We start from the raw sequence: 72,089 nt of genomic DNA on the forward strand, positions 1-72,089 counted from the left end.
TTCTTGTAAATCTTATTTAGATTGTCTAAGTGCTGAACAGTGATTTATCTTCTTTTTCTGCTAATTACTCCCTGTGAAAATTCACCAAGAACCACAGTTAAGACTCTCAGAAGGGCCTGAGTAATTTGATTTTCATAGGCCCATGGACCATTCACACTTGGAGGGGTTTAGAGAGCATCTCATTCTAATCCAGCTCAGGACACTTTGCAGATGAGGCTTGCTAGGCCTCAGAAGTCTCATTGGTCTCACAGGCCATCAGATATGAGTATCTAGTGCCAAACCTGATATTAAGAAAGTTCTGCATTCAGTTACCTGTCATTATAGCTTTATGACATGTATGCATTTAGGAAAGATTTTTGAAATATAATAACATAGCCTCTGTTGCTGTTCCTGGTATTCAGTGTTACTGGTGACTGCAGTGCTTTCCTGGTGGGGATAGCAAGACCTGACTTCTCTGTGCATTTCCTCTAGGAATACAGTGGTGTTGTAATTAACCTCTAAATATGTAGCCAAAGGCTGTTGTCACATTTGCTTTTATTAACAAACCTGGGTTACCCAATATCCACATTTACTGTTGCTTCATAATGATAAACTAGAATCAAAAGTAAATAAGATAAATTTTTAAGGTCGCTATATCTGCTCCAAGTCTTTAAGAGGCAACATGGTTTGCTATTTATTTGTATTTTAAAGCGAAATGTGCTTTATGTGTTGGGTGCCTTGACATTTTTAGTCATTGCTTGGTATTATGTCATTTTATCATTTCTAAAATGGACATTTGGGGTTTTTTGTACCTTGTAAGAGACATTTGCAAACAAACAACCGTTTTTTACCTTTGTTTTTATGAATCATAAACGACTTCATTGGCTGTGAGCAATGGGTGGTGGGGAGGGATGGGTAGAGCTCTGCAAAGCTTCCAGATCTCCTGCATGTGATGTCCCTTGCGCTGGCTGCCTACTGACTGTCACTCTGCCCTTACACTCAGCTCCCACTTTGTGCCTGCTTTCTGTTCACCTCTGTGGCTCTGTACCAAGTCATCAGAGAGGTCTGAGTAAAAGCTTGTCCCTTGTCTACACTGCATTCTTCAGTCACTGTGCTGTCAAAGCACAAAGGGAAGAGCACCTCTGCCTGACTGAAGAGTAATACAAATGATATTCTACATGATGCATCATACTATAAAGCTTCATACAAGGCTGCAATATATTTGATTCCGTTTAATCCTCCAAACAGCTCTCTGAAATATTTTTCCCATTGTAGACAGATGAAACTGAGGCTCGCTGTGGCAAATGACTTGAGTTTATTTAGTTGTAAATGGCACCACTGGGCCTTAAACTTGGGATTTCTGCCTTCTTTACATTACAGCTGCCTTAATTAATTAGAAATTTATATTAAGCTATAGTCATTTTGGTCATGATTTTTCGTGTATTAAATGTCAATTCTTTGTTTTGCTACGTGTTCTTATTTTGCTGTTAGCAAAAAAACATATCTCCAACTAAATCCTGTCTGGCTGGAGCTGTGGTCTTTAATCTTTCCAAAGACAATAGGCAGGATCAGGCCCTCATCATAAGGTGCCAGCCAACAGGGAAGCTGGGGAAATCTTCCTCCCAGGAGGTAATTGATTCCTATTAGCCTAACACTCCAAGTAGCACTGGATTAGGAGTCTCCATGAAAAGGTGTCTGCTCTTTTTCCTCTGCTTCCAAAGCCTTTATTCTGCCCATCTCCTTAGAGTCAGGGAGTTAGGGCCCCTGTTTGTGTCTTTGGGGTCAGACCTGAGCATATGGGAACAAATAAGAAAAAACGAACAGAAGAAAAACAGATGTTAAGATTACCATTATTTATGTGCTCTATGATTTAATCTAAAAAAAAAAATCTAAGAACAACAAAATAATCATAAAGGACAAGAATTTAAAACCATGAAGTTTAGAAAACCAAAACCAGGCTTAGGACCCAGGGGAAAGTTTTAAGAAGTAAGAAGCCTGCAGCTCAGGTTCTGCTTCGACTCTTTGCCCTTGGGCAAGACATCGAACACCTGGTCTAGGCATCCCTGACTCAGATTCCTGTGTCTAAGGAGGGTGTCGACTACTGGCCACTCAATTGCTAGGGCCTTCCTGGTAAGGGTATACTACTAACCAAAACCTTAACCAGACCTTTCTCACTATTGCAGTAATGTAACTGATGTTAAAAATTGGACCTCTTGTCATTTGAGAAGCAGAGAAATGAAGTCCAAATTAAAAAGGTGTGGGACCTAAGTTTAGGGTAAATATTTCACTGAACTTCCAGGGCTAGGCACAGCACCTTGCATATAGCAGATCCTCGATAAATAAATAGATGGCAGGTGTGTGAACTGATGGGTGGTCAGTCCTTCCCCAGTGGTGGTGGACTCGGGGCCAGGGAACTGTGGTTGAGTCCTGATCCACACTAATGTGGTGATGGAAACAAAGTTATAAACTTCAATTTCTTCCTGTGTGAAATGGCGTTGATACTTCACACGGTTATGAGGGATAAATGAGAAAACAGTTCAGTGCCGAGCATATAGGAAGCACTCGATATCGTGGTCATGTCCTCCACTCCAAACCCTTCTCTGAGGAGCAGGGAGGCTCCAGAGGAAAGAGCTCTGCTAGTAGGAACTCCATTAGCCTTCCAGGCTACTGCCCCTGAGACTGGGACCTCTTCCTCCTCATACCCACGCTATGTGGTCCAGGGCAGGAAGGTGAAGAGGGAAGTTAAGTGGGTCCTCTGAGCCCCAATTCTAGCCTCCTCTGCGCAGAGACCCAGTGGAATCTTGGCCTGCGCAGCTGGAAGAAGGACCCTGAGACCCGCAGCTGGGAGGGCACCAGGGCCAGGGCCTGAACGGCAGGTCAGGCTACTGTCACTGTTGCTCTTTCTGCGGGAGGGCAGGGAAGCAGTGGCCGAGGTGAGAGTCCACCTTTCAGTGCAGTGTATGTGTTGACCAGGAAAGCCTCAACTCTTTTAGAATCACTGGGTCTGGAGACCCATTTGCCCCGGAAACTCGAGTAGCCTTTCATACCATCTGAGAAAGGAGCTCTTTCTAGCAAACTCAGGGGATTCTCTTTCCAAATGACCGGTCCTGGGCTTTTCCTCCTAAAAGCAATTGTCTTCCCTTAGTTTAGCTAAAATTGATGCAGGCAAAAGTATTAGTGGGAGTGGGAGCCTCTTAGTGTATAAACATTTTTATGAAGTACGCCTCTAGGGAGTCATCGAAAACTGACTCAGCCATAGAAATATATGCAACACTGAGAACGTTGAGAATTTGCCTTTTGCAAGGTTACAATTACTGTTGAAAAAGAGAGAAGGGCAATCAGTTCAGCCGACAAGAGCTCCTTTGACACTATTTTCAGTTGAAAAGTAGCCTCATCTTCACTAACTCCTTCCTCGCTTGAGAGATCCCAAACAAGATAAATGCAGATGCTTCACTGCCTCCTTCTGGTTACCCCCAGCCAAAATCTGGGGAGGCGGAGCAGAGGAAGAGGTCTGCTTTCCGTCAATTTTCTGGAAAAAAAAAAAAGTAAATAATTTCTTTTTTTAAATGGCATAACATTCTGGCTTAAAAACCACGAGTTATCAGGGACAAAAATAATTATGGACACTTCCCATCCTCATTCATTTCCAAAGGCAGCAGTGCCTGTATCTTGAGCAACCTTCACGGATTCATGCCTCATATTGATCTTATCTCCTTTTTGCTTTAAGTGACTCCTTTTCCAGAGGCGGAGGCCAAAGGCATTAATCCCACTGGGGAAGAAAGAAAAATCAAAGGCAAATCACCTTGGCACTTCCTGCCTCTCTCAAAACGCCCTGGGAATGCAGCTATTGAGGGTCTTTGGGTGATTTCTCCTTAATATTTTTTGCTCTAAAAGAGCCCTCCGTGGAGCCATGAGGCAGTTCTCCATGCTTTGTCTCCTTCAAATTCCCGAGATGGAGGCAGTCCCACGTGTTTTAAACCGCGTTAGTGACCACCAGAGACGGAAATCGCTAATTACCAAGTCCCCTTTTGATCTCCTGGAGCCTTTTGGCTCTAGACACCTCTAGTATCTCAGCGCTTTCCCGGAGCTGGAGCCGACTAGTGTGTCCAGCCCGACGTGGGGTCTCCAGTTACCGTCTACGACGAGGTCTGGATCAGATTTTTAAAAATTTCCCCAGATTCCCCGGATTTTAAATCCAGCCGCTAAGGTGGTGTGTGTGCTCCTGGAAGCTAACAAGCGCCCCTGTGCAGAGGCGTTTGATTAGTTTCAGCAACTCACTAGCCCGGCGCTTTTCTGGGGAAATGGATGATTTTAAATTTCCACGTCCACTGCCTCCCTCCCTTTCTCCACCTTCTTTCGATTCGTTTGTGGGAAATGAAATTTTCTTCTCTTTGCTGGGACTATAATGTGATTCGGGATCGTTTGTGAAATGAACAAAAGTCACCGGCAAGCGGGACGATTGGGACAGAGCGCTGATGGCGGACCGGGGGGTGGGAGCAAAGGCCCGGCCTCGGAGGAAAATGGGGAGTCAGCTTCCTCTTGGTCGGGTCAAGGTCCCTTCATCTTCCAGGTAAGATGAACAGCCCTCCATGCCTCATCCACAGGCGAGCGGAGGTTCTGCTCGCTGATGAAACCTATTAGCCCCGAACTGCGCGGCTTTGTGGGGTCAAATGAGGCTGTCCATTGTGGCCTTTGTCCGCAGAATTTATTCATTTGCATAACGCATTAGCACGGAACTCTGTGCAGCATCGTGATTCCGTGTGCCCAGCCTGGCCCGTAGGGCACGTCAGCAGCTCCCTCAACCTGACTGCTCCCTGGGACCACCCTCGTGGATGCACCGGGGTCACGGTGCAGGCGCTTGGCAAGAAACTCAGCGCCTCATCCTTCCTTGGCCACCTCTGGGAAGGTGAGCTTTAAAAGAAAGGCAAAATTTGAGTGGGTGAATCGAAGCTATATCCATCCATGTGACCCTGAAGCCGGAGAAATAAACTTAACCTGAATCCGGCTTTCCAGGAGAACGTTGGGGGCTTCGCGGTTTTTCACGCCGACCGTTGGGAGCCGCGCGCTCAACGGTCACTGGTGCCTCGGAGCGCAGAGGCGCCCAGGATTCGGGTCGCTGGTGCGCACGGGACCTGAACGCTCTGGGTCGCTACACCACCCGCGCGCTGGCTGAAAACAAGGGGGATTCCGAGCACTTAAAAGGGAGGAGGTTCCTTGGCGTGCAGGAAGTTTAGGAAGAAGTCCGTAGGTTTTAGATGTGTGCACACTTCGCAGAGTAAATGCAGCTATTTAGTTAGCCGAGGTCTCTGGGTATCCTACCTTTTAGAGGGAGGTGGTTCTCAAGAATCTCGCCCGAGGGGACTTTCCGCAGAAAACATCCTCGAAGTGCCCTGAACTTGCCCGGGTCCAGACAGGTGCAGAACCTTTCGTGCGGCCGCGCTTCGGCCTCTACTTTCCAAAAACGGCACTTAAAGGCCAGAAGTGCTTTGGTTGCCAGTGCAAGAGGGAGCGGGTCTGGACAGGATCAGGGTGCAGAACCTGGAGCCCAGAACCCTCCCGAAGCCTTCCAAAGAGCCACGGTCCCGCGCGCGCCCAGCTGCAAGAGCCGCTGGCCACCCGCGCCCAATCAGCGCTCTCGCCGGGTCTGTGACGGCGTTCGGCTCCGCCCCCTGAACTGCGATAAAAAGCTTCGGCGAAGGCTGCACTCCAGAGCACGGCGCTCGGCCCTGCGCCCCGGGAACCTGTGCGCTCCAGGTGCGCTTCTTTGCTTGCTGCTCGCAGCACCAATCTCACTGCCCCAGCGGTCATCCCCTCAGTCCCCTGTACGGTGCGACCAAGCCAATCTGCAGGCTTTCTCCCCTTTTTTCTCTCCCTCCCTTCGCCGCAGCCGCTGTAGCCCGGGCGCTGGCCCGCTGGCCCGCTGGCCCGCAGGTGAGCAGCAGCGCAGCGCCTCTGTCCCGCGAGCTCACCTTGCCTCTCCCGGCCTGTGCTGGAGCGGTGGCCGTACCACCAAGACTCCTCCCTTTTCCTAGCAGGATGAAGACCCCAGTGCTTGAGGCGGTGTCCCTACTACTGGAGAAGCTGCTCCTCGTCTCCAACTTCAGGTTCTTCAGTTCGGGTGCCCCGGGCGAAGACAAGGCGAGGAACAGTTTCCCAGAGATCAACTCTTTTCTCCGCGGTGACGTGCTGGAGGTTCCCCGGACCCACCTGACCCACTATGGCATCTACCTGGGCGACAACCATGTCGCTCACATGATGCCCGACATCCTGGTGGCCCTGACAGACGACAAGGGGCTCACACAGAAGGTGGTTTCCAACAAGCGTCTCATCCTGGGCGTTATTGGCAGGGTGGCCAGCGTCCGCGTGGACACAGTGGAGGACTTCGCCTACGGAGCCAAAATCCTGGTAAATCACCTGGACAAGTCCCTCAACAAGAAGGCGCTGCTCAACGAGGAGGTGGCGCAGAGGGCGGAGGAGCTGTTGGGCATCACTACCTACAGCCTACTATGGAACAACTGCGAGCACTTCGTGACCTACTGCAGATTCGGCACCGCGATCAGTCCCCAGGCGGACAAGGTACGACGTGTGACTCGCCAGTGGACTCTGTGGGGAAGCCCCCTTCCATTTCTAATTTTTCCTTTCCCCTGGGATCAGGGATTGAGTTCTAGATTGAGTTACGAACTCTCTGGTGTTCTTAAGGGGAAGACCGAGTATATAAATGGCGTTGTACCTTGGAAAATATCTCAAAAGGAGCCGTGAAAGAGTGTGGCAATGCAGTACCGCTCCCTGAGAGTCCAACAGAGCTGCCCAGTTATTGCCGCTGAAGTCGTCAAGGTGTCCACCCAGCGTAGTATGCATCTCTTCCCAAGAATTGCATTTGGAAGGAAGGTGTCCAGAGTTTATATTTAATCCATAACACTATATACAAATGGTGTCTTTAAAATAAGAGAGCTTGCAGTGTTCTCCCTCTGTAAACTGAAAGTGTAATCCCTTTGCTTAATGTAAACTATCAAAATTCCCAGTAAGAAGACCTCCCTGGTAGATAAGATCCCTTATTCCTGTGCCTGGGCGTCAGATAAGTCTTCCTGAGTATTATGAATTCTTTCTGTGTTGGCTTTAATCTCCATCTAGATGTCCTCATTGTTAGCATCCTTTACCTATTAGCCCCAAAGGTGGGTTAGATTATGAGTTCCCCAGAGATCAAAACAATTGGTTTTTAAGAAGAGCCATTAAATATTGGAACGTAATTTTTATGGATAGTTAAAAAATACAATATTAGAATTTAAGATTTTTAAATTAGACACAAATCCAAACTGAGAGAGGAATAAATTTTTATTTATTTTCGAGAGCTCTTAACTTCTAAAGATAGCTAACGTTTTAAGCCTGCAACTTCATTTGCAATTAGAAGCTTTCTCAGCCTTCGCTGCAGTTGTTAAACAGGTATTGTTAATGTCCACTCTTAACAAGGAAGTCTAGGTAATCACAAAATGAGCTTCGTGTTTGACTCTTTGCATTTAGTTTTTTGGACCAAAAGAATCTGAGTCCATGTAAGTGATTTTATATTGCTCCACATCTTGATTAATTTTTTGACCCATAGGAGAAAATCTTCCCTCTGTGGCAGACCATGAAAGTATCATGAAACTCCTTGTAATTATTTATAGAGCCACAACAGGCTCAATCTAGGAATGCTTTTCTAAGTAAAATAAAAATACAGTTAGAGCACTGTGCAGTGATTCAAGAATCACAGCCCCAGTCCAGGCCTGTTTAGAAATGAACTTCACCACATTTACAAACACTGGGTCCAAAAGTGTACAAAAGGAAACATGTCAAATTTACTTAGGAACGAAGCAAATCATTTCTCTAAGGAAAACAGTACTTTTATCCCATAATTAAGAGTTACCCTTTCATGGAACACATATAGTTCTGTATTATATATTTCTACCGAAAAACAGTACAAGTGCTTTTTTAAGGTAGCAAAATATTTAATCTGCATAAATAACTAGTTGGAGTAGTTTTTCATCTTTGGAAACTTTGTAAGGCTTTACAGGAGTAGAGAAGGGTTTTAATTGCTGTTGCTACATAGCACCTCTTGTGAAACAGTTTTTGTCTTCATTTTGAATAGTTTAACAATTTGGCCACAGAGTAGAATTCCCAGGAAAAAAAATCTCCATCCCAAATTTTCCAATTCTAAGAACTGTGTTTTGAACATGTCTTGTAAGAAGTAGGTCATTAATGCTAAAGGAGGACTGGTTTCTACTTTTCAGAAACATAAGGAATTACTTGATTTTTGGATGTGAGTTTTGAGTTCTTCATATATATAACTTTGCCGGCTTTAACACAAGAGTTGCAAAGTTGTCTCTTAAATCTGAGTTTAAACAAACTCTCAAGAGCACTTTCCCTCATGAAAACACTGCAACTAATTTGAAAATGAACTGGAAGAGAGAGAATCCTTTATTTCTTTGCAGTGATTTTTTTTACAAGCTTAGAAATCATAAAATTAAGGAATTTTAAAAATATAACTTCACGATTTCAGTGTTTCATAAACAATAAAGCCCTTAAATTAGTAACCATTACTATTTCTTATGCTTTTTTTGGTTTTTTTTACTATGCTTTGTTTTACTTTGCTGATATTGCTTTTTGTTGCCCAAAATGAATTTAAACACCTCTTTTAGTTTCTGGGGATTCAGTGCTCAGAAAGTGCCCCTACAGGCTTCTTAACACCTAGAAATGCAAGAGACTTCCTGCTGTTGAGCACAGTAAAGATGCCATGAGGGCTGATGGCCAAGTGAACAAGAATGGGACATTAGAAATGAGACGCTCCTTGAAAAAATCTGCATTTGGGGGAAAGAGAGTCCCCATAATTCTGTTTGCTTTAATTAAAAATTACCAAGAAAAAGATAAAAGAAGCATAACCATATCAAGACAACTTACTCATTTACTAAATGTATATTTTCCCATTATTTGCCAAATAACTTTTCTCATTGTCCTGAAAACTTCATTCACAGTTTGATCATCACTACTTAAAGATTGTATGTTACTCAATGTCTTATTAGTTTAGTAAAAAGAGACAAAGTATATGTTTGACACTATATTTAGATATGGTATAAAATATGGATATAGATAACCTTACAGTCAAGATAGTATATCATAATATATTGGATTTGTTCATTCTATCTATTAAGAATTTGGAGACCTAGTTGTCCAGTAGTATGTAAGCCACTGTAGGAGACCCTAAGAGCTTATACTATGTTATTTCTAGAAAATGAGCTTAAAACTAGTATGAGTAACAAAACTCATATAAAAATGGAGCAATTAATTGCTAAAATCTGCCCTGACAGTGATGAGGTAGAGATAATTGTCAGCAGATGTAGCAGTAATAATTATTGTAACGCCTTACATTTACACAGCATGTAGAAGAATGAAGAGTACTTTTGCATAAAATATTTCATTTGATCCTCACAACGACCTCACTGTTCCCATGGAGAAGAGGATAGTCTGGACCGGTTAAGTGATTTACTTGAGGTCACAGAGATAAGAAGTAGATCCTGGACTCAAACAGAGGCCATCACTTCTGAGTAAAATTAGTTTTCTAAGAAAAAACTTACGATATATGAGAAAAATATACTCTCCAGGGGTAGGGGGCATATTTAAGTTATCTTTCCAAGTTTTTAATTACATAATTGATTGTGAATTTGTTTAATTTATTTAGGCAAGGAATGAGATATGACAACAAAATTAGACTTTCTATGCCTATAGATTTTCAGACTTATAAGAAAGTTATCATTTGTATCATCAAATTTTAGAATAGTAAATTGTAGAAATAGAATTCACCAATAATAATAATAGGCTGAATTCAATTATTTAATAGTAGAGATCTCTTCATCTAATTTTAGAATGTTATTGTTATTGCTAGGCAGTTTAATGTTTTTAACCTTTAATCCTGAGTAACTTTTATGTGGTTGCATTCTCTATAGATTTCTATAGAAGTTCTGTATTTACAAAGGCAACTGCCATTACTAACCCAGTTGCCTAAAGTTTTGTTTCAGCTGCTATGGGATATGGAATCAAGAAATTGAACTATTAACATCTTAAGTTCTTTCATAAGTCATAAGATAAATTCTAGTTCTTCTAGTAGACAGAAAAAAGCTGGGAAAATTGTGCTTTAATATTTAATATATATAATTCTTAGACATAGTCACCTTTTCTAATATTCTTAAATTTTATTTTCCAGTTTTGTGAGAATTTGAAGATAATTATTCGTGATCAGAGAAGTGTTCTTGCTTCAGCAATCTTGGGATTGGCATCTATAGTCTTTCTGGGCTTGGCATCATATACTACCCTTCCTGCAATTTTTATTCCATTCTGCTTATGGATGGCTGGCTAACTTCACATCCTCGTGTCAGTGTGTGTATTCTGTGTATTAATATGTTTATATTTATAGAGCACAAGTCAGTATAAGCATCCTCAAGAAAAATGTGACCTGTGACACTGTTCTGGATAAAAATGTGATTACGAATCACACAAAGTGCTTACTGTGTAAGCCCAAGAACAAAGGCTTTCTGATCTTCCTCAGGCAGTTCCATTTTAAAGCACTGGAAACATGGCACCTTGTGATAGAATTCATCATTACAAGAAAAGCCAGCTCCTAAGATGATGGCCACAGGAGATTATTTGTGTTATTTTTTTCTCCTGTAATCATTTCTCTTCTCTGTTAGGCCTGAATTTGAAGATCAGTAGACTTATTGAATGAAATTACTAAATTTATTGTAAATTTATGCTGTTTCATTGAAAAACTTATATAAACTGAAAGAATTTCCCACGTTCAGATGAAAACTTGTTTGATGATTGGCCAAAAAATTCTCAATCTTTTTTTCATGTATTATATGTAATTCCCAGTGAGTGAAAATATTTTCATTAATTGAAATCATATTGGCAAAGTTGCAGTTTAATGATAAAGTAACTGAAGTTTAGAAATGTTTTCCTGCAGAAATAGCTAATATAGCATCAGCTGAACAATTTGATTTGGCTTTACTTAATAGGAAGCCGGACATTTATTTTTTTTTCTTTTATGTGTCATTGTGGTAAATGGATATAGAACTGATGTAATTTGGGTACTTGGAGTGCGTACGTGCCAATTAAATATGCAGATATCTTCATACACTCAGGCTGAGAGACAAATTAAGTTTGGTCTTGATTGCTTTATTGTCTTACCAGTGTGGTTATTACAGAGCATTTGTGGAGGCGAATGTCAAAGCAAGTTTAATCCCTTTTCTTATGCCCTGATTGTGGTGAAACTTGCATATATGTCATTGGATAGTTTATCTTTTAAAGTACTAATGTACTGTATAATTTTTAAAAGCCCTTAGATTTGTTTTCTAGTCAGTTTTCTCTTTCACTGCCAAGTAAGTAATAAGCTTATATCCTTAAAAGAAGGGTGCCACAGCAGTATATAAACCCCAAACAAGTAGGACCAAAGGAAATAACTGTTAGCAATAATTTTTACATGTCTTAGTACCACCGGGCATGTAAATTGACTACACTGATGCTGCTTTAATATCAAAGTTGAGATGTAGCAGCGTTAAGGCAGGCATTCAAGTACTTTTCCAAAATTATAAAATCCTACAATTAAGCCACAAGATAGACTTGCACTTCAAGTATTAAAGTTACTTTATAAACTATCGAGAATCACAAAATAATCAGTCATATATTGACTGGTATGAGGAGGTTGGGTCAATCACTCAGTGATCCAAACAGAACAGATTTAAGAGCAGATTTTTAGTGTAACTGATGTTTTATCACCAGTAATTTACCCACAACAAATTTAGCTAGAGTTTAATAATAATAAAGTTTTGTATTTAATCATTTAAATTAAAACACGAAATGGCAACACCACAGAATAAAGTTGTTCTATGGGCCTATTCTAACCACTTAAAATTATTTTACCTATGGATATGTAAAAGCAACAACAATTAGAAATCCATTGTATTAGTGTTTTTTCACTTCTGTATATTACCCTTGTAGCAACTGTTTAAATCATTTTTTTAAAAAAATATGGTGTCCTTGTAAATAATTAACACCTTTTTGCAGACTTTAATATTGCATGTAACAAAAAACGACTGCATGATGTTAAATCTGTTCAAAGATGACGATCCCTCATTAAATGCCAAGGGGTAATTAAGGTTGGAATTAACAGTTAGTCTTGACTTACTTCATATCCTGAAAGCAAAATTCAATTCATCATTCATTTGAGTGCTCACTATATGCCAGGCACTGACCTGTTGCAATTTCATGGTCTAGAATTATCTAGAATTAATATTTTTTAATTAACCATACTAAAGTGTATACAGTGCTCTGGGAATATAGGGAAGAAGACATTAAATCACCAGAGCAACCTGAAGGAGGCAATGCCAGCACTAAGCTGAGAAACAGTGAGAGGTGATCGATGTGTTGTTCCACTACTTACGGGAGAGGGAACTGGGAGGAAGGTTCTATTTACTAAATGCTCCACAACACTAGAATTGAACTTAGAAGAAAAAGAGAGTTTTTGTTGTGCCCAGTTTGATTAGTTTCTTACCTACATAGAAAGAGATGCAAATATTCCTGATTGTGGTTGTAGCAGAAACACTGAGCCATTAATATGTGTTGTAATGAGTATCCAGAATTCATCAGTTAATATTCATCCTTATGATCCTGCAAGTACGTTGTATTTTTAAACTTCTATTCTAACTTGTGAAATGGTAATCAAGTAGTATCTGATGCAATGTTTTGTTGCCAAAACAGGACTATTGAAATAATGTAAGAGTCAGGTACTAGACAGGTATTAGGGATGAAATGGTACATGAGAGATGGACCTTTTCCTAAAAGTTTATGGCAACATGGACATAGAAGTATTAAGACTTTATGCACTAGAGCTAATTGAAGGCACAGAAAAAGAAGGCTTAGAAAAAACCCCGAGCAGCTTGGTTTTAACTGGTAAGGCCAAAACCATAGGGACTGTGTACTGAGTTGGAAATATGAAGTGTATTCTGGTGACAGATTTGAAAAGGACATTTTACACAATGAGAACAGTATGAGCAAATGCATAAAAACTGCCCACAACATGCCTGGCACAGAAGTGTGAGGTACTCTTACTATTTGTTGACTGAAAGCATGAAACTCCATTGGGCATTCAGGCAAATGCAAGTGGTTCAGAGGCTGGTGCAGAAGAGCAAGGCTGATGAGGAGAGATGTCGGAAAAGGAGAGCAGTGATCAAGTGGTGTGAGTCTTGTGTAGACCAAGGAGTGTGGACTTTATGAACAGACAATGGAGATTTGGGATTCAGAAAGGTAACTCCCAAAAGCATGGAGGAAGAATGGGAGCATGGGACAAGATAGGACAAGGGGATCTATTAGGAGACTAGCTATGGTCCTCAATCTCAAACAAGAGCCTGTTAATTGTGAGGGTGGAGCCAAACATGTCAAGGAAGTGTCTGTCAATGGACTTTAGCTAAATCCTTGTTTGAGTAACTCTTGGTGGGGGGAATCAGGGGGAGTCATGCATCCTTTCCTGCCAGAAAGTTGGTTCCTGAAAATAAATTAACATGGTGACTGTGAGTATATTGCCTACACCAGATCTTTGCTCTGCTAGATATATTTCTTTCTAAGGACAAGCAAATATGTAAGTTTTTTTCTTGTTTAAAAATTATTTTTTTCAGAATATAGATATATTTCTTATTTTCCATTTTCTATTTCATACTGTCAAATAGAAAAAAATGTTTTTCAATAATATCAAAGTTATACCAATGGCAAAATTACTTTGTTATAGATGAGAAGCATATAAGAGATGATAGTTGTTAATTTTCTGTTTTATATGATCTGTTTAGAGAGTTTTATCTGCTTAGACTTGTCAGCTCAACTAATTTTATATTTGATATACATGTATGTTAAATAAAATCATTTTTACATACTGTCCTCCCTTGTCTTTGAATTTGAAATGCATAAAGGTAGCTCACAAACATTTTTTTTTGAGCATGGTAGCCTGAAGAATTATGCCTCTCAAAGTTTCCTTTATTGAACATAGTTTTACATATTTGAAATTAAAACTTTATGTGGCTCTGCCTTCAGACCGATATGGTCTATGTTACCTATATCTTGAAGCCTATCTTGATTTTGCAGAAAAAAGGTTCCGTGTAATATTAAATGACAAATTCTCTTCTCCATTCCACAAAATCAAGCAACAAGAAGAAGTAATTAGAGCCCTGGGTATGAACCTTCTAACCAGATGTGTAATGCCACTGCAGCAGCCTGCAACATTACCCTGGCCATGGGTGGGGTGGGGATGAGGTGTGAGAAGGAGCAAGTCCCTGGGCCTATCTTCAAGGGCATTCACAGCATTGCAAAGGACCATAGAAGTTACTGGTCCGAACTCTTATACAACTAATCACGTTTCATATGTGGAGAATCAGGTACAGAGGTTGAGATACTTTGTGATTACGCAAATAATCAGCCAGATCCAGAATCCAACTCCAGTTTTCCTTCTACTATATAGCAATGGCTCCCCGAGATCTCCCATGAATTGGGTATGCTTTCCTCCAATGACTGTATTAAGTTCTTGCAGACCTGTATACTTCAAGCAGAACCACATAAGAATACACTAGTTAGAATATTAGTCCTGTAGTTGCTTAATCTAATGAGGAAAAAAGGCAAGTAAATAGATTCTAAAACAATGACGATCTGGGACAGGTGTCAGAAAAGCAGAGAGCCAAGACCCATACCTGTCTGGTGGGGGCCAGTAAAGGATAACAACATTAAAGAAGTTTTCATTGATATCATAATCAAGATATAAAGAATACGAATATTTAAAGTGAAAGAGAGCTCTCTCTTCCAGGCCATTGCAGGGCCCTGAGCAGTAAATACAAAGACACGGTCATGAGAACCCACATCACAGTTGGGTTACTGCTAGTCATTAAGAACAATTATCTGTGTTTATGTTGTTACTTTGCGAGAAAAGTGCCCAGTACTGTTACAAAGAACCCACCATTCCTTTAAGAAAGAACAGCTCAGGTGATGCTGGAGACAATAGGCAGGATCATGGAGGATTTTACACTCTAAAAGTCCTAAGTGGAAAGAAAGAATCTCTTAAACTTTCCAAGTGCCTAGGCCGAGTCTGATAAGCATGCAATTTTGTGAAACACATGACAAATAGGGGTGGAATTAGGCAGTGAGGAAAAGAAACATACATTTTATGGATGGAGGCTTTTTTAAGAATACATGAAGTTGAAACTAAAGGAATCACCTCAGCAGGTGAATGGTCACTTCTCCCATTCAGCTCACAACTGCTCCTATACCCCAACAATAACCCTAGTGCTATCTCTTCTTGACCCTTGGCTCTGTCCCAGATATTTCTTTCTATTGCACTTATAACTGCTATTCCTATGGCTGTCTGCCTAGTGCAGCTAACCCTCGATGTTCATCTCTTCTGCTGCCTCCTGGCTGTCCTTACACCTTTGTATTTCTTTTCTGCTGCACTCCACTGGGTCTCTTGCCTCTCATTTAAGATTGCCGGAGAATTTAATTAGGCTGGCCAGTCATTATGTAGTATTGGTGGTCGCAGTGAACAAAGCCCTCTAGCCAGGCTGCCTCATGGGCTATTGGTCCCTCTCATATCCTTTAGGTCAGGTACCTTCAGATCAGGTGACATCCTTGGGCCAATCATACTTGGGCCAAGTTGCAGAAACACATGACCCAAGGCATGACAATCGACTCTAAAGGAGCTACTTGTGACTGATTTTCATTTAAAAATGGCTGTTAGTTTTAGTTTAAATGAGAGAGTAATATCTGATTATCACCTTGGAGAACTCATTTTGCAAAACTGTAGAGAATGGACTAGATGAGATATAACTTGAAGGATATATATTCTATTACCAAAATGTAGAAAAGAAATGATGAAGACTAGATATAAGTCAATGGCAATGGGGATGGAGAGGAGAGAACACACTGATCCGATAGATGAGAAAGAGGGAGGTTCTTTTACACAGGGTCCAACCACGAAAACAGAAAACATTCTAAGTATTGTCTGGTGGGGCGGGGTGGTGTGTGTGTGCGTGCGTGCATGTGCATGTGCGTGTGTGTGTAATACCCTAGTTCCTTCTTTCCTTTCACTAATCTCCTGTGAGGGCCTCACATTGGCCAACTAAGCCAGAAACCAGCTGATAGGAGAGCCTGGGGAACAGCCTGCCTGCAAAGGCAAAACGCGTACTTCAGGAATAACAGGCCCAAACTGGGCATCAGGATAAATATATTAGTTGTGCCGTGCCATACTGGCAAATTTAGGGGCGTGGGCCTGGGAGAAGTAGGATGAATGTGGTTTTGGATATATAAAGTTTGACTAGCCCAGGGTCCCATGGGTAGAAATATAGAGTAGACAATTGGAAACTGGAGTCTCATGCTCAAGACAGCGCTCAGAGATGGGGATATATCTAGGAGTTATAACAATGATGGTTGAAGCCAAGGATTTGAATCAGAACATCTTAGTCTATGAATATTTTTTTAAAATGTAAAGATAGAAAACTAGGATCACAAATAAGAGGGAGGAAGAAAGATCAAGAACAGTTCCAGAAGGAGAATGAGGAATAATAGTACAAAAGGTTAGTGCAGACGAGAAGACACTGTGGGAAAGCCAAGGGGTGAATTTTAGAAGATAAGAGTATGGAGAGCATCAAGATATAGGGAAGAGATAAAGACTGAATAGCATTATACTGGATTTGACGAATGAGACTGTGAGTGATCTTGATTAATACGATACACACCCCACTAACGCTAGGAAAGCGGGTGTTAAAGAGGTTGGGGGAGAAGGCAGATTGTGGGTTGAAATGCAAAGGAAAATGGATGTGGGCTTCTTCTACTTACAAAGTCTGATGGGAAAAGGAACAAAAAAACCACACGCACACAAAGCCGAAAGACTCAGAAAACAGAATTTATATGACATCTGTTCGCACCTCAGTATTCTCTGTGATAGAACATACTGTGAACTGCTTTATGCTTCATTTAAGAAGCATAAATCATAATTTTCACAACTCTTTTCTGAAGGACAAACACTTTTCATAGTATTATCGGAATTGCACTTTTCTTTCAGAACAGTGATTAGTATCAGCATCAGTCAAATCAATGACTGATTCAATTCCCATTTCTACTGGCTTCTTTGAAAAGAATACATATTCAGATGGAAATTCTAACAGGGTCAGGGGAAGTGGGAAGAGGTAGAGAATTAGGAAAAAAAACCCTACCAAAATCAGAAAAAAAACAACTCACTGCAAAGCACTCGAGTCCTGGGCTCTCATTCAAGTAACCTGTTGAGAGAAGTCCATTCCCATTTCTTCTCTTTCACTGAATGATGGAGCAGAGAGATGAAGACACAGTACAAGACTCAGATTTCAATGCCACTGGGAATTTTTGAGCAGCATGCTCTCAGAAGTTATTTCATATCCTCTACAATTAAAATATTCATGAAAAAAATTATAATGGAAGATTAAAAAATCCAAGTGGCTAACATGTCCAATGAAAATTGCACATAATGTTTTCTTGTTTTGTTTTTTTTGTTGTTCTATATTGACCCCAATACATGTAAAATTTTGAGACCATTTTATCTGGTAGTTGACTGAATCACCTATCCTTTGAAGAAGAATGTTAGTATTCCTAAGAAAATCTCCTTGTTTATAATGAGTCAAACAATGAGCCGAAATTCCAAAATTTATCAGATAAACAGTTCTTGTCTGTTAAGCCTGGCTCAGCCTGCAGCTGTTCCCAAAGATCTGTCCAGGCAGAGGAACCAAAGCATTAAGTTCTTTTGGTTCGGACACCTGATCTGACCAGGTGTCTCACTGCTGGGTGGAAACCAAAAAGTTAGCAATTTCTACATGGTTGAGCAACATTTATTTCCTCTCAAGATTTATTTCCTCTCTAAGTCTCCCCTGACTAGCCCCTCTCCGCTCCAGCTCTCCATACACCTCTCTCTGCACTTCACCTCTGGCAAGTCACAGACAGATGACTGCCAGGGAATTTCACAATGGTAAGTCCTTTCCATTTTTTACTACACCTAAGTTTTCCTGGACGAGGACCTAAAGGAACAATAACACTGGCAACAATTATTTTAAAATATTATAAAGGAATTTCAGACAAGACAAGCTAGAAGAAAATCTGAAAATGAAGAGAATCAGGGAAATGACCTCAGAGCACCACAGCAGTCTGTCTGGGGGGGATAACTAGCTCTTCTGTAGGTGAACAGCTACACCATCCTCACTTCTCTTTGCTGCTGCTGGTGCTGCAGGAGCTGGTACCCATGCCTCCTTCCGTAGCTCAGTCAGATTTCTCTGCTTTGCTCATTCTCCTGAGCAGCCTGGAAACAGGTGTTATGGAGACCTTTTCTCAAAAAAGATTTTGAGGAAATGTACTTTTGGCCTTTATTCTCTTCATACCTCAGCAAGAGGTGGAAAAACAAAGAGTTTCTTTTACATCAATGAATATGGCCCTTTACTTCATTTTCCTACCAGGCCTCAAACCGATCCTCCCCAAAGTAGGTCCATTCTTTGGTTTGCACTAAAGCAGCGGTCCCCAATATTTTGGCACCAAAACCGGTGCTCCTATGAAAATCTAACACCTGATGGTCTGAGGTGGAGCTGAGGCGGTGATGCTAGCGCTGGGGAGCGGCTGCAAATACAGACGAAGCTTCGCTTTCTCACCACCGTTCACCTCCTGCTGTGCGGCCTGGTTCCTAACAGGCCACGGACCAGTACTGGTCCACGTCCTGGAGGTTGGGGACCCCCGGACTAGAGAGTGGGAATGTATGGATAAATGAATTTCAGTCTTTGTCATCTTTTAAAGAGGCAGAAATAAAAGTGTAAGTCATGGTTTTACAAGACTATGTGGTTTGAACTTTAAGAGTCATAACCATTGGCTTTGCATGAGTGTTTGGAATTTTATGCCCTTATAGCATAATTAAGTATAATTAAATATACTTTGTAAACTTGCTGGTTTCATTTTTATCTTTTATTATTATTTTATTTTTTACTTTTTCACTTAGAGAAAGATGAGTCAACTTTCATTCTCAGAATGTCATCTGTCTTTTTTCCTGTGTAAAAGAAAATTTTATGTGTTTATCTTTCCATTATGTCTAGTCCTATGTGTTTCAGCTCTCAAGGGCTTCACCTGCTCATCTGGATCTTTCAGTGTAAGGTGAATAGATGTAACTTGCAGAATGAATACTCAGCAAGAGATCAGAACATGAAAATTGTAAGATTAAATTAGTATGCTGAAACTATGGAATATTACCGCACCTTTGTCAAGCTGATTTATAGACAAACTGCAGCGACATGGCAATGCTGACTTGTAGTTACAGTGAATAACACTCAACATCATTCATAGCAGTGGGATGGGAGCCCAAACTTCTTAGAAAGACACAGATGCTCAAAGGTAGAGGAAAATCTTCAGCTTGTGAACACTTCTGAACTCTAGTAAAGCATCGTCAATTAGAAGTGGTGGCCATGGCAACTTCTAGTAGGATGGTCTGCTGAATCAAAGATGACAACACATTCAGAGTTCCTGATGGCTGGGCTAGAAGAGGCTTTGACAGGAGTCAATCCAATCTCCTCTCTTTTTATGTGAATTAGAGGTTGAAAATAACATGGATCCAAAGGAGATTCTGTGATAGAACCAGAATGAAAACTGGATTCCCCTGAAACCTACTCCCCGTTCTACTCTGGGGATTCTATACAGATGAACTGTTTGCAAGATTGCCAGCTGGTCATGGTAGTCTTCTGCCTTGCTACCATTGGTTGATTATTTGGAAGAAAACAATATTTCAAAATAGTATGGGTGACCCCAAACCTTTGATCCCAAAGTTATCTTCCCACCTAGAAAGCAGGGCAGACTCTTAGAAAAGGTCAACTTTTATTATCCTCTCCATACCTGCTTGGTTCTTTCCCTAGCCAGGCTCAAAGAACTTTTACCGATGTGTGCTCTTTTGCACAAATTTTGCCTGGTATGAGGAAGACATGCTGGGTCAGGAAGATCTCTCCTAGGAACCCAGAATATGTGGGGCTTACTTACCAATCGCTCCACATTTGTACTCTCAGGCTTAGGACACTAACTACTTCCTGGCAGGGCAAGGAGCCACTTTGTCCTCACAGCAGAGAATTCAGATTCTTCTTCATTCCTTTTGTTCGCCTCACAAGTACTGAGTGTCTATTATATACTAGGCATTGAAGTTGGGAGAGGGGCTACAGAGGTGAAAAACAAAAGTTTCTATTCTCAAGGAGAAAGTATGTTGCGACCATAGTATTATAACTATCTGAGTTGAAAGTGGCTTTAGAAAATATCTAACATTTTCACATTTATTATTTTATAAAGTGCTTTTACATACATTTACTCATTTAATAATTATTACCCTGTAAAGCAAAGAAGAAATGGAGCCTATGAATATTAAATGACTTAGTTTTTAACCAAGCCAGTTTTATTCCTGTTTTATAGCCAAGGAAATTGAGGCTAAGCAGGTAAAACATTCAAGATCCTACAGTCAGCAATGCAGTATCAGGACTCAAACCTTGGTATTTTTACACTGGCTTCTGTTTTATTTAATTTAATTTTATTTATTTGTTTAGGCGAGGCAACCCTTGGTTGACCTCACAGATTGCAAGGACCTTGTCAGCTTACAATCCCTGGTCTTCCTAGATGGTCTCCCATCCAAGTACTAACCAGACCCGACCCTGCTTAGCTTCCGAGACCAGACGGGATTGGGCTTGTTCAGGGGAGCATGGCCGTAGACTGGATTTTGTTTTATATCACACTGCCCTATTTGTGAGCAACCAAGTAAATGAGATCAATTTCTTTCAAAGAAGATCATACTGCTATATCCAGCCAGTGGTCACTCAATATTAGAAGGGGACACATTGACTTCCATAGTCCTGACCTGTGCTTTTTGGTTGTAGAGTTTAAAGCAGTACTCTGATAAGGGCGATATGGTGTTTATGAGCTGACATCAAGGTGAACAGTCTTTATTCCATAGTGAACTGTTTACAAAGCAGCTTCCTTTTGTGAAGCAATCCCAAGACAGATATGAAGTTAACACAAAAGCCTGTAATAATAAAATGTATGTCACTCTACCATCTGTTTGTGGGTATACACACAGAAGCACACACAGTTCTTTAAACTGGGCTTCTTGGCATTTGGGACTTATCCTTTAGGTATATGAGAAGTCATTTCTGGGTGATGAAATTCACATTCTAAGTTCTAGCCCTGCAACTCAACTGGGAGAATACTGAAAAGCTGAGACACGGGGCTGGCAAATGTACCATCTTGGCTCTTCATCAAACAAAGCAAAACTTCTGGGCCTATTGTGGGTGGCAGAATCACAAACTGTGACAGGCCTGGGTTACAGATTGAAGGACATTACAGATACATAGTGTTGATTCAGCAGAGATCTGTCCTGGTCAGAAGAGATGGAATTAAATATCTTCCTATAGTTCTAAACTTTTTTCTTCCAGTTTCTACTAGTTGTGAGCCAAACCCTGGAAGCCTTGCTGATGGGCCATTGAGAAGCTAAGACAGAGGTGTCAGTCAGGTCTGAAGGGTGAGGCCTAGGAGAAAATCAGCCTGGGAGATGGACATGTGTCGGAAAGCAAAGTGGAGACAGGCAGGGTTCTGCATGGTGCCTGTCAGGAGGCTATGGACGTGTCCTACTCTCCTAAAGACAGGCTTCCATCTTCATGTAGTGCCACTGGGCACCTGTTAAGAGCCAGACCGAATGTTGGCAGAAGTATGAGGAAACAAACACCAAGACCACACACAGAGTGCCTTCTCCTGAGTCGGGGTGAACTGGTGGACATAGGCCCAGCAGCTACCATTATCTGTGACTCTCAAGTGGAGGCTGGAGCCGGGTCCAAGCCTGAAGGCTAAGGTGACCTGAAACACCTCATGCTGCAGGTCTGGGGTCCGTGTGTTTGCCTTGTTGACAGCTGGCTTGCTCTGCTCCCCAATTAAACTATAAGCTCTTTTAAAGTGTTTCTAAGTGTCTAGTATAGTGCTCAATTCATTCTAAAGAAAGTACAATTTCACTTCTTTCCTTGGATATAGACAGATAGCCAAAGTAAGAAAGGTCTCTCCTCTTTAGCTCCTCAGCAGATTTACTCAAACATCTAACCAGCCATGCTTCTTCTTCTTCTTTTTACCTTCTTCCTTTCAACATATGCTGAGTACCTGAGAGTAAGGAAGATGCTGTGTCTTTATTTGCTGTGGATGTGACAGATGAGGTATCCGATCTTTCCTGCCACCACATGGCCAAGGGTGGCTTGCGTTATCGCTCTTCATCGCCGGCCTGACAGTGTTAATGGTGATATTGTTCAGGCTGTGGTTTATGCGTGTAAGCATGGCACTTATCACGATGCACCGTAAATTTCCTGTTTAATCCTTTCCTTACCCCTCCAGACCATCTCATCTCGTAGTTTAAGATCCCCATTCTTAGGATGTGGGTCTAGGTTTAATGTACAAAAAGGCTTTCTTTCCTCTGTCTTTTAAATTTCTTGTTGCCCAGATATCAAAAAAAAAAAAAAAGTTTTTGCATGCACCAGTTGGAAGTGATTTTGACTGGCTCTGAGAGTACAACCTCTTTCCAGGGTGTGGGCCCACTGCCCACCTGGCTGCCATGGCAGGCACACCTGTCAGTGCTGTGCATGGGCTCTCAGGGTGGTTACGTGATGCATTTCCACTACTCTCATGATTTGTAAAACAACCTGTTCTGTCTTCCAAGTTTTCCTGTTTGTCTACTATCTAATTTAATTGGAGATTATCAAAATAATCTTATTTCTAGATTTAATAGGAACAAACTCTGTTTATATAGGAAACGTTGGTTTTGTTTAATACCCCAATTTTTCTGTTGTTTCATAAACATTATCACATTTATTTGCAGTTCCTCATCATGATTTCACTCCCCTCACCCCACAATTCTATTCAGTCTTCATCAGGGAGCCTCTGTGATAAAAAGGCAAAGTCTAGCTTTGAGTCTTGTTCCAGACCAGATGGAGTCACCAGAAAACTGTCTCATTTTCAATTTTCTCTAGTACAGTTGACCCTTAAACAATGAGGGGGTTAGGGGCACTGACACCTCGCATAGTCAAAAATCTGTATATAACCTTCGAGTGCCCCAAAACTTTAACTACTAATAGCCTACTGTTGAGTGGAAGGAAACTTTACCAATAACATAAACAGGTGATTAACACATATTTTGTATGTTATGTATATTATATACTGTATTATTACAATGAAGTTAAAGAAAAAAATGTTAAGAAATTCATAAGGAAAATATAGTTATTTATTGAAAAAATCCGCATAGAAGTGGGTCTATGCAGTTCAAACCTATGTTGTTCAAGGGTCAACTGTATAAATAGGGGACCATATTCATTTGGATCACCATTTCCCATAAACTTGCAAATAAACATAACAAACCCTAACTAGCGATTTATTCCTAAAAAAGAATTCTAATTGGTATAAGTATTTTAGATCCTCTTTTCTAGGAGCCTTGAGAAGTAAGGTTTAAGGCTATTCCTTTAATTTTACATGTAGATGATAAAGTTTTCCTAGTATTTGAAAAATACATCTATTTATAGACTATAGATGATAAACAATTCAGAAGGAATCTGACTGAAAGGACATAAATGTTAAGTTCTGGAAGGGTCTTTAAATAACACTGTCTTTCTAAAGCAAGGTTCTATGGCCTGGCTCTGATGCCTCTTGAGAAGCCTTTGTTTACCTGGTTTTCTTTATATTGGGTGTGAGGTGAGCGTGGGGAGGTAAAAAGAAAACTGGAAGTGTAAAAAAAGTATTCAGGCTACTTCCAGGAACATCTTTTGCACCTCAGAAGATAACATCTCCACCTAGTGACGTTTTAATGATACTACAGTAACTCCTAAAAAAATATTTGAACTTTTCAGATTAATATGTCTACCATAATTTCCACTAGTTTAACTTTAAACTTGTATTTAATTTAATTACTGGGAATTGAGAAGACACCAACCTGAAAATTAAAATGTGTGAAATCTTTTCTGGGAGAATAAATGAGAAAGCACAAATAATAATACGATAGAACAATCATCATCCTTGTAGTTTTCAAGGTAGAAAAATGACATGTTTAAAAAAAGCTAAGTATATTCTATTAGTCTAGGTTTTTTTCCTCTGCTTTATTTTGAATTAATGCAGCTTATATAAATGATATGATATTCATTGACTGAAGGGCAGAGAGTTTAGAAAAAGAATACTTATTGAGCTTCATGTGTGCATTGGGTATCATCATGCCACTCGTTTCTGGACACATTTTGAGACAGTATGGCACAGCGGTTACACCTGCAAGTTTCAGAGCCAAACTGGAGCTACTGACTTGCTGCATGACCTTGAGCAAACTACTTAAGTTCTCTGTCTCAGTTTCTCCATCTGCAACATGGGGCTACATGCGACTAGTACCTTTGCCAAAGTTACTGTGACAATGAAATGAACTAAGATGTAAAAATCCCTTAGGTTGTTTCTGGCACACAATAAGTACTCGTTATTTGTTAACATTATCATTTAATCCTCATGATCCCCATTTTAAACTGGGGCTCAGAGAAGTTAAGTAATTTGCTCAAGGTGTCACAACCACAAAATGGTAAGGTAGGGATTTAAGCCCATATCTGTCTGACTTCAAAGTCTTTGCTAATTCTTCATTGTTAGAGTATGTTAAAAAAAAAAAAATTCATTAGTGCCTTGAACATATGGAGACAACAAACAGAAATCACGAGTTATTGTGGAAGAAAGCACCTTGAGATTGGGAATTAGGGAGCCTATGTTACTGTGTAACCCAGTAGATTATTCTGGGCATTAAATTCCTCATTTGGTAAAGGAGAAGCTACATGATCTAGGTATGTTCTTTCTAGTTCTAATATTCTGTAAGTAAGTCTATGAGTCTACAGCTGACTCCTAAAGTATCTTTGTCTTTGTCTGCCATTTAATCCTGAGTTCTATCTTTAAAGGAAGCAAAATTCTGGCTATACGTGTAGTATGCCACACAACCATATCCGTGAAAGTTAGTTTTAGACAAGCATAGAACCTGGTTGTTCAGCTTAGGCACTGCCAAATCCCTCCCCAAACTGAATGAAGGTAGAGTCAGGCCTATTATTGGTCTCCTGATTCAGCTCATCTAGGCATTTAAACCGCTACACTTTATATGTCTAGTCCTATTTGCAAATCAGCCTTTTAGCCTTATTCCCCCACCTTGCCCGAGTTTTTATTCCAAAAGATCCACAGTTACTATATATGGCTGTTTTGGGTCAAAGGAGCAATTTAAAACTTGAAAACTCCATCAAACGAGACAAGAACCTTTACAATCATCTGTATTTCCCCCTAAGTAACAGAAATAAGAAAGTTAATATCACAACCTTTGTTTTTAAACACCTTAAAAAAACCCACGCAGAATCTTTTGGTATCACTCCATGCGTAGGTCCCCAACACTCGTTTTCCTCGCCCTAATTGGCTAAAGTATCTGTCACTCCACCACTTTTACTCCCCTTCCAAGAAACTTCTTTGGATTTAAACCATGGTCCCGCCCACCCCCCCTCGCTCCTCCCCAGAGGTCACTGATTGGTCTAAGCGCCACTCCGCGTGGGGCTGCTTAGGCCACCGCGCGCGGCGCCCGCTGGGAGCCGAGTCTAGGCGCGAGGACCGCGCGAGCTCCCCTGGTGTGCTCCCCTCCCCCTGCGGCGACCACCGCTCCGACCGACTGGTCCCCGAAACGGTGGCGGCAGTTTGTAGTCGTTGGTCCCAGGGATTTAGGACTAACATTGGAAGACCCGAAGGGGTGAGGAGGGGATGGGGATTGCGGGGCCGCTGCCAAAGCGCTGGTAATGTCTGGAGACCCTGCCTCCAGGCCGCAAAAAGTCTTGTCCTACTCACTCTCACGCCAAATACGTAGTGAGGACCCACGCCCCGCTGGAGGCGGTGTCTGCGGGCTTCGCCCTCCCGGTGCCCCTGCCCCGTCGAGCAGCGGGATGGCAACTGTCACAGGCACGACTTCCCAGCCCCACGGGGCATCTTTTGCTCGGACAGCTCCAGCTGTCAGCCCTCCCAGCGCGTGGTCCCAGCCGTCTGGCCCCCCAGCGCCCCGTCTCGTCGGGGCCGTTGGCCGCTCCTTCCGCCCCACGGGGCCCTGCCCTCTCTCCCCCTTATTTCCGCTCTTCCCCGCCGCCTTCCGGCCGCTTTCCACCTGCTGCCCTCCATGTTCTTCTCCTAACCCTCCCCTCCGTCGACCACCGCAGGTCAGGCCACCCGCCTCACCTCTCAGCAGGACGGCCGTTGTGGGCACCCACGCGTTCCTTCTAGAGGCTTTGAGACAACGCCCAGGGGGTCCCGATAGCTGGGTGAGATTTGGCAATCACGTCGTGGTTTTCACTGAGTTCTAACTGGGGATGAGCCTGGAACTTTCCTCTGCCTTTGACTCTCTTCCTGTTTCTACCCCTAGTGTTCTCTTGTGTGTTGGGTTTTGAACGTTGGAAGGCTGCGGGTCTGCGGGAAAGATAACTGACCACCTTTCACCCGTGACACGCGGCTGGCAGCCATGGACGGTAAAACAGGCAGCAGTACCATCTTTATTTGCTAACATCAGACAGTTTTAATTACTAATTCGTAAAATATTTTCTTTGGGTTAATGGAGAGAGCACGGAACCAGGCGTCAGAGGACCTCCGATTTAATCCTGGCATGATATTAATTCTGAGATCCTTGAGAAGCCCCTCGATTTATTTGGGCACCGGTTATGTGAATTTAGTTTAGCTAATGTTGAAGTCTCTTTAAGCTCTCTCTTACATTCTTGAAACTATAGTCTTTATATGTGGTCATTTTAATAAGGCTAAAATAATTTAGGGGATATTAGCAGGAGCTTTTTCAGACGGCTTATCTTACAAATTTATCTCATTTTGTGTTCGAGGATGGAGTTAGAACAGGAACCGGGATATAACATATTCGCATGTCGGTAGAATTTTGCTTAAATAATTAGAAGACTGACAGACTTTTCTTTGGAGCCTTTCAAAGTTAAAGCTCCTTATGGGCTCTAATGACAGATTCCTTTCCAGGGTTCGCATTTAAAACATTCTATTTTAAAATTAGTTTCTTTGCAACTATGTGCCATTATAGACATGAAGATGACTATTAGTACCAAATATTAGTGTCGCCTTCGTTTCTGCTTAAGCCACTGCTTTAATTGCTAATTTTCACGTAAGAGGGTGAAGTATTGGACTTGAACATTATTGCCAAAGATTATAGTACATAAAACACTTGAAATATAAACATGTATATAACTGGATATATTATGAGGTAAGAATTTTTCATAAGAATCTGCCTAATTTATGAACTAAAGCTTCGTATTTTCGATGGTGTAATGTTTGTTAGGAAACTTAGACATGTCGGTTTAAGGAAGGTTTGTGAATAGAAATCAAATGATTGATGTAAAATCTGCCCAGATTTTCATATTACTGCCGGGTGTTGTTTCTCATTTTCCTACTTGACCATTTCCAAAGCAAGAAAAAGAGGGAAGAAAATATGATTTCTATGTTCAAATTTTAACATTTCAGATGACAAATTATAGAAGACTTTAAGGAATAGTAGTGTAATATTTTGTCGTATTGTACAAGAATTTTGGTTCTATTGTAGATATTTTTATCCTAAGTTCAAAGAGCATTACACTTTTGTGTTCAAAGCAATATTTAGAAAGTTCTTAGTTATAATTATTTTTTAAATAGTTCAGTTTTTAAATCTTTTTAAATTTAAACCTGCCCTCCACAGTATTACTAGAGGTTGTGAAACATCTAGTACTAAAGCTTTTTATACATTCTGTATTTAACTTATAGGAATAAAAATGTGCTCTTATTCTTTAATAAAATTTAAAAATGGAATTGAACTCATCTTTCTATACCTTTTAATTTGAAATGTTAGACTTATATATCAATATACTTTGACTAATTATTTAAATTTGCTAGCCATGTTGCTATAGTGCAGTCTGTCACTAAAATGCGTTGTCACTAAAAAAATCTCCATTGACCTGGCAACCATGGTCTAAGTGTACCACACTCAATAACAACTGAACTAACAAGTCTGGAATTTAATACCATGTAATTTAAGAAATGCCATAAAGATCTAATGTGCTTTCTATAAAAGCATTTTGATTCCTTAAAAATTATTTTTTTCACTATTACATTCAGTTTTTAAAAATCACAGTAAAACTTGTGTTCATTTTTACAAATTCATAAATTTTTGTAGTCATTCAGAAATGAAGTTTCAATTGAAGTAGTTTGAATGAGTTGACACATTCCTTTAGATAAATGATTAATTTTCATTTATATTTTGCTAAAATTATACCTATCTTTTTTCATAATATAGTTTCTATTTTGGAAGGCAGTACAAATTTGAAATTTCTATTTTTGTTAACTTAAGATGCTTAAAATTAAAGAAGATGTAGTTAGCATTTAAAGCTAAAGCTTGATTCAGATTGCTGCTTGAATATCTCTCCTGTGATTAGCTGTGTTATCTTGGCCTTCTGTCTCACAGCTTTATAGGTTTTCTTTTCTTTCTTCTTTTACTTTTGAACTCATCTGGAAAGGGATCTTTGAAAGTCTGAAGTTTAGGAAAAATTTAGCTGTGAAAGTTGGAGTTCATAGATGGTACAACAGTTTTTAATCTACCCTACCAAGTCTTTTTTGCACCAACCATTTGTGTCATTCTCTTGCTCAGGGCCCTCCTTCCCTTACTCAGATTCCTTGGGTCAGCAGGGTAAGGAAAAAAGTTTGTAGAACACTTTGGAATGTGAATCCACAGCTGCAAATGTCAAAGGACTACTCAAGCCTGAAAGCTTCAGTTGGTATGTCAGCTTTGTCATGAAGTATAGGATTGCTGTGCTTCCTTGGAATTTTGGTAATTCTCAGATTAATTCTGGAATATTTTAGAATGAATATAAAGATACTGTATGCCACTCTAAGATTTGGTTTCTAATTATCTGGTTGAGGTTCTTGAGTTCTGGCTCTTTTAGAAATGTATTTTGATTAAATTAAGTATGGTGTTAAAGTTGATGTTTTTAAACTTTCTTATTTGTGAATTAGATATGTGTATATGTTACCTTTGTTTTCAAGGTTTTAAGGCAAGAACACATTCTTTTCCAAAGAGAGAATGGGATCGGTGACCCTCCAGTGTGTTTTATTCTTCTATGATTTCAAGGTTTTGTAATATGTTGGTTGAGATTTCTTTACATGTACTAAGTCTGGCATATGTTCTGGTCATTCTCTAGTAAGAGTCTTTAATGTGGGGACTGACTTATTTCAACACGAGACCCTAGATAATATCTTTAAAAATACAACATTAGAGACATGAATCAACCCAAAATGTGTATCTGTAAGGTAATTGCAGGGCTGGGTTGGGCAGATGGGAATCTCTGCCCTCATGTGACCCAGAGTTTAAACCATAGCAAGTTTGCAGGTGTTTTGTTTGGTCTGTACAGTTTTTGTTATTGTATTTATAATTGGATTAATTTTTAGGTGTTTTTTTTTTTTTGACTATGCAATACTCTGTTTTCAAAGGACAATGAACGTCTTGTAGAGATATTGCTCTTTAGAATGCAAGCTTAAAACACAGAAGGCACCTAACTGGATGATGATGATGATGATATTAATATTTCCTGGATTGTAAATCCTTTTAAGGCAGGGTCTATGGTTAAACTCTCTGTACTACAGTTTGGAAGGGTTGTTAAAGGCCACGTTGTCCAGCAGTACACCCTTTGCTTGACTCTCTTCTGCATGTCAAGCCCATGTTTGAATACTTCCATTTGGCAGAAAGCTACCTCCTGTGGCAGCCCTTTCCAACCTTGTACAGTTGTCTCTGCTAAGTAGATATATTGAAGCACTCTCTGTCTCAGGCACTATGTCCCAGTGGTTGTAGTTTTTGTCTGTTAGGGACATTGATATTACTGAAAATCAAGTAAAGTGACTTGGATATAGAAAACAGCAGTAAATGTATATAGTATTGAACTCCATTGTGAGAATTTGACTTACATTTTTGAATTGGGACGTGGAACTAAAATATACCCTGGACTAAATTCGAACATGGTTTTTCACCAGATTGCTTTTTAGTTATGCCATTTTTATGCCTGTGAATATCTGAACATATAAATGGAAATGACATTTATGTAGCTGTACAGTTTTAGTATGTAAATGCAGCTCTTTGGCTCTCAAATTTTAAAAATCGAGAGATTTCACATAAAAATCAGAGTTCTGGCTTCTCTTGTAAAATTGGAAAATTTGGCATAACTGGAAAAACTGGATTTCTTTATGGTAACTGTTTGCTAGACTTGAGTAACCACTGCCCTTTTCAGATTGTACATTGACTTTGGTTAAGCACAGGCCATAGAACATCTTACAGTCTTGTACTTGGCCTTTCCACTCATTTAAGGTTTCTTGCTAAGGCCTCGTAGGCATCTGAGTTGGTCATTTTGTGGATACTCAGAGTTAACGTGTCCAAAATGAACTCTGATCTTTACCCTAACATCTGTTCTCTCTCAGCCTTCCTCACCTCTCTGCTTCTCATGGCTCAGGCCAAAACTTTGGTGTTATTTCTGACTTATTCTATTTATCTCATGATCCATATTCAACATGTGAGAAAACCCTCTTGGGTATACCTTCAAATATAGCTCTTATCAGAGACTACTTCTTTTCCCCTCCTCTTGAATATCTCTGGTCCATGCCACCATCATCTCTCACCTGAATTTTAATTTTAGTCTTCTAATTGGTCTCTCTGCTTCCATCTTTGCTCTTATATTGACTTCTCAACACAATAGTTAGATGATCCTTTTAAAATGGAAGACCTTATTACTCCAGTGCTCAGAATCTACAGTGGCTCCTCATTTAACTCAGAATAAAAGCTAAAGTCCTTCATTACCTGACTTTCAAGGTTCGTGTGACGTGGCAGCTTGTTACCTCGCTGACTTCACCTTTTACTATTCCCTGGTTTTACCGTATTGGTCCCCTTGCTGTCCCTTATATGTGCCATGCACACTTTCATTTTTGGGCCTTTTGTCCTCATCTTTCCATTTGTGTGAAATACTCTTCTCCAATAACTGCATGGATAGGTTCCCTAATTCTTTGCTCGAATGTTCCCTTCACAGTGAGGCCTATACTGGTTATTCTATTTAAAATTGCACCCTTTCTTTTCCTGCCAACCTCCTCCCCTCTTGTGCTCTATTCTTGTTCTCTTTCCCCCTACTGTTACCTTTTAACATATATTATTATTTTATTATCATTTGTTTTTCCCATTAGAGTATAAGGTATATAAGGGAGGATTTTTGATCTTTTATTTATTGATGTATCTCAGATATAATAGTTCCTGGCACATAGTTGGTGCTTAATAAACCCTTGGTGAACAAATGAACGAATTTGAGTTTTAAGTCCCTGGTCTGCAGTTTGTATTTTCCTTACTCTTTTATTAATTTATTAGACAATATTATTTTATCAGAAATTAATGTTATTTTATTGTATATTAATTAGATAATACATTTATAGTACTTATGCAAAATGCTGTTTTAAATCGTTTATGCTTAATCCTGACAACAATGCTATGAGATAGAAACTATTATCCACGTTTTACAGACAAATAGACTGAAGCCAAATTTGCCCAAAGTCACAGCTAGTAAGGGGAAGAACCAGGATTCACATTTAAGCAGTCATTTGGTGCCTGAGTTTGCTCTTAATTATGATACCATGCTACTCTTTATTTTTAGGAAATGAGCTTTTTATTATGTGTATTGAAGATCATTTTTCCCTGTTTGTAATTTTCTGTCTTAGTTTTGTGATTTTTTTTTTTTTTTTGCTTTCCAAAAGCTAATATTTATGTAGTAAAAATAATCTAGTAATATTTTCCTTTAAGGTTTTTTGTTTATATATTAGAAGAGCCTTCTGGATTCTAAGAATTAAAGAAAAATAAAATAAATTTGCTCATTTTTATCCCTTAGTTCTGATTTGTAGAAGCTTAAGATAATCAGGTATATATTTTATATCACTTTGATTACATTGTGGAGATTTCATTAGAAAGAGATGAGACTAAAACCTGGAACAGTTAGGAACATAGTACTAATTCAAGTAAGAAATAATTGAGAACAGGCTGTGGGGATGGATTGGAAAAGATTGATTTCAAGAGATAATTAGAAGGTAAAATATGCAGGTCTTTGTGACTGATTAGCTGTGAGTCAAAGGAAGGATTCTGGGTTAACTCCCAGGTTTCTGGTTGTGAAAGTTTAGAGAAGGGAGTGTGTTGTACCATTTATTGGTTGAATGGATAAATTGATGGATATATGGTAAAACTGGAAGGATAGGTTTGGAAGATAAAATGACATTTATTTTGGATATATTGCATTCAGGATGCCTATTGAACATCTCATTCTCAATACTTATATTTGTTATGTAGTTTGATAAATGAATCTTAGCTTCATAAAGAATACCAGGCTTCAGAGATTAAGGAAAGGAGGTAGATGGCAGGTAGAAACTATATGTGTGCATTGTTTTCTTCAGAATTAATTCATTGGATGCAACGTAATAACTTAGAAGGAGCTTTAAAGACTGACTGTAAACAGATCGTGTGTGTGGTATGTATGATACGAATGTGTTTGTAGCTATATTGATTGTCACTGAGCAAAATTCACTTATCTTAAAACTAGGAAAGACTTTAGAGGTCATCTAATTTGAACTATTATCAGCTTATAATTTCTGAATATGCCATTTGCATAAAAGTCAATTTGGAGGTTTCTTTGTTCCTTGAGTTAAAAGTACTAAAAGGTATATTAAAAGCATTTTCTTGATGGTGGGGAGGGGAATGTTTAAGATCAAGCAGACCTGGGTTTGAATTCTGTCTGTGCCACTTTCTGGCTCTGTGATCTTGGATAATTTATCTTTCTTAGCTTCAGTCTTTTTCATATGTAGAAATAATAATTTTGTTTTAGCAAGATTGAGACTCCCTTCTAGTCGTTGTAGAGACTAGAGATAATGTGTAGAAATTCCCTGGCATTTATAATAGGTCTTCTAAGTAAACTGAACCTTTTATGATTGTATTCTCAGCCTATTTTTGTTTAATGTTACAGTTTTGTTCTGAAATAAATTAGTGTAAAAATAAATTGAATATCTGGATTCTAAACTATACTTATTTGCAGGTGTTTAATCATTTGAAAGATTCCAATATTTGCATAAAATTAGTATTTGGGTTCAGGACCAAAAAGGAGTCCTAGAGGTTTTTGTTTTTTATTTTTTAACAACAATTAACTGATTTAATATTCATAAAAAACTATGAGATAGGCAACATGATTATCTGTATTTTACAGATGAGGAAATTGAGGTACAGAGGGGCTATGTAATTTATCCAAAATTATATAGCTAGTAAACGAAAAGAAAGGACTTGAATCTAGGAGTCTGGCACCAGAGCCACTGTGCTATAGAGTAAGAACAAGTGAGTATAACTGCAGTGACAGTTTTACTTACTCTAGTGCAGTGATCCTTTGGTAATGTCCTCTCTACTCACACTTTTTATCTACCTTAGAGATGCTGATACTCTTCCCTAGGTATGTGTCTTCCACATCATACTAAACCCTCCACCTTTGAGAAATGAATGTTTCTCAAAAAAAAAAAAACAACACAAAAAAACCCCACCAAAACCTGCTGCCTGTGCCAACAGTGTGGCTGCATGAACAGTTAAGATTTACGGGTCTCCAGTATTTTTCAAATGAACCTTGATTTAACCTTTTGTAATTTCAGCAAGCCTTTTAAATACATTGCCTCATTTATCCTAACAGCAGCCTTGTGATGAACTATGTTGGTGTTCTCATTGTACAAATGAGAAGACTCGGTGTAAAGAAACGATAACTTGTCCAAGGTTGCACAGCTACGGAGTGGCAGAGCTAAGTCTGAAATTGAGGTGCTGTGGCTGAAAATTTCATGCTGTTTAAAATGCCTTGCTACAGTGATTTGATTTTCATTTATAATTAGAAAATTTCTGTTTAAAGCCCAAATAGCTCTTCTAATGTATTTCCCCCCATACTGTGGATTTTAATTTTTGTATTTGTTTATGGTAATGTCAAATGAGAGAGAGACATAAAACTAAGAAACAAAATAAATCAAAGTATTGATCTTTAGGATCGGTGTAATCTTTTTGACAACTGGAGGATGTGGTAATTTAGTTCACTGAAAAAAATTAAAAACATTTTTATATACAATGGCCAACATAGACCTTAGCTTCTCTTCCCTAGCTTCTTTCCATCCATTGATGTTAGTTTCTTAAGCTGCTGCTAGTAGGAAATCACAGTAGCTCCTGTTTCTGCCTAGAGGACAGGTGGTCGTGATCCCTGCTCTCTCTGGTAGCTTCTAGTAGATAGGAGCTCTGTTTTCTTATTCCAGATGTCTGTTCAATTTCTGATAACTGGTGGAGCTCGTGAGGATTCCTGACAACATGAGTGGTATCAGCATAGGGTACATTTACTGGACAAGTAAAGGCACAGAAAAACCCAGTTGGCCTATACCATAAAATAACTTAAACCTTGGGCTGTATAGATCGACAGTGGTCATATATTCATCAACAGCAGTGTATTTATTTCCTTACTCCTGCTTTCTTTTTTCTAACTCTCTCTCACTTCTGTTTTCCCACTCTTGTTTTTGTTGCTCCTTATGTTGTTCTCTTTTCCACCTTTGCCTCCCTTTTTTGTAGCTTAGGCCTTGTAAAGGTACTGCTTTCTTGATAAGTGACATTAAAAGAAGTTTCCAGCCTCCACTCTAGAGAAGAATTTTGGTGCAGGACTGCAGTGATCACCAAATGTAGCAGCCACAACTATCCTTGATTTCTTGCAACCGAAAGAAATACTTCATAGTTGCCTGGTGCTCCATGTCGTAAACACTGTCTGTATACTTTGTTTTAGGGACTACAACCATGAATGAAGAAAATATAGACGGAACAAATGGATGCAGTAAAGTCCGAACTGGTACTCAGAATGAAGCAGCATTACTTGCTTTGATGGAAAAGACTGGTTACAACATGGTTCAAGAAAATGGACAAAGAAAATTTGGTGGTCCTCCTCCAGGTGTGGGTTTCTTTATGTTAAAAAAAAAAAACCAAACCTGAATCTTTAATGTGGTCATTTCCATTATGTGTGTATCTGCACAAGTATCCCAAACAGTAGCTCTTTTCATTGTAACTGATTTAAGACCTTAACAATCATTTTTACTTGTTAGGGAAAAGAGGTAGGTTTTATAATGTTATGCATGTTTTACCCTTACATTTTTCACCTCTGCTCTTGGTTTAAGAAGCAATTGAGAAAGAGATTGGGTTGGGTTTAGAAAGAAGTCAGGATTGGGTCAATATGGAAAAGGGTACTCTAGCTATTATTAGAGAGGAGGTGGTTTTGGGAGGAATTTGAAAGAGCAGTGAGTAGAGGAATGGTGTCTATACTAGATGCAAATCCGATATAATGTTTTCTTTTTCTACCAGTAGCCAAGGCCACTTCTTTGCTCAAACCCTCCAGTTAACTTTCTGTCAGACTTAAAAATGAAATCTTGGCCTCTAGCTACATGAATGGCCACATTACCTACCACTTTACTCCTCCCTCAAGTACATGTTAGTCACACAGGCCTGCATGCTCTGAGTTGTTCTACCGTATAAAATACTTGCATTTTTTACTTCCTGATATATCCTTAAGACTCATTCCCTCATTTTATTCAGGTCTCTGCTTAAACTTCATGTCCTTAGAGAAGATTTCCCTGACTACCAAAAATATCAACACTTGTGTGGCTTTATTTTTCATCATAGCACTTACCATTCATTGTCTCCTTTCTCTATTGAATATAAGCTTCTTAAGGGACGGGGTTTCTATTTCGTTCTCTACTGTATCCCCCAGTACCTAGAATAGTGCATGACACAAAAAAGGCTCACAGTAAATTTGTGGAAGTAATGAATGAATAGTGAATATAAGGATCTTATTAGAATTTATCTGTATTTATTTTTGTCTTTCAGGTTGGGAAGGTCCACCTCCACCTAGAGGCTGTGAAGTTTTTGTAGGAAAAATACCTCGTGATATGTATGAAGATGAGTTAGTTCCTGTATTTGAAAGAGCTGGAAAGATATATGAATTTCGACTTATGATGGAATTTAGCGGTGAAAATCGAGGTTATGCTTTTGTGATGTACACTACAAAAGAAGAAGCCCAATTAGCCATTAGAATTCTTAATAATTATGAGATTCGACCAGGGAAGTTTATTGGTGTGTGTGTAAGCCTGGATAATTGCAGATTATTTATTGGAGCTATTCCCAAGGAAAAGAAGAAAGAAGAAATTTTGGATGAAATGAAGAAAGTTACAGAAGGAGTTGTAGATGTCATTGTTTATCCAAGTGCAACTGATAAGACTAAAAATCGCGGTTTTGCATTTGTTGAATATGAATCTCATAGAGCTGCTGCTATGGCTCGGAGAAAACTAATTCCAGGTAAGCCTATCCCTTTAAAGGTTATTTTCCCATATCCACCTTATTACAAATATGGAAAAATGATAGAATCTCTTAAATTAGTATTGTGAAACTATATAATGCCCTTAAAGAGAAATAAAGATTGTTTAAGAAAGTAAAATAAATGATTTTAAAAGACTCATTATTATAAATGAATCATTATTTATAATAATTTACTGATTTACTGAATGTATATATTTATATTGAGCTGTTAATTGTTGTTTGATAAAAATCCAAAAGACAATGCGTAATTCTTCTAATAAAGTATATTTGTTCTATTGACTCTTTAAAACTAATTCCACTGTCAGTTCTGGTTAGATTTGCCTTAGTAAACTTTCATGTAGATAGGACACTGTAATGATTAACTAAATATATTGATATGTATTTGAATTTCAGCTTCTTTGGATAAATAGTTTTACTTAACAATATTTGACTTTTGTTTTAATTGTCTTCAGATTAATTAATTTTTTTTACAGGAACATTTCAACTATGGGGCCATACCATTCAGGTAGATTGGGCTGACCCAGAGAAGGAGGTTGATGAGGAAACCATGCAGAGAGTTAAAGTTCTCTATGTAAGAAATTTAATGATCTCAACTACAGAGGAAACAATTAAAGCAGAATTCAATAAATTCAAACCTGGTGCAGTTGAACGGGTAAAGAAACTTAGAGATTATGCGTTTGTTCACTTTTTTAACCGAGAAGATGCAGTGGCTGCTATGTCTGTTATGAATGGAAAATGCATTGATGGAGCAAGTATTGAGGTAACACTGGCAAAACCAGTAAATAAAGAAAACACTTGGAGACAGCATCTTAATGGTCAGATTAGCCCAAATTCTGAAAACTTGATTGTGTTTGCTAACAAAGAAGAGAGCCATCCAAAAACTCTAGGCAAGCCACCAGCTCTTCCAGCTCGTCTCAATGGTCAGCATAGCCCGAGCCCCCCTGAAATCGAAAGATGCACTTATCCATTTTTTCCTGGAACAAAGCTTACTCCAATTAGTATGTATTCTTTAAAATCAAATCATTTCAATTCTGCAGTAATGCATTTGGATTATTACTGCAACAAAAATAATTGGGCACCACCAGAATATTATTTATATTCAACAACAAGTCAAGATGGGAAAGTACTCTTGGTATATAAAATTGTTATTCCTGCTATTGCAAATGGATCCCAGAGTTACTTCATGCCAGACAAACTCTGTACCACGTTAGAAGATGCAAAGGAACTGGCAGCCCAGTTTACATTACTTCATTTGGGTAAGTTAAAAATATTTTAAATAATATTGTAGAATATGAAATATATATTATAAATTCATTTATTTCGAACTCAACATTAGTGGTGAGTATTTAACATAAATTTTAGCTCAGTTTTATGAATTCCTGGTAAATTTTGAGACTTTTCTCCTATAGAATCTTCCTATATTTAGCTTTTTAAACCTTACTTATGAGAACATTTGGTTTTGATTTACTTTAGAGTTCATGATCCTGTTTCATTAATTTATTGTTTTGTAATGACTCATCCTCATTTGAAATAATAATTTCTACATAAGTTATAGGATTTATTACTTAAAGCAATTTATAAGAGGGCCCCTGCATCTTTGGTGAAGTCTACGCAGTAATCTTTGGGGGGGAGCAAGGGTAGGAAGTTGGTAAAATCAGAAGCATTTCAGAGGGGTCGTGTGTAGACACAGCCTTATGATCACCAATCTGGAAATTTGTTACTACTCATGAAAGACAAAAAGCATCATTAAAAGATGTTCGTGGCTATTCTATTCTTTAATTCCATGCTTTAAAAAAAATGTTTCTCTAAAGCATTTGAAGGGTAATTAAGAAAGGTTTTAGATCATGTGCTAACTAAATATTTGGCATTGTGAAGGAAGAGTATAATATCACTCTGGTATTCTCCTACTTCCCGTTTTTTACTTTTTTGTTAGCTACCTCCTCCCTACCAGTCTGTCTCATTTTTAAATGCAGCTGTAGATTTCAGTTAGTGATGACTTTGTGCCCCAAATAATATTTATTAGAAGAATACTGGTTGCTTGAAAATCAACAATAAAAAGGACAAGTCTGCTACTAAGCACTGTAGTTGTTTCTTGATTATAATTGTCAAACTCTTAGCTTAAAACTGATTTACTATATGGTTGCAGAACCATACTACTGAAACATATCTATCTCTTTAAAGTTGATATTCTCACATTTGTTAAGAGAAGGCAGTCAAAAAGGAAAAACATTGTCAAAAGAGAAAATAATTTTTATGTATTTTATAGACTTGCTTACCCATCATAGGCACTCCCATATGATGTTATTTTCAAGAGATTCTGATTTGGAGATCTCTTCATAATTTTAGTACTAAAGGTAGGATTTCCCTCAAAGAAACTTTTCAGTAGTGTCCTCAATTGTTAGTTTTGGAATATTTGGTCATTTTACAGTTATCTAAGTTAATTCTTAGATATGATTTCCATTAATGTACAAAATAGAGACCTTCCATTTCTCTCTTAATAAAGACAATCTAAGTTAAATATAAAATTAGGTGGGTAGCAGATAATTCAAATTATGGTTCTTAAAGAAAAATGGATCAAATTAATTCTTTTTTTGAGTAGAATATAGATAATTAGCTGGTGAGCAAGATTTTCCCAGGATACTTATGTTTGATCTAACATTGTAATGCTAAAATATATTTTATTTCTATCCCCACTCATTTACCTTACAAATTTAACTTAAATTTCCAAGATTCTTAACACATTGTCTTAATTTATGTCAGATTTTCTGTTACGACATCGTTTGCCCATCTGGTTATCCCATAAAGATCAGATGTTATATGGAACCAGAGGTCTTTTTTCATCAGGTTTTAATTTAATATTAAGATGTTTTTAATTGAGTCCTACTACCATAATTAACTCGTTATAAATTTTAGTTCCCAGAGAAAACTGTTGTTCAGGTATAGTATTCCCAACTTGATTATGTTTAATTGGGGATAAAATTAGCTTTAATAAATGAAATGCTTAAAGGGCACAGGCAGTTTGCTTTATAGTCATCTATTCAGATTTTATCAACCTTATATGAAAGCTGCTTATAATAAAAAATTGAGCGATTTGTGTTTTATGTATTTTCTCAATCTATTCACCATCAGAGAAAAGAGTTGAGATCCAAATATAAGCCAAAAATTTCAGTTAAACACTAGAGCTTGTTTGGATGCAGTATATAAGGCCTAGGGCCTTATCTACAGATAGTAACTGAATAATCCTTATTGTGATTGACTAGAAATATGAATAAAGGTTGAGTTAGAGGCAACTGAGGGGAAGGAGAGATGGAATTCAAGGAAGTGGAAGAGTCCGAGATCTGGGCTCTAGGAATCTTTGATCAGAAAACAAATGTCAGACTTTTCAGAGGACATGTGCGATAGACAGCCAGGAGGTTACATCATTGTGGCCATGTACTGGCTTGCTTTTTCCTTCTATTAATATTGGAACCTCTGGGCTTTAAAGTGTTGATGCATTTTTACCTGCAGTTTCCTTTAGGTGAAGGTTGTAGGGTTTCATTGGATGTTTCAGGGCTGAGAACATGGTGGTAGTAGTGTGTTCTCAGAGGGGTAACGGGAGTGTGATAGTGATATCCTGCTAAATGTTTAGTATTTCAAGCATTGGGTTTTTCTGAGATCTTGAGAAGTTATTGGTTGGTCCCTCAGTTGTAGTTCATTAAGTTCATCTTTTGGCTCTATTTTCTTAAAGAATTTAAATCTAATTTCCTAGATGGTGAATTTTAGCTACTATTTTAAAATGTTTTCTTTGGGTGTGGTAACTTAAAAAAATTGCTTTGATACTCTTCTATTAACCTTTTCAGTTTGATGCTATTTCAAGTATTATCTAGTCTTACCTTGATGATCTTTGATATGTGATATAAGCAGTCATTTACATTTTTATTTCAGAGCTCTTTAAGAGTATACTTTCAGTGTCCACGTTGTTTTGGCATTATGCCTATTTTTTCAAGTTTGAAAAATAAAAGACAAAAATTAGACTTTATTTAGTTTATTGACTGTCATTGGTGTTTTAAGGAAAATAGAAGTTCTTTTAAGGGGTAACAGGCACCTAACGAGTGCTAGAAGTCAAGAGAGTCTACTTCTGGTGACCATGGAGCACTCTTACCAGAATCCCAGAAGTTCTTGGTGTATAGTCTCTTAAAATCAGTTTTTAAAATGTGTGTGTGTGTATTTCCCAATTAAATTGCGTTCTATTTTAAGCAAAATGCTCTTGTTAAAAGAAAAACTAAAAGCTGGGGTTAATGCCAAAATTGAACCCTCGGTTGTTTTTTTTTTTAATACTTCACAGTCAGAGACCATCTTCATAATGTCAGAGAATAACCTCTTTAACCTCACTGGAAACTCTTCACTCAACCAGGAGGATAAGAAATTATGTATTATGTGGTTATAATTAAGAACTTGTAATAAGTGGGATACTCAGTGGGTTTAATGAGTAGAATGCAGACTTGAGGGCTAGGAGATAGATTCTACATCAAATATTTGATGTATGGAGACTTCTTGGGTTATTCAGTATCAGACCTTTTCAAATAAACCTTTTCTATTTTACAATTTTATATATCTTTGATAATGGATGAGACTATTAGTGTGAATAATACTGCTTTTCCTAAAATGTTGCCTCTGTTTTGACTCTGGGCCTTCCAGTATTACTACTGCTTTCTCCTGGAGGGTTCTTCGCCATCTAGGAGTGGAATAAGGGAAATCATGGAGATAAAGGAAAGTTCTGGAGAGTTATAGTTTTGAAGAAGAAAGTACCGGAGAATACCTACTGGAAGGAGGGAGGTAGCCTCAATGTGTGTTGATAATTCACCTTGATAAATAATTTATTAACAATTGTAGACAGGGCATTTCTTGTTTCTTATATAATACTGATGAAGTGAGTCTTTTTTTTTTTTTTTTACTCGTATGACCACCTAATGCTAGCACGTAAAACATGGTTGAAAGTTATGAAACAGAACCTCTGTCGCCAACCAGCTTGTGCCTTTGTTTTAACTTCATCAGTTTTCTGTTGTTTTGGCCATGACTAATGAAGTTTAATTGAACAGATTTTTTTTGAATACCTCTAATGTGCTAACTATACTTTCTTAAGCATTAGGGAGCTAAACAGCTCTTAACGGAGTCTACTGAAGAAGGCAGAGACACAAACTCTTTGCATAGGCTACTTTGGGAGTACAGAGGAAGGGCACATCTCCCACTTGATCTGAGTTGTTAATCTTGAGGAGAGTTTGTGGCCAGAAACAGACACAACATAACCAGATACCTATTAGAAAAACAGCATGGTGGTGGGTTAATGGCAAACAGTACTGTATGGTGTTTGTTTTTTTTTTTTTTTTTTTTTGGTGATTTCAGTCAGATTTTAAGAATTAGAAATTGAAAGAAAGTAGACGTTTTAGTTAATTGAAATTTCGTCAGTTCTGCTTTGTGAAACTTTACAAGTATTTTTTTTTTTCTGGTACAACTATGTTGACATGACTTTTCCTCTGAGCAAGTAATTTTTTTCTAGATGAATCTATTCTGATTTGTGTGAACTATTTTTCTGTGTGAATTTCATCTTTTTAATATCTTCTGCACTTTCTTTTTTAAGTATTCATTTTTGTGACTGACTTGATAATTGCTTCTCATATTTGACTATGTAATGACATACATCATTAGAATCTTTGATTTTTTTCTGGTGATTGAGTGGTAAAATATTTAGTATACATATTTTAAGCTTGATACCACTGTTTGCTTTCCCTTTAATATTTAAATTAGGTTTTGGTTTGCTAGCACTTAAAACATGGTTGAAAGTTATGAAACAGAAGACACAGCTGGGTGAAGGTATACTATTCTGAGAAGTTGTAATGTGAAAAAGAAGCTGCTTTTTTTCTTATGAGGTATTTCCAGATTGATGGGCGCAAGTGCAAAAATCAAATTTCGATTTAAAAAGTTTGCCAATAAATTGCTTTGAAACAAAGAGAAACCTTAGTTGTTTTTTTTTTTTAACTTAAGAGATAATTTTAGGAGACACTTAAGCTAGGTACAATATAATAGTGATATCATAATGAAAAATTTAACTGTAAATAATTAGAGGAAAAATAGTAAGACTTTTAGACAGTTTTTCTTTCCTTTCCAGTTTTAATTACAGATCTAACTTTGATGATACCATTTCAAACTGGTATTTTAAAGAACCAAAATTTGCTGAATTTGCTTTAAAATTCACTTAGATAAATAAGAAGTAGAATCAGCATCAACATTTTATACATTAATTTTTCCTATCAAGTGGTGAGACAAAAATTCCATTAACTCAACTATGTGTCTTTGACCCTCTGCGAGGGCCCAGTATTTATGAAAATATATTTCTCTTCCTCTTGAAACAACTATTTTTTTCCTGAAAGACCATCATGTGATATTTCTTATAATTCTTATCTTAATAACACTTGTATTATTAGACCATAATAATTTTGGAGTTAGCACTGTGAGAGCAGTAGCTTAGTACAGTAATGAGTAATCAAGTACAAGTACAAGAACCTGTAGTCTCTGCCACCAACAAACTGTGACCTTAGAATGGCAAACTAATCATTTATTCTTCGTGGATCTCAGTGCTTTTACTCTAAAATATGAGGGCTTTCTTTGACTTCTAAAGCTTCTCTTATTCCCTAAATTTATGGTTTTGTTTAAAATATGGTCAAAATCTGATGGACCAAAAATAATACTTGAAATTTTTATGTCAACCAAAATACATACTTAAGTTTAAATAGTTTAAAATTAAGAGCTGCTTTTGCAAGAATTAACCCTTTATCAGTTTAATATTCCTTCCTTTATACATTTCAAAGCTTATGTCTGTCTACAACAGAATAACTGGGTTAAAAAAATGAAAAATTCATCATTTGCATGATGACAAGTACTTGTTTTTTGGTTATTTCCTTATTTGAGCTTATTAATTATAATTAAAAATTATAATTAAAACTAAGATTTTATAAAACAAATCTTAATTATTTAAAAGTTTAGAAATTAGTTTTCTTTTTGTAACAAGATCTAAGAAAATGATGTGTATTAAAACATACCATCTGACCAATATTTGTTCCATAGTTATGTCATTAACTGATTAAAGTGATCATGTGATTTCATTTACTTTATACATTCGTTTAATCATGCTTGATCCTCTATTCTATAATTTCTTAGTATCTTTGGTTAATACATTCCTAAAATACTTGTTCTAGTACACTAGTTTTAACAGTAACTGCTGCTTTATTAATTTATAAATTTAACATAATTTTATCATTTAATATTTTAGAAAATAACAATTTATAAAATTTCCTTGCCTGAATCAATAGGACTGTAAATGTTGCCTATATGTTCCATTCTTAGATGTCAGCAACAATTCGTAATTTTGCCACATGGTGTCGCCTAAATGTATTTCTTAACCTGGCTTGAGAAGGAATTTCAGTGTTATATTGATCCTCCCCACTCCATGGCTTGGTTATTTTTTGGGTTTAGAATCAGTAAAATCTGTGAGAAGCTGCACGTAGTCTTCAGCATATCATGCCTTTATTTTTGCTTCCTCTTTAATATTTAGTAGACAATAATTACTTATGCTATTGCAGTATAATTTAGTGAATTATATAAGGGCTAGTAAATGGAGACAGAAGATGTTTTGGAAGATTGGTTTTACTGTGGTGAACTTTTTCAAATCATCATCTGTGCTTTTAACTACTTTAAAATTATTCAGTGTCAGTCGCTTCTAGGCTTTTTGGTTAAGGTTGAATATAGTATCTACTACTTACTAGTTAATTTTGGATATATAATCTATCCTAGATTAATACATCCTCTATCTAAGACCTGGTAGCACATTACCTCCAAGAATGGTATGCTTCCCTCTAGGGATTTAAAACAAAAGAAAACAATAAAAAACTGTTGTCTCCCTAATTGGAAGCTTTAAATTACCAGACTATTAATAACTACTTGGTTTTTCTTGCTCCTTAAATCATATTTGGTTAAAGATACATTAGTTACATGCGTGCCATTATATCATGGCAAGTGACATTTAAGCTATAAAAATGGCCTGTATGTGGATTTTTATATACACAGTACATATGAAAATGATTCATTTGGCTAGCTATATACCTTTATGCATTGCTTTGATTCAGTAAATATAATATATACCACACTGATAATGATTTCTATTATAATGTAGCTATAACTTTGATTTAAAAGTATATAGGAATGCAGTCATTAGAAAACATCAATCTGTTGTAATTGTATAGCCTGATAATTTGGTGAAGGTACTCTGAAACCCCTGTTTTGTTATGTGTTTAAACAGTATAGCTCGATTTTTATACACAGATTAATTCAAGGGATTGACACTCGAATAAATAAATTTGAATAAATAAAAAATGTAAACTAAGGTGTACAATTCCAGCTTCTTTTGTACAATAGATACTTATGTTGACCTTTACTTACAGTGGATTGCTATTGTAGCGTAATCAAGTCCTCTGAACTTGCATTCTCCTGTTCAGAATGCTCTATGGTTTGGCTCCATCTTACCCAACCAAATAGAAATAGCTCTTGCTTTGATCATCTGAAGAACATGCCGTGCTCATTGGTATTCCAGGCTTTTCCTAGTTCTGCTCACTCCGCTTGGAATATTCTGCTTACTCTTGTCTACTTAGTCTCTTATATTAGGCTTTTCTTGGACACAGTAACTGATGACTTTTTTCTTATCATATTAGTCAACAGTTTAGTAATTTTTACATTACTGTATATTTACTGTTATAAAATTTTTGATCCATCAGGTTTATAAAGCCAAGGGACTTTGTAGATATATATATTTTTTTATTGTTGTTACTATGTCCTCCATTGTATAGGTCAGTACTCTCTCCTCTAATTCTCAGTGTGTGGTACTTTTCATATAATTGAAAGTGATTAATTATTGCTGTAAGATTAAAAGAAGGATTCTGAGAAAAGATAAATTTTGGCTGTGCTTTGAGCAGAAAGAAGAACAGGTTGGAAAAGGAATATCTGAGATATGGAGTTGGTACAGATACAGAACAATTAAATTATGAATGGTGGTTAATAGGATTATATGTATTTATATTTCACTGAAGTAGAAGTATAGCTTTTAAAATGCTGATGAAATGAGTGTTTCAAAATAGAGAAAACTTTGAAATACAGAGTCATGAATTATTTATATTGAATATGTATCATATGTATATATATATATATAAATGAAATTTGAATAGTGGAAAAAAAGGAGATTATAGTTGTAGGAATATAGAATAAAATGGATCATATTATGTGTAATTTTATAATTTTATTGACTGTTATGACAACTTCTTAAGTTCATTACATAAGCCACAGTAATATTTAGTGCCATGTGTATAACATTTTTCAAGACTTCACAAATGGAAAATTTAGCTTACTGTATGTTATTTCTAAACTTAGTTTACGCTAGCATTGCTTTTCTTCATCATTCTTCTACACAGGTGTAGACTGAGAAGATAGCATTCTTCCTTTAAAATTAGTTTCCTAAAAAGCCCTGCAACTTCAGGATGCTAAGATAACAGTCTTATTTGGAATGTACTGGAATTCTGCGCGTTCAGTTATTTTTTGTTTTCAAAAGAAGAAATAGTAGTGTGACTTATCTTAGAGTCTAAAAAATAGTTTTTCGTCTTTCATACCAGTTACTTTAAAGTTTATATGGAATTGTTCTTCAAACTGAAAACTAGTACAGTCTTCAAAGATATAGAATATGCTATATATACAATTAGTTTTAAGTAACTTTAAAAAATTTTCATCACATCTTTATAGATCAAATCACATATCTACAATGTTATTTCTTAATGAATATAATAAAAATTAGCATTCTAATTAGTGAGAATTTTACCTAGTTTATCTTTCTTTTGGCTCTTATTCTTACATAATAGAAGACTAAACATAGCACATCTAATAATTCCAGTTTTATAGAAAACAAGATTTTGTCTGTGATCATTGAAGTTTAGAAGATTCTATTGACTTTTCGACATGCCTTTTCTTTTCCCTAGACTCTTTCTTGTGTCTTGATAACTGAACAATCCCTTTTGAAATAATTTCTCAGAATAATTTATTAACAATCAGTGCTTTTTTAAAGGAATGACACTGCAGTGCCACCATTAGCATAAATCAGGTATGTATATGTGTTTGTGTACATATACACACGCACACCTCTATACACATAACACACCTCAGTCTGGATTCTCTGTTCTATTGCATTGATCTATTTTACTACATTGTCTTAATTACATAACTTTATGAAAAGTCTTAATATTTGGTAGAGAATATCGTCCTACTTTTTTCCCCTTATAGTTATCTTGGCTCTTCTCAGCCCTTATATTTCCACATGAATTTTAGAATCAGATTGTGAATTTATTGCAAGAAAATCTTCCTGGGAATTTGATTGGAATCAAATTGAATCTGTAGATCAATTAGCAAAGAACTAATATTTTTATAATAGTGGGCCTTCAGATTCATGAACAATATAGATCTCTCCATTTATTTAGGCTTTCTTTAATTTCTCTAAACATTCAGTGGTTCAGTAGTTTACTGTGTAAATATCTCTTGCATCTTTCATTAGATTTACCTGTAGGTATTTAATGTTTTTCAATGCCATAGGAAAAAGGTGCCTTTTAATGTCAATTTCTCACTGTTCCTCTTTATAGAAATATAATGTATTTTTTGTATATTGAATAAAACTGTTTGATTCTAATGGTTTGACTCTAAAGTGTTCTCATACACAGTTATGTCAACTTCATATAATGAGCTTTTTTCTTCTTTTCTGTCTTTATACTTTTTTCCTTGCCTTATTGCACTAGCTAGAACCACTTTCCAGCATTGAATACAAATGATGATAAAAAGCATCCTTGTAACCTTTCAATATTTCTCCATTAAGGTATGTTTGTTGTAGCTTTTATTATAGAAGCTGTTTATCATATTAAGGATATTCTCTTCTATTCCTAGTTCGTTAAGAGTTTTTTTTTTAAATCAGGAATGGGTGATGAGTTTTATGAAATGCTCTTCTGCATCTATTTAATTATATCATTTTGTCTGTTATTCGTTTAATGTGATGAATTGCATTGATTGGTATTTGAATGTGACATCAACCTTGTATTTCTGAATTAAATTCAATTTGATCATGGTACATTGTCTTTAATTTATTGCTAAATTTGGTTTTTGATATATTTTTTCAGACAAAATCTGTGTTCATTAGTGAGATTGGTACATACTTTTCCTTATTAAAAACAGTTGAGAAGTTCTCTTTTACTGTTCTATGGAAGTTTAATATCATTTACGAAGACATCTTAGAGTTTTCAGCCTTTTATTGCAATATATGCATTTTTAGGCCGCATATTTGCCTCTTAAATATATGGTTATAGTTGCATGACATACATTTTGAAATATTTTATTGTTATTTATTTCAGGATGTTTTGATTTATTCTTGAACATGAGTATAAATTTCAAAACCTATGGAGATTTTTGTAGTTACATTTTTGGTTTTTATTTTACTGTGATCAGAAAATATATTATGTATCTTTTTAGTCCTTTGCTTTTTTTTAAGTTATCAAAGTAAATATTCCATGCCTGCTTAAAAAGAATTCGATTGCAATGGTTAATTGCAGTGTATTAGTTTGCTAGGGTTGCTGTGGCAAAGTACCACAATCTGGGTGGCTTAAGCAACAGAAATTTATTCTCCCACAGTTCTGGAGGCTAGAAGTCAGAAATTAAGGCGTTGGCAGGATCATGTTCCTTCTGAAGCTGATAGGGGAGAATTTCCTTGCTTCTTTTAGCTTCTGGTGTTTGCCAGCAGTCCTTGAATTCGTTGGCATGTAGATGCAGTACTCCAGTGTCTGCCTCTTGTAACATGGTCATCTTAACCCTGTGTGTCTTCACATGGCATATGTCTCTCTGTGTTTTTCTATTCTTATAAGGATACCAATCATTAGATTAAGGTCCAGCCTACTCCAGTATGACCTTATATTAACTAATAACATTTGCAATGACCCTATTTCCAAATAAGATCACATTCTGAGGTACTAGGGGTTAGGATTTCAATATATCTTTTTGGGCACACAATTTAACTCAAAGACATATATATATGTATGCATATATGTGTGTATATGTATATATGTATATATACACACACACACTCACATATATATCTCAGTTAGGCCAGGTTTGTTAATTGTATTTAAATTTATTCATGATATTTTGGTCTGTTTATTCTATTACTTACTATGAGATGGTTATGAAAATCATCCACAATGATTACAGATTTGTATTTTCCTCTTTTTGGTTTGTCAATTTTTGCTTTATAGATTTTGAGGTTATGTATTAGGTGCTTAGAAATCTAGAATTATTTTTCTGGTTAAGTGTACCTTTTATCATTATACTATGTCATTCTATCTATATTACGCATTCCTTCCTTAAACTGTACTTCCTCTGATATTAACATATATGCTTTCTTTTGGTTAGTTTGCATGTTATATATTTTCTATTTTTTAACTTTTATTTTTCCTTTATCTTGGCCTTAAGATGAGCACAGTGTGTAGTTAGTTTTTTTGTTGTTGCTGCTGCTGTTTGTTTTTGTTGAAAGTCTGTCCTTTAAGTGCTTGGTCAGCTTGCATTTAGTGTACTTATTGATATGCATGTAATTATTAAGTCTCTTATTTTCCCATTTGCTTTTTATTCTTTGTTCAATTTTCCTGTTCTTTTTCCTTTTTCTCCTTTCTTGCCTTTTGATAGATTATTTCTTTGTCTTTTATTCCCTCTCCTTCTTTTAACTGGAATAGTCACAAATTCTTCACTATTCTTTAGTGATAATACCGTAGACTCCAGCATGCATTCTTAACTTATTGAAGCCTAATATTATTTAATGCTTTTATCACATTCCAGACAATTCAAGGACCTTAGTACACTTTAAGTTCTCTTATTTCTTCTTTCAGTTTACATAGTGTCTTGGTATTTCCATCTGTTTTAAACCTATATTTTTAATCTTACATACCTAATTATAAGAGTTTTTAGTTAACATAAATTTATATTCATTTACCATTTACATATTTATTATTTTCTTTCCTTTTTATTTCCTCCTCTCCAAGCTTCCATCCACTGTTATTGTTTATTCTGACCAAAGAAATTCATTTGTATTTCCTTTGGTGTGGATATGCTTATGACAAACTACCTTAGTTTAATTTGTCTGAATATGTCTTTTGAAAGGGTATTTTTCTAGAAAGCAGTTATTTTTTTGAGGTTATAATTCCACTCACTGTTTCTGGCTTCCATTGTTTCTGTTGAGAAGTCAGCTGTAATTTACTCATTATTCTTTTGAATGTAAACATTTTTGCCCCTTTGCTGCTTTTAGTATTTTCTCTTTATCTGTGATTTTCAGAAGTGTTAGTGTGATGGACTTATATATAGTTTTCTTAGTCTTTATCTTAATTGGGACTTTACTTCTAAAATCTGTGGATCAGTGTTTTTACTTTTTTTCGAAAGTTCTAAGTTATTCTGTTTTCGGATACTGCTTTTGTGCCACTTACCTCCTTTATATATGGTATTCCAATTACACACATTTGACCTTTTTACTCTATCTCATATATCTATTATATTCTTTCTGCATTTCTTATTCTTTTGTATGTTTAGTCTGCATATTTTCTTCAGACCTATCTTTTGATTCATGAATTTTTTTCATCTGTGTCTAATATGCTGATGAAACGATTTGGATTTATTTCTCAGTTCTAGAGTTTCATTTGACTCTTAAAAATAATGTTCATGTTTCCTTCAAAACTTTTAGTCTTGTCTTTTATTTCCTTGAGTATATGAGGCATAGTTATTTTAATACCAAGTTCTGAAAACTTTATGTAAACTTTTTTGTAGATTCGTTACTATTGACTTGTTATTGTTGGTTTTAGGTCACATTGTTTTATCTCTTTATATGATTTTATTTATTTATTTAAATTAAGTTTATTGGGGTAACATTGGTTAATACAATTATATAATTTTCAGGTGTACATTATAATTTGACATCTATATATTCTATTGTGTTTACCACCCAAAGTCCAGTTTCCTTCAGCTACCATATATTTGATCCCCTTTACCCACTTCACTCTCTTTCTATCCCCTATATTTGACCCCTTTACTCTGTCTGCCTCTCCCCCTCCTCCCCCATCCCCTACCCTCTGGTAGTCCATGTCCATGAGTCTCTGTTTGTCTTGTTCATTTGTTGCTTTTAGGTTTATATCCCACATACAAGTGATATCATGTGATTTTTCAACTTTTTCTGTCTGGCTTATTTCACTTAGCATGATTATCTCGAGGTCCATTCATGTTGTTGCAAATGACAGTATTTCATCTCTTTTTATGGCTGAGTAACATTCCATTGTATATATGTACCACAGCTTCCTTAGTCAATCGTCTGTCGTAGGACACTTCGGTTGCTTCCATGTCCTGGCCACTGTGAATAATGCTGCTATGAACATTGGTGTGCAAACCTCTTTTCAGTATGGGTTTTCACGTCTTTGGGGTAAATACCCAGTAGAGGGATTGCTGGATCATATGGGAGATCAATTCTTAGTTTTTTGAGGAACCTCCATACTGTTTTCCATAGCGGCCGTACCAATTTGCAGTCCCACCAGCAGTGTATGAGGGTTCCTTTTTCTCTGCATCCTCTCCAGCATTTGTTATTACTTGTCCTGTTGATTATAGCTATTCTAACAGGTGTGAGATGGTATCTCATTGTGGTTTTGATTTGCATTTCCCTAATAGCTAGCGATGTTGAACATCTTTTCAAATATTTGTTAGCCATTTGTATGTCCACTAGGGAGAAGTGTCTGTTCAGGTCCTCTGCCCATTTTTTGATTGGATCATTTAGTTTTTTGTTGTTATTGAATTGTATGAGTTCTTTGTATATTTTGGATATTAGGCCCTGATTAGAAGCATTGCTTGCAGATGTATTTTTCCATTCACATGGTTGTGTATGACGTTATTTTTTATTGAATGCCAGATATTGTAGATGAAAAAAAGTACAAATAATTTGAAAGATAGCATGGTGTTATTTTTATTCAGACAAGATTTATTTTTGCTTCAGAAAGGTCACCAAGTGACTGACCATCCCTGATTTCCTTAATTTAGGCAGGAATTGAGAAGATTTGAAGTTGAATTTAGTCTCCATTAAAGTCCGTCTACTTCTGATCCAATTTTATTCAAGGTTTGAGGCATACCTCATCAGTAGCTCTGCAGCTCCTATTTTTGTCTTCTTCTCCTCAGAAATTTGTCTATCTCTTGTCATCTTCCCTTGCCTCTCAGATCTCTCTTCAGAATTTGCTAGTCCTTCTAGGGAAACACACCTCCAAAAGATGTGCATACCTCTCTGAATTTACTTCTTGTCTAGGATTTCATAATTCTTCACCGTCTTGGTCATTCTCAGTGCTTTCAGATAGATATTTTTGCTTTTAATGTTGTCTACATTTTCTAGTTCTCACTGGGAGGGTTGATTAGTTACTTAGTTGGTCATGTAAAAATCAGAAAATATTGTAACTTTTTTCTACTGAATTATAATCTTTAAGATGGCTATTAAAAACCTACAGTTTTATGTGGATGATCAAACATTTTTCATTTGTTCATACTTCTGTGCACAATTTCTTAGCATAGAGCTGGATATACATTTCTACCAAAAAGCTTTAAGGCACATAAAGCTTTAAAGAGATAACCACTAAAATGGATGAATGTCCAAAGTTGTACTACCTATGGTTAAATGAGGCTTCAAATAGATGAAGTTTAGTTGTTAAAAGCAAAACTTTTTTTTAAGCTTAGTGTTATTTTGGCCATCTATCTCTTTTTAAGACGGAAGGAAAGGATATTGTTATTTTTCAAATTTACTTAGATCCTTTGGCTATCTGCTTATCAGAAATTGAGTAATTTCATTTGCTTTTAAAATTCTTTCTTTCTTAGTAGAGTAGTACCTCTTGGAAACACCAGCTACGAAGGACTTAATTTGTATAGAAACACATGGTTTTTTCTGATAATGTATTAACTCGTAATTTTCATTCAAATAGCAAAATACTGTTCTCTTGTTCATCTTTGCAGAACTTCAGAAATGATAACTATTTGTCACTTGTTTCCTTTTCTTTAAATTTATTTTCCTGTTTACTGATCAAAAGGTTTTTAACTAAAGTTATCAAGGATTCCATGCACTTCCAAGATAGGGATAACATCTGTCTAAAGACTCAATTCTTTTCTGTCTTCACTGCTTACAGACAGGGAACACAATCTCTTCAGCCTGGACCTATGTAGAAGAATTTGGAGAAAATAAACAGGTAAGAAAAAGTCTCTTAGGAATATTAAGTGATAATTTAGTTTTCAGAAAGCTGGTTTTAAATTATTCTTATAGTTATAAGGAGAAATAATTTAAATTGTCCAATAAAACTGTGAAATATTTTGATTATTATACTTTTGCTAATTATAGATTCATTAAGTAAAGTTTTAAAAAATTAAACTGGTTTCCATATTTCAGATCTTCTAAAACTTTTAACATGCAAGTGTTCATTGTGAACCACCAAGATGGCAAACTGTGTTTTATGGTAGATGTAGTCGGAGTGAGTATATTATGTGTAGATTATCCAGCATTTCTCAAACGTACCTGAAAATGGAACTCTCATTTTTTTCAAGTTTATTAATCCAAAATTATTGTTGATACAATTTAGAATAAAAGTTATGTTTATAAATATTCACTGTTAGTTTTTTCAACATGGTACTGAGAAAGAAAAGTTTTAGTAGGAAATTAAAGGTAGCTTATAGTTTGAATAAAGATTATTACTATCCAAACTCCTTTTTACATGTAAAGGCAAAAAGAATGTTGTGGTTTCCTGGGTAGCAATCCAAGTACTAGTTCTGTGTTCTTGAGTAAGTTACTTTGCCTTTCTGTGCATACATTATTTTGTTGTTAAAAAGGAAAATAAGAATACTTATCTTGCAAGGATTAAATAGTGCCGATTGTGTATCGTTATTTTTGGCACTTAGTACTCAACAGACATTAACTTTTATTAGTAAAACTTTTATTGCAGATACAAAGAAATATATTTGTTATGCTTGAGAGTTATAAGTTTATTTTTATAGATCTTAATCTTAGCATAGACATTCAAATATGTGATGCTATTCTCAGAACTACCTTTTCCTATGAATTTTTATATTTGAAATTTTGATTTATGAGGACTAATTTTAGATATTAGATAGAAATGAAACTTGAAAAGAGTTACCTTTTCTAAGGCTTTTATATTCTCTTTGCTTTTGCCTAGATAGTATTTCTAGTGAGCTGTACTGAAGCCTAGATTGCTATAGGTCAGATCATAATTTTCCCTCTTATAGGCCGCTGTTGTATTACTCTTTCTGAGTGGTTTAGAAACTAGCATTAAAATGAATTTGAGATAATTGATCTCTTAATACGAAGATAACAGACTGGAAGCTCTGGATAATGTTTGTTTGGGGTATAGCTAGATACCTATTGGTTCTCTTTGAGTTCTTTTTTCGTTTGTTTGTTACATCTTGGGCCTCGGAAGGTATTTGAGTTTGTAATTTTTCTGTTTTGTTTTTAAAATTTTCCTATTATATATTATTCCCATTAAAAGTTCTTCTCAAACTGATTTATAAAGTTGTTCAGTGAAATAACTTTTTCTAAGGTCAAACAAGTTTGGGAAAAACTACGGTATACTTACTGCTCTTGGGAAATCATCATGCATATTAGCATATAGAATAATTGTAGTAGCAACCTGTTTAACCGTTAACCTCATCTTTCCTAAATTTTTCTCAAGATTTTTTTGGCTAAGTTTTTCTCATTTTTGAGGTACTTCGGTTGCATAGGCTGTAGTTTGGGAAACACTGAAACTAATTCAAAGAAACACTTACTTGCTTTAATTTATAATTATATTGAGGTACAATAAAAATACATAAAATACCCATATTTAAAGTGTATACTTTGGCTAATTTCGATTTATGTGTTCATCTGTGAAATGACACCACAATCAAAACAAGTATTTCATCACCCCTAATGTAATCCATTTCTCCTCCTACCCTCTTTCCCAAGCAACCACTGATCTGATTGCTGTCACTAGATTAGTTGGCATTTTCTAGAATTTCAAACCCTTGTTTTTGAAGGTTTAAATTATGATCTTCAGATAATTTAGAATGAAACAGCTGTAATATATTAAAAACAAAAGTACAACTATCTGACATATTTATGTTTATAATTGTTACATACTATTAAAATTTTGTAGTAAAAAGTTAAAGTTCAAATAACTCAAAATAATAAGGGCAATATATTGTAAATATTAAAAATTTAAAATTCAAATAACTCAAAATAATAAGGGCAATATATTGTAAATATTAAAAATAATTTAGTTAAAAACAAGCAGATGATTTTCCCCAAAGTAATTGAATCTGAAAAATATCATTACTCTAGTAAAAATGGAGAATTCAGCAACTAGAACTTTATTAAGAAGCAGTTACAGGCAATAACATTCTTATCTAGCCATCTATTACTAAGATTAGTATACTCAAAGCCTCCTATAAATCATCTTAAAACAGAAATACTGACCTAAGCTACTTTGTGGACCTAGTCTTAGAAAAAAACATTGGTCATTTCATGTGTACTTCTTGTCCTTTGCTGTCAGTTGCCTGATAGGAAAAATTAAGTAGGAGACAGAAATACCTTTTTAAATTTTGTTGAAATATAATTGTAATAGGGAAAGTAATGAGATAAAAATACCAGTGAATTTTATAATACTAATGTGTTTTAGCCAAAAGTATCACTTTTAAAAATTTCTGGTTAATGATTTTTAACTATTTTATAGGTTTTAAGTTGCTTAATAACTGGCAATTCTGAATGTCTTTCTTCTACTTTACACTTAGCTTTTGATTTTCTGTACTAGGATGGAAAGTACAAAATAATAAATAATAAATGTTACTTCTTTTTAATATAGATGATTTTTTTATCTCTGTATTTAAACCCAGCCATCCATATTTTATGTTCTGAGTATGTACAGTGCTATTAAAAAAAATAATAATAACTTTGATTTACAGATAAAATACACCGAAGGAAAGTTATTGAGTTATTTTAGTTATGACTATTTGAATGTTAGCGACTGAAATAATAACATGGTGAAACGAGGACTTTTTTTTCAAAAAAATTAATAAATAGCCTATAAAAATCTAAAGAAATGCTTAAAATAGGTATTAAAGGTATGGGAAATGTATTTCATAGATCAAAATACCAGATGCTTCACTCTCATATACATTGCTGTTGGGATTTAAAATGGTAGCAGCTGCCTTGTACGAACAATTCCCTTCCTAGATATTTACTCAGAATTGAAAACATATGTCCATACAAAATCTTGTACACACTATTTCTTAGCAGCATTATTCATAATAGCCAAAAGGTGGAAACAACCTAAATGTCCATCCATTGACTGGTGAATGAGTAAACCAAATGTGGTATTTCAAACATACAATGAATATAAAAAGGAAAGAAGTTCTGATACATACTACAACATGGATAAAACTTGAAAACATTATGTTAAGAAGCCAGTTTAAAAAGACCACATAAATTGTATGATTCAATTTATATGAAAAATGTAGAATAGACAGGTCTATAGAAACAGAAGAATTAGTGGTTGCTGGGGCTGGGAGAGAGGGAATGGGCAGTGACTGCTAACAGGTGCAGAGTTTCTGTGTAGAGTGATGAAAGCGTTCTGGGCAGTGGGATTGGTTGCACAACTTTATGAAATAGCTGTAAATTTTGCAAACATTTTGAACCTTTCCGTCTCCTAATATTTATAGTATTTGGGGAAAATTTTTCTTCTCTTGATTTATCCTGTGTCAATAAAGTCATTAATGTTAACTTTTACAACAGTCGATTAGTGTACTTTTAAATTAAAGGCTTACAGTAGAGTGCTATCAGAAATGCATATTTTCAGACCTAAGCACTATGCCATTAACCAGTTGTTTGGCTATCTTTGTGAAATCTTCCTTTGAAGATAGCTCTTCCATCCATATTTCACGAGTAGGCTGCATTAGCTCTTGAATAGGTTTAAACCCAAAGTAAAAGTGATTTCTTTGAAAAACATTTTTCTACCTACAGAACTATTTAAAGATCTCCTCTTTTAAATCTTATTGTCTGTGACTACATTGTTAAAATTTGAAAGAGCTAGTTGTGTCAGAGATACACGGCTTAAAAGGAATTGGACTGTATTTGCGTAATCATCTTTAGGAGGAGAGAACCAGAACTTTTTTTAAAGCAATTATTTGAATTACAAGAGCACTAAAGTTTATGTTTATACTCAATACCATAACCCTTCAGACACAGTGGATCCTTTTAAGAGAAGAATTCTGTGGTACCTGGAGTTATCCCACTTTGGTATCAAAATAATTGCTTATCCAGTTTCAAAATAACATATTTTGAACTGGATGCTTTTAATGTATTTATGTCTTCTGGGAACAAACCGCTTTTATTAATCTTATGGTACCATTAATAAAAATACAAAGGTTATAAAATTATTCTAATTAGAGTTTTACAATGCTAGAAATTAAACCTATATTTAATTGATTTTTATTTTTTCGTTTTCTTTCTTAACTAGGTCCTTTCTGATGTTGCTTGAGCTTATTCTTCTGCAGTTGATCTCATTCCTGTTGGCTAAATATTAAGTCCCATGACAACATTAAGTTAATGCTCGCATGTTTTAGGCCTCATTTATAGTTACAGGAAAATATAGAAAAAGCCTTACCTGTGCATTAGATGACCTCATTCCTTTCATCCATTCTTAGAAACATCATAACTTTAAAAAATACTCATTTTATAGTATTGTCACATCCTTGGCTTATTCTGCACTGAAGAACATAGTTGAGTTTTTGGAAAGTATAGGATTTACAAATTTGGTCTTTAATATTCACACACATCTATAAATATTACAATTAATGAAGCAGGAAATTATTGATGCATAAGATGAATGTTTATTGTTGAACAGTAATATTTCTAATATATATACTTTAATTTGGTTTAATTTTTGGATTTTTCTATAGTATAAGTTGATAATGGTTTCTTGAAGTTTATTTTATAAAATCCATTTTACTCATTTTATTGTTTTATGGTACTAGTAGGATGCTAATGTTAAATTTTATGTTGAGTTGTATAAATGTTTATATTAGTATTTAAATAATGAAATATTGGACAGTTTTTTGCAGCCCAGAGGTGAATATTTTTGCTGGTTTGATGCCTAATACAGTTTTTAGAAAAGCAAATATGAATTCGCTGTTTTTTATCTTTCCTTCATGGACTAACCATTAGCGTCAGAACCAAATTTAAAAGGAGCTTCATTGTGGAACAAGAGAAATCAGAGGTTTTCTTTTTCTGTGATCAAAAAGAAGACAAAACAATTAATAGGTATCCAAGAAATAGGTATCCACAAAAGCATTTTAGTAAGATCTCTGAAACATTGTCAGCGAAAGAAATGTAATATTGACTGATAGAACTGTCAGGATTTGCCAGGTAGTGAATGCTGAAACAATCTTTACCAGCAATACAGCATTATCAGGATTTTCAGTGCTAGAACATTATGTTAAACTGTGATTATAGTTTTAATGCTTTATCTCTTTGAATTAAATTTGTATTCATAAAGATGTGCAGCATAATTGTTCATATATTTATTTACAGACTACAATTTCCGTCGCAGCTCAATAAATAGTATTTTCCCTGTTAGTGCTACCCTCTCTTCTGGGACTCCCAGCGTGCTTCCTTATACTTCAAGGCCTTATTCTTATCCAAGCTATCCCTTGTCACCAACAATATCACTTGCTAATGGCAGCCATGTTGGACAGCGACTATATATCTCCAATCAGGCCTCATTCTTCTGAAGAAAATACTGTAAACATGAATATGAAAGTTACTTTGTAAAGCATGCAAATTAAAATACTGTTTTATTTTAGAATCGGGTTTGCGCATTTGGTTTTAAATGATAAATATATATTTCACAATAGTAAAAGAAACATCAGTCATAATTCAGAATAATCCACAGTTGTAAAACTTGTGAAAATTATAAGTTTAAAAAGTTACTCAGTGGTTTCTCTTGATAACGGTATAACAAACTACTATTCTTTTTAAACTTTTGGAATTTTAAATACTTTGATTCCTGAGTGGGCAGTAGAACTCAGTAGTTTATGTTAAATTTTTGCATAATAACTTTGCTACATAGCATTTCGCAATATTAAAGCACTTGCAGACAGTGGTTACACTGAATTTGATTACCAAGGATCACTATATGTATTAGAGATTAGAGCAGTTATATAACCAGAAGTGTCTAACTATTATGTAGAAAGAAATGAAGGGCAAAAAGATTAAGATGCAAATTTTATGCAGTACTAAAGAAAAAAGCAACCTACCATTGTGGTCCTTGAAAATAACTATAAATATATTAGTTAATTACTTGTTATATAAATAAATTATAATTTTGCTGTTAATGTATTTAAGGTTTTTATAGTTATACTTCATTTGTGTTTTTGATATTCACTGTATAGTTGTTTGAGTACTGTGTTATGGTTTTTTTAATGTTGAAATCATGTGTTGTTTAATTTTTGTACTTGAATTCAAATTCTTTGACATTAAATATGTGATGCTTCTAAAATGTATGTGTTCTATTTTTTATTTTTAGTATGCACACAAAAAATTAGCTCTCACATTCAGCTTGACCTTTTCTTGAGAACAATTTTCCTTACTAGGAATGTAGCAATAGGCTGAGTGTCTTCATGGGACCAAAACAAAGATATTGCAGAAAATTGTTCGTTTTATGGAACATAGTAACAAAAACCCTTTTCCAAGACCAATAGAAATATTTCATTGGTGAACCCAGTGAAGTCTCCCCCTTTTACTTATGAATAATTAGTTAATCCAGGTCATTTTGGTTGCTTAATAATTTAGTAGTGTACATTTATAATGAATGTCTAAGGATGGTTTACATAAATGATAGAGACAAAAATATTTCCATTCTTTGATATTGACATTAACTTTGCTTATCAACTCATTGTGTAGCTGTACGAAAGGTTATGCAGAAAGTTTAACTTTATCTCTCTTCAGCTTTTTTTCACAGAGTTGGAGTAGGAAAGATTTTTCTAACTATGACTCAAAATCTAGAAGCCATAATAGAGAAGGTTGGTAGGTCCAATTAAAAAAAAAAACCTGAATGGCAAGAAAGCACCAAGGGTTATGTCAAAAGACAAATGATAAACTTGAACAATAATCACAAATCATTTCACAAAGGGCTAATCTCTAGTATTTCCATATATCAAAAAGGCCATCCATTAAGAGAAAGTGGATAAAATGTATGAGTAGGCATATGACAGATGGCCCTTAAGTGCATAAAAAGATGCTTTATCTCACTCATAAAAGAAATGCAAATTAAAAATTTAGCTTTGCAGAAATTCACATTTTGACAAACTTTTGATAAGCCTTTAAGGAAATTAACTTCCTTATATACATTGCCAGTGGAGTTATAAATTGGCGTAAGTAATATAGAGAGCAATTTAGCATTTATTATCCAAAATTACAAGTACTTAAGTCTTTTGCCCCAGCAGTCCTACTTCTGGTATATATATTGTGTGTGTGTGTGTGTGTGTGTGTGTGTGTGTGTAATTATATATGTAAAGGACAATTAAACATGATTTGTAACCCAAATACCCATTATTAAGGGGACTGGTTAAAATAATACATTGATTGGTATATCCTAAGACATTGTACAAAAGAGAATAAGGAGACTATTCCTAATATAGAGATATTGTTAAGTGATAAAGATCAAAGTTCAGTAATGTGTAATATACTATGCTGTATTTTGGATAAACGGAGAAAGCGTTTGAATATGCTTATATTTTACAAGCAAAACTGTGGAAGGATATACAAAAATCATAAGTGATTATGAGGAAAGTAGATGAGATCACACTTTAAAAGTTTCCTTTACTCCAGACATGCTACAATGATAAATTTATCTGCGTATGTGTCTGTCTATCTAAAAAAGTTTTAACTAAAAAGGCATATAACTGTTCTCAGAGACAAAAAATGGAGATCTGTAGTGAAGCATAATCTGAACAGAAACATTAGTTTCTGTTTACTCAGTGATCTGTTTACTCAGTGATCAGCAGTTAATGGGTTTTGAGTAGAGATCCAGGGTGAAATAAACCCAAATGGTAAATGCAGCAATACAAGCAGATATGTTTCATTTTTGACTCAGTGGGTCCAATGTACTTGGAATGTGTCGCTAATTGTGATGTGTGTGTGAAGCGTGAAGCACGTATAATCCCTTATGGGAAAAACACAGTGAAGACCTCAAGATTTAAAACAAAGCCATGTTCTCTTGGGTAAATAATTTACCTCTTTCGGAGAAACAGCTTTTAGCTAGGGATTAGGATTAATGGAGACTGACCCTCGGGACTGAGTGAGACTTGATTGCCAAGTAAAGTTGAGCAAGCCCAGCAGCACCGTTACATCAGATGAAGGTGGTGCATGATGGTCTGGAGGGCTCTGTGCCATGCTGCCGTCCCTTAATCTTTTGTATCAAAAGGTCCCTATAATCAGTTGGCTAAGGGAAAATAAATTTGGAACCTAGTAGTATAAGGATAATGGAGATCACCCAAAAATTCTCTACACATTTTTTACAAACTATACAGAACAATAACAAAAAGCCACACATGATCCACAGCTTCAGCGTAACGAGCAATACTACAATTTGTAAACTTGCCTTAAGTAAAAATAATTATAGATATCAGATTCTAGAAGTTTTTATTGAAACATTTCATAATACAACATTAGTTTCAAGTGCACAACATAATGATTCAATGTTTATATGTTGTGAGGGGATTACCAAATCTAGTTAAATATCCATTACCACGGTTATCATTTTTTTCTTTTGACCGACTACCTTTAAGATTTACTCTTAGCAACTTTCAGATATACAGCACAGTATCATTAATTGTAGCCATCATTCTGTATGTTCCATTTTATAACTTTATAGCTGGACGTTTGTATTTTTTGATTCCTTTACCTATTTTGTCCACCACCAAACCCCACACCTCTGGCAAACACCAACCTGTTCTCTGGATCTGTGAGTCTGGGTATTTTGTTCTGCTTTGTTTTGTTTTGTTTTCAGATTCCACATATAAATGAGATCATACAGTATTTGTCTGACATTTTTCTGTCTGACATTTCATTCAGCATAAGGCCCTCAAGGTCCATCCATGTTTTCACAAATGGCAAGATTTTCTTTTTTTTGTGGTTGAATAATATTACATTTGTGTGTGTATCAGATTTTCTTTATCCATTCATCCATCGATGGACACTTAGGTTGCTTCCATGTTTTGGCTATTGTAAATAAAGCTGCAATGAAATGTGGGTGGATATATCTTTTCAAGTTAGTATTTTCATTCCCTTCACATAAATACCCAGAAGTAGAATTGCTGGATAATATGGTAGTTCTAGTTTTAGTTTCTTGGCAACCTCTATACTGTTTTTGTAATGGCTGCACCAATTTACGTTCTCAGCAGCAGTGCATAAGGGTTCTCTTTCCTCTACATCCTCACCAAAGCTTGTTACCTTTTTCATGATAGCCATTCTAACAGGTGTGAGGTGATATTGTGGTTTAATTTGCATTTCTCTGATCATGAGTAATGTTAAGTACCTTTTTTGTTGGCCATTTGTATGTCTTCTTTGTAAAAACTGTCCAGATCCTCTGCTCATTTTTTAATCTCCTTTTTTTTCTATTGAGTCAAGTTTATATAAAAAATGAGTATATATTTTGGATAATAATCTTTCAACAGATACATGATTTGCAAATATTTTTTTCCTATTCCGTAGGTTGCCTTTTTATTTTGTTGAATGCTTCCTCGATGTATAGAAGCTTTTTAGTTTGAGGTAGTACCACTTATTTATTTGTGTTTTTACTGCCTTTGCTTTTGGCAAAGACTAAATATTGGCAAGACTAAAATTTAAGAGCTTACCCCTTCTCCTAGGAATTTTATGGTTTCATGTCTTACATTCAACTTTTTATTCCATTTTGTGTATGTCGTAAGATAGGGATTCAGTTTCATTCTTATGCATGTGGCTGTCCAGTTTCCCCAACTCATTTATTGAAGACATTATTTCTTTCCCATTGTATAATCTTGGCTCCTTTGTTGTAAATTAATTGACCATGTTTGCATGGGTTTATTTCTGGGCTCTCTAATCTGTTGCATTGATCTCTGTGTCTGTTTTGGTTACTGTAGCTTTGTAGTATCGTTTGAAATCAGAAAGTATAATGCCTCCAACTTTGTTCTTCTTTCTCCAGATTGCTTTGCTCTTTAGGGTCTTTCATAGTTCCATACAATTATAGGATTGTTTTCTCTATTTCTATGAAAAATGCCATTGGAATTTTGATAGAGATTGCATAGACTCTGCATATTGCTTTGGGGAGTATGGGTATTTTAACAATATTAATTCTTCTAATTCATGACACAGAATATCTTTCCATTTGTGTCTTCTTCAGTTTCTTTCAAAAGTGTCTTAATTTTCAGTGTACTCGTCTTTTACTTCCTTGGTTAAATTTATTCCAAGGTATTCTATTTTGAAATTGCATATAGGATTGTTTTATTAATTACTTGTTCTGATGGTTTGTTATTAGTGTTTTGAAACACAGTTATTTCTGTATATTTATTTTGTATTCTGCAGCTTTTCTGAATTCGTTTATTTTAACAATTTTGGGTGGTGTCTTTAGGGTTTTTTATGTATAATATGTTATCTGCAAATAAAAACAGTCTTACTTCTTTCCAACATTTTAATGACTTTTATTTCTTTTTTTTTCCCTAATTTCTCTGGCTAGGACTCCCAGTGCTATCTATGTTGAATAAAAGTAATGAGAGTGGTCATCCTCGTCTTGTTCCTGATCTTAGTTCTTTAAGTTACTGGTCCAGTTCTATTCTTTTACATTGTGGCTGTCTGGTTTTCCCAGCACCATTTATTGAAGAAACTACCCTTTTCACATTGTTCTTCTTAGCTCCTTTGTTGTATATCAATTGACCATATATGTGTGGGTTTACTTCAGAGTTGTCTAGTCTTTTTCATTGATCTAGGTGTCAGTTTTTATGCCAATATTGTACTTTTTGATTACTATAACTTTGTAATATAGTTTTAAATCAGGAAGCATGGTGCTTCCAGTTTTGTTCTTCCAGAAGGGTTATTTTTGGGGCACTTGATGCAAACCTCTGTGGAGAGCAAGGGATATGTTGAGAGGTCTGCAAAAAGAATGAGAATAGAAGGATTAAGGGTGGCTAATGGTCCACTCCAACTGTGAAAATACTGAAAAAAAAACCTCGCATATACAAGCAGTCTCTTCTAGGAGAGGAAGGTCAAAAAGATTCTGGGTTGTGAAAGGAAAAAAATTCAAAAGGGGAAATTCAGGATCCTGCAAGGCAAACAAGAACCACAAAAGAAAAGGCATACAACCCCTATCACCCCAGCACACACAAAAATTTACTAAAGAAATTGTTCTCGACTACACTGAGAGCAGAGATTTAGTCTTGAACTTGGAATCTTAGGAACCACTCAAAACTGCCAACAAATAGACAAAAGCAGTCTACCTTTATACAAAGTCACTATAAAGAAAATAAGTGAAAAAAAATCTCAGCTGATGAAAATTTCCTCACAAAACCAAACACTAAATAGCAGAAAACAGTTACACAATACTCTAAATTGAAATATCCTTAAGCATTTGGCAATATGAGAAAAAACAAAACCAAAACCACCTTGAAAGAACTCAGGGAATATCCTCCTGAGGCTTCTTGAGAAATCTACTAGATGATGAGCTTTGACCCAAGATATGACAAGGGAAACTAGCAAAAGCAATGATGGTAGCATTTCATTTATGTAACTGTAGATCTAAGGCTAAAAGGTAGGGGTAATGGTGGCAAATAATATATGTTATATGTTGTAATAAAATAGAAAAATGCAACAAATTGGGAGAAAGGAGAGAGAAAAGTGGAATAAGCTCTTTGTTCTGTAAATGGCATGTAGCAGTCAGGGGATGCCTTTAATAACTGATAAACTAGATCGTAAAATGTCAAATAAGAAAAGATTAAAAGCTTATAAAAGATATAAGGAAAAAGGCAACCACTAGAGCAAAGTTACAAACCTTCTGAAATATTAAAACAAAAAAGTCCTATAAAGAAAAAACAGCATAAATATAACAACACTCATAGTAATTATATCCTAAAATAATAAGATTATTGCGAATGGGCTTACCTCGAATTGGCTCACAAAACATATTTCAACTCTGATCTATAGATTAGACAGACCCAAAACAAAGTGACTCATAAAAAAATATAATTTTGATGACAAATGTATACCAGACAAATGGAAATAAAAGTACATATGTACAATTCTATTCATTGCAGCATAATTCGTAATTGTAAAATATGGCAAACAACCTAAACGTTCACCCATGAGAAACAGGTTAAATAAACTGGCACATCCACACCATGGAGTATTATGCAACTGTAAGGAATGAGAGAAAAAACTCTAGTAACTTATATGGAGAATTTCGGGAATATGTTGTCCGTGAAAAACCAAATTATAAGAGATGAAGAAAGTAATAGCCCCTATGTGAACCACAGATTCCTATCTACACCTGAATTCACTTTCTTTAAGCACCTCGGCCAAGTCTGCTTAGCCAAGATATGGCATTACATAAGGTTGGAGAGTATTATCCCAAAAGCCACGCTTGCAAAGTAATCTCCTGCTTTTAGACTATGTGCCAAGCTCTTAGGTCAAAAAAGGCCCTTAAAGATAAACCACCGATGAAAGTCTCAGTTGCTTCATTATTTCAGTAATGTGGAGGAGTCATGACTGGCTGGAAAGAAGAACACAAGGAATAATAATAACCCAAAGAGAATTATATTCAATTAAACAAGCATTTATTGAACACATCCTATATGCTGGGTTCTAAAAAGATACATATGAATTTGGTCCCTGCTCTGATAGAAATCACAGTACTGCAGAGGAAACAAGCGTATACAGGTATAAAATATAACATGGTGTGGCCAGAAGATTTTAAGAAGCATGCAGATAAATGTTACTGAAACTAGATATCGAGGGTCATGTAGTAAAAACAGAGGTTAGTTAGGTGTCTCTACACATTTAAACATTCTTCGCAATCATCTTCTATACCATGATATTGACCTTCTAAAGTAAGCAATAGAAGCCATTCTCAGGAAAGATAGCAGCTGGTTACAAGGCACATTTCACCCCTAATTTGAGGATCTCATGTATTCACTATGTAGACCCCTTATGTTCTTTTATTCAGCCACTACTAATTCTATTCTTACATATTACTGTTGTTGCAATTAGCGTTTGGTTTAAAGCGATGAATACACATTGTTCCTCTTCTCTTGGAGCTGATGTTACCAGACAGTACTGACTGGCCAATATATAAAAGCTCTTTCTAGGTCAAAGCTTCTAGATGGTTTGATAAGAGATCTTACTAAGAACCTTAAGTGTCCATACAAATGTCCTGTCCTCACTAAATCAGATGAACATCAGGATTACGTGAAATTGTGTTTGGCACAAATGTTAAGATAAGGCACTTCAGCTCTGATTATGTACTCATTACAAAAAGGTGAATATTCTTCAACAATAGATAATGCTTAAAAGGCAATATTCAGAGAACAATGGAGAGAGGAATACAAAGTGAATTGTTATCCACTGAAGGATCTTTGACTCTTGAACTGGGCACTTCGTTGTTTTATGCCAGTTCCACTTGAGTAACTTCTCTCTGGCCTTTTAAATTCCCCAATACAATCACCGAAGTAGCACATAGTGATTAATGATCTTGGGTGTCACATATAATGTGCTGTGTGAACTAGGAAAAACTGTTCTCTAAGCAGAGAAGGGGGTGCACAGTATTTTAGGTAGGGAAACCATATATGCAAAGATGGCATTGTGAGACAGCATAACACGTGTAGAGAATTTCCTGGATTAAATCCCTTTCTGCTTGAGATATCTAGAATGGTTTTTGTTTCCTGCACTAACAGGGCGGGAAGCATAGCCCTTGCTGTCTTTGGTACGGGGCAGCCACCTCTACTAAGTTGATGGTTACCTTCATCACTCACTGAGTATCTGAATTTTTAATCTTTGTGGAGAAGTGAGGTGTCAGATTGAAACCTGGGTCGGTCAATGTCAATGAAATGTCAAATATATCTAGAGAAAATGTTTAAAATTTTGCAAAAGAAATATCATAGATCCTTACCTTGTATGACCTTTCAAAACAAAGAAAATGTTAAAAGTTGAATGTGGATGAACAAAGAAAATGTTAAAAGTTGAATACATAAGCGCACTCATGCACACTCTGAGATGGGAGAATAATAATAATAAAAGAACCTCACATCATGACAGCGTTAAAGGAATCAGTCACAAGCTACCTCACCTTCTCAGCCATCTCCTTAAATATTCCTGCTCTGATCAGAGACCCATGTCTATTCTAAGGGCAAACCAGAAGGAGGGAATTCTATGCTCTGTGTTTTTTGTTTGAGGTATATGGGATGGAGAAAACAATGAGCATGTCCTCTTCACGTACATTTGTCAAAATTAATGCGGAGGAATGTACATACTTCAGTGGCCGCTTTCTCCAAGCTGCCCTTTCTCAGAAGCCCTTTTCAGGTGATGCCACTGTTTTTTTTCCCCAACAAAAATAATGACTGTTCCTGATCTATCTTTCTATAAGAGTTTGTGAAATTACCTGAGTTTTCCTGCAGGGGGAAACATCCTCTAATTTATGAGGGAAAAGATATTAAAACCTGCAACAATCAGCAATCTGGTTTAGTAAAGATTGTAAATACTTTTTAAAAACAAAAGTTGCAAATGTATCTGCTCGATTCCTTTTTGCGGGGTTGAGTGAAGGATAATTCTATCGTTTTGTTAAATACAAAAGTTCTTTAAATGATTATTATCTTAAGTAAATCTTAGCTGATCATTATATAATATTGAGTGCATATACAGTTCTTGGTGGCCCACATAATCTAAAAGCGTGACTGGCCACCTACTATCATTTATACGTCTGTAGAGCTAGAAAGACTACCAGAAGTGGCAAAGGCTAAAGGAATAAGTGAGACCCGGGAAGGAATAGAATGGGGATTGCCATCCCGTCATACATTTCATCAACTGAAATATATTAACCACCTCTTATGTGTGAGATGTGCTATGTCCTAGGGGCACAGAAGTGAAGAAGGTAGTGCTTGTGACTGAGTTGAGAGAAAAAAATTAACATTTGGCAATAAAACATTTTAAAGATTTCTTTCAGTATGATTTTTTAAATATTTGTTTTTCAGACATATAAATGGGGCATATTGCTTTCATCTTTACCTTTGAGCCCTAGAGAGGGAAGGCCACTTTTACTCTCATGATATTTCACCTGGTCCTCAACCACCAAATGGCAGCAGAGACCTTTGCCAGACCCTTAGTTTCTTTGATTTTCCTGTATTAGTCGATGCCATTTTTTAGAACTGTTTATTTGTATGTGATTTGCAAAATATTTTCACACATATCATTTTCTTTAATCCCTCAAACCCCGTAATGTTGGTAGTGAAGTGAAGCACTGCAGCGCAGAGAAATTAAGTGAGTTGATAAGGCTCTTTTCCTCCTCCCCAAGCCTAAGTGTGTTACCGATTGTTTTATTGTTGTTATTATTTAGATCTTCTTTTGTTTTATAATCTCCCTCTAGATATTCTGTGTATATCTAAAATTCAACATATCTGTAATCCAACTAACAACATCTCTTATTTCCTAAGCTGATTATTATTTTTCTAGACTTCTTTGTTACCACAAAATTACTTTCATTCTTCAGGTCATTGAGGTTTAAAATACTGATGTTCTTACTCTTATCAGTTACCACGTCTTCCCTTTTACTTCTAAATATATCTTGCTTTATTTCTATCCTGTTCCCCTGCTGCTAATACTCCCTAGAGCCCAAACAAAGATTTTTTTTCTTCTCTGGGCCTTCAAATTGAGCTTTGTACTGAAGACTTTCTCCCACTGACAAAGTTTGCCATTATATACTATTGGTATGTACGTTTATTGCCTGTTTCCTTGAGAGCAAAGACCCAAGTATATGTAATGCTTAGAATATTATATTGAAGTTTCTCAGTAACTATTAATTGAATGAATGTGAAATTGAATGCTGCTGTAATAATCTTCTCAAAGCCAACTTCCGATATCATCCTTGCCCCCAAGCTTCTCTTTCTCTTTCCCATGCCTCCCTTTTTCTCAGACTCAGTCAATTTGCATATGCGAATAGGTACCTGGGTATGTCACCTTCTACATTTACTCACTAACAACATACAACCTAGAAGTAATTTCAGGTCAGTCATCCTCTAGAACAATGGGCGGTTACTTAGTTTTATGTGAATAACTGAAATGACGACTGCTGTGGTTCTTCTCCAAACTAAGGAAGACTATGCTCCAAAGGCAAATCTAGTCTCTATTTAAGAAGCTGACAAATGTATTTTAAGTTTTTAATTGGAAGTATTCTTTAAATCAGAAGTAAGTTTCTTTTTTCAACTGGGCCCTTAGTTTGCTTGTCCACTGTGTTGTACTTCGTCTGCCTTTCCGTGACGTCTCTCTGTCATTGCGCTGTGTCTCTCTGTCTGTCTTTCTGCCCAGTTTCTACGACTGAACACACCTATTCTAGCATTTGGCTTCCTACTACCAAGTTTTTCTCTCCTTTTAGATCACTGGTTCACACGTACTTGTTGTCTTTGTGTAAGTCATAAGTTTTTAAATTGTAAGAGGGAGAGTGTGCTTGATAGTCTGAGAAGTAAGAGCATCCAGACATTTGTTCCTGCCCGCCGAAGTCAGGCAGCCCACATTCAAACGCATTTGTCTGGTTTCCTTGATCCTTCAGTTACTGGTAATGAATGCATTTATTTTGCAACACCAAGGATTAAAATCAGTCTGCAAAAGACTCAAGGTAGCATTAGAATTCCTCTTGGTCTAAATGCATAAATTTTGTCCTTCATTCTCTTCCTCTCTCTGGTTTTATTTACTTCTGCTTACTTTCAATAATGTCATGTTTTTGAGGTAGGTAATTTCCATGCTCACTGAGATTTGACTCTACATTTGTTTTTTCTGCTTTTAAGAGGAACACTAACTTTTAGAAATGGGACTCTGAGCTTCCATTTCACAGACTCACATGTGATACCTGCTTTCGTTTTTCTCTTCTCTCTGCTCCATAGGCTTCAGATTTTTAATGAAGTATGTGATTTGTTTTTTATGTTTGAAGCAGGTGACTAGAGGTGACTTGTAGCACTTTATTCAACTTAACCAACATCCTGTGAAGGCAGGAACCCTCAGGACCACATTTTCACTGTGAATTTTATATTAGACACCTTAGATTAAGCATTAACTGCCACTTGGTAAATAACAGCTATATTTATGGATATTAGGTTATAATTAACCAGCACTTAATTGAATAGTATTTATAGGTTATTCAGCTTATTGAGAGAAAGAACAATACATGCCTTTATTTTTCATTATGTTATATTTACGTATTTGTCTGCTTTATCTCTGGGTATTCTGATGTGCTCAGTGCCCCGTGCTATCTGGCAAATATAGGTACTAAATAAATATTTGTCGTATGACAATGAACATGCAAGACCCTAGGAACCTGAGGCAAAGAGGTTTCCAGAACTTGTATATAGTAATTTCTACCTACTTTTTAAATTTTAGTTTCTTACAGAGGCGCTTTGAAATGAAATGCTGTGCTTGGCTTTCTCTAGCTTTCATATTGAGTCATATAAGAATTTTATTATTTTTTCCTCCACTTGTGGTATTCTCTTCCTGTACTTTAATGTCATATTTCATTGACTTTTAGCAATTCCAAGACGAGAAGATTGTTCAATACCAGTAACAATATACATTTTTTTTGCAGTATAATTTACAGTTTTTTTCTTTGTTGCAGTGATTTAGGTTAATAGTTAGAAAACTAAATTACAGTGGTTTATATAAAACCTTTTCTATGAAATTTGTTAACTGTACCTGCATAGATGAAGACATTCCCATTTTTAGCAAGCTTTACTTATTCAAGATTTATCACAGTCTGAATGGCAAAAACAAACATAAAACCTTACTTTCTTTTGCTTCTACATTTTCACAGAATAATTCTCACATCCTAACACATATATATGTAGCTAGACTGTCAGTTTAAATCATTTATCTGTTCATTCAGGACGGGAAATATAAAAGATGAATAAGACAAAGTCCTGGCTTTTGAAGCGTTTTATAAATTAGTCCTTGCATTTCAAAATTAAATTTAACAATTTTGTTTTTAAAAAATAAGTCTTTTACAGTGGAGTTGAAAGACACAAGCCCACTGGTTTGACATTGGGCAAATAATACTCAGAACATAAGCGGGATGCTTGATTTGGGTAAATCCAGAATGGAGTTATCCCAATGAGGTATACATTTGAATTCCACTACAAAGCAGTAAGAACCTACAGAATATTTCCTTGACTTCCAGTTTAGTCGTCCACTGAAACAACTAAAAATACTGGGTGAAATATTGTCAAATCATCTTTTCAAGTGCATCAATGAGCTGGTTACCAAGAAAGGAATTTATAAAGATAAAGATCAGCTAAAGCAGGAGTGCAGAGAGGTAAGCATTGCAGCTACGTGGCCTTAAACTTTTGTTTGGATGATCTTGGGGTGGCTCAACGCTTGCTGATGATGGGAATCTAGTTGCGTAGAAGAAAATGTTTTTCATTTGCAAAGCCCTGTCTAGGAGATATCAAAACTGAAGTCTGCTTTTATACAACACTTTTGACAGTCACTGCGGATAACGTTTGGAGCAATACACCAGCCACTCTTTCTGCACCAGCTGCACTGACCCCTCCTGGCATGGTCGCTGAGCACTGATTGAAGGCCTTTGCATTCGCTGTTCTCCCAGGCTGGAGTGCTCTCCCAGATTGTTGCTTGGTGATTCTGCTCGTCATTTAGACTAAATTCCTCCTTGACTCTCCGATTTATTAAACCTATCAGCCAGTCAGTCTTCCTCTCATCACCTTTCTTAATTTTCTCCACAGAGTCACTATGAAATTGTTTGTTTTATTCATTTGCTTCTTTTCTCTCTCTCTTTTTTTAAATTTAATTTTATTATTAGTTTCAAGTATACAGTACATTGGTTAGACATTTACATATTTTATAATGAAATCTCTGGCTCTCCACCTAGCCATTACATTAATGCTGACTGCATTCCCTATGCCGTGTTCCCCAACCCCACGACCATCTATCAACTACTAATTTGCACTTCTTTAACCCTTCACTCCTTTCTCCCAGCGCCCCCAATCCTCCTCCCCTCTGGCCATCACCAGATTGTCCTCTATATGTTTTTGAGTATGTGAGTATGTTTTTGATTAGTTTGTTCTTTTTGTTCCTTAGATTTCACATATAGGTGAAATCACATGGTATTTA

The 72,089-nt window shown here is 36.2% G+C and overlaps 2 protein-coding genes and 1 pseudogene across 5 annotated transcripts; 2 read left to right on the forward strand and 1 right to left on the reverse strand.

Annotated features, from left to right (window-relative positions):
• The first annotated feature begins 5,440 nt into the window (after positions 1–5,440).
• LRAT (lecithin retinol acyltransferase) lies at positions 5,441–12,414 on the forward strand. 3 transcript variants are annotated; one of them, XM_039876190.1, is made up of 3 exons: positions 5,441–5,902; positions 6,015–6,555; positions 10,211–12,414. In XM_039876190.1, exons 2-3 carry the CDS (start codon positions 6,016–6,018, stop codon positions 10,361–10,363), a joined length of 693 nt encoding a protein of 230 aa, XP_039732124.1. In that variant the 5' UTR covers positions 5,441–5,902; position 6,015; the 3' UTR covers positions 10,364–12,414. The 3 variants fall into 3 exon arrangements, with proteins under 3 accessions (XP_039732124.1, XP_039732125.1, XP_039732126.1); XM_039876191.1 differs by having other exon boundaries at positions 5,441–5,733; XM_039876192.1 differs by having other exon boundaries at positions 5,726–5,733; positions 6,012–6,555.
• An 8,243-nt stretch (positions 12,415–20,657) lies between these two features.
• On the reverse strand, positions 20,658–20,776 carry LOC120613616 (uncharacterized; annotated as a pseudogene).
• Positions 20,777–25,653: 4,877 nt separating this feature from the next.
• On the forward strand, positions 25,654–59,241 carry RBM46 (RNA binding motif protein 46). 2 transcript variants are annotated; one of them, XM_039876350.1, is made up of 6 exons: positions 25,654–25,831; positions 34,959–35,120; positions 36,050–36,517; positions 37,012–37,794; positions 52,831–52,890; positions 57,202–57,355. In XM_039876350.1, exons 2-5 carry the CDS (start codon positions 34,970–34,972, stop codon positions 52,884–52,886), a joined length of 1,458 nt encoding a protein of 485 aa, XP_039732284.1. In that variant the 5' UTR covers positions 25,654–25,831; positions 34,959–34,969; the 3' UTR covers positions 52,887–52,890; positions 57,202–57,355. The 2 variants fall into 2 exon arrangements, with proteins under 2 accessions (XP_039732284.1, XP_039732283.1); XM_039876349.1 differs by lacking the exons at positions 52,831–52,890; positions 57,202–57,355 and adding an exon at positions 58,275–59,241.
• The last annotated feature ends 12,848 nt before the right edge of the window (positions 59,242–72,089 follow it).

The sequence above is a fragment of the Pteropus medius genome, unplaced genomic scaffold (genome assembly GCF_902729225.1).
Source record: "Pteropus medius unplaced genomic scaffold, Ma_sr-lr_union100, whole genome shotgun sequence".
NCBI lineage: Eukaryota > Metazoa > Chordata > Mammalia > Chiroptera > Pteropodidae > Pteropus > Pteropus medius.

What these genes read in the sequence shown, in the direction of transcription:
- LRAT (XM_039876190.1), top strand. Translation starts at nt 6,016, where the DNA reads ATGAAGACCCCAGTGCTTGAGGCGGTGTCCCTACTACTGGAGAAGCTG. An exon ending in TCAGTCCCCAGGCGGACAAG is followed by an intron (nt 6,556 to 10,210) that starts GTACGACGTGTG and finishes TTTATTTTCCAG; the next exon opens with TTTTGTGAGAATTTGAAGAT.
- RBM46 (XM_039876349.1), top strand. Translation starts at nt 34,970, where the DNA reads ATGAATGAAGAAAATATAGACGGAACAAATGGATGCAGTAAAGTCCGA. An exon ending in ATTTGGTGGTCCTCCTCCAG is followed by an intron (nt 35,121 to 36,049) that starts GTGTGGGTTTCT and finishes TTTGTCTTTCAG; the next exon opens with GTTGGGAAGGTCCACCTCCA. An exon ending in GTTTACATTACTTCATTTGG is followed by an intron (nt 37,795 to 58,274) that starts GTAAGTTAAAAA and finishes ATTTATTTACAG; the next exon opens with ACTACAATTTCCGTCGCAGC.